The sequence below is a fragment of the Anarhichas minor genome, unplaced genomic scaffold (assembly GCF_050575085.1).
Source record: "Anarhichas minor isolate MPS153535 unplaced genomic scaffold, ASM5057508v1 ptg000136l, whole genome shotgun sequence".
NCBI lineage: Eukaryota > Metazoa > Chordata > Actinopteri > Perciformes > Anarhichadidae > Anarhichas > Anarhichas minor.
In genome coordinates, this window is record NW_027466582.1 from 7,360,100 (window position 1) to 7,420,608 (window position 60,509).

General features: G+C 40.6%; 5 protein-coding genes across 8 annotated transcripts; 2 read left to right on the forward strand and 3 right to left on the reverse strand.

Annotated features, from left to right (window-relative positions):
- The first annotated feature begins 2,691 nt into the window (after positions 1–2,691).
- Positions 2,692–13,405, forward strand: LOC142941641 (testis development-related protein). Its single transcript, XM_076083632.1, has 4 exons — positions 2,692–2,778; positions 7,209–7,265; positions 11,786–11,901; positions 12,914–13,405. The coding sequence occupies exons 1-4, from the start codon at positions 2,692–2,694 to the stop codon at positions 13,350–13,352; spliced, it is 699 nt and encodes a 232-aa protein (XP_075939747.1). The 3' UTR covers positions 13,353–13,405.
- A 2,004-nt stretch (positions 13,406–15,409) lies between these two features.
- On the reverse strand, positions 15,410–24,594 carry fbxo25 (F-box protein 25). Of its 3 annotated transcripts, XM_076083986.1 has the most exons (11): positions 24,479–24,594; positions 23,624–23,808; positions 20,617–20,720; positions 20,217–20,266; positions 20,020–20,112; positions 19,828–19,921; positions 19,179–19,363; positions 18,554–18,736; positions 18,011–18,154; positions 16,567–16,593; positions 15,410–16,322 (listed from the first exon to the last, which is right to left on the reverse strand). In XM_076083986.1, the coding sequence occupies exons 2-11, from the start codon at positions 23,746–23,748 to the stop codon at positions 16,233–16,235; spliced, it is 1,095 nt and encodes a 364-aa protein (XP_075940101.1). In that variant the 5' UTR covers positions 23,749–23,808; positions 24,479–24,594; the 3' UTR covers positions 15,410–16,232. The 3 variants fall into 3 exon arrangements, with proteins under 3 accessions (XP_075940101.1, XP_075940103.1, XP_075940102.1); XM_076083988.1 differs by lacking the exon at positions 20,020–20,112; XM_076083987.1 differs by lacking the exon at positions 16,567–16,593.
- A 3,813-nt stretch (positions 24,595–28,407) lies between these two features.
- fam110c (family with sequence similarity 110 member C) lies at positions 28,408–29,478 on the reverse strand. The gene has a single exon (XM_076084149.1). It carries the CDS (start codon positions 29,476–29,478, stop codon positions 28,408–28,410), a length of 1,071 nt encoding a protein of 356 aa, XP_075940264.1.
- A 4,351-nt stretch (positions 29,479–33,829) lies between these two features.
- acp1 (acid phosphatase 1) lies at positions 33,830–41,584 on the forward strand. Of its 2 annotated transcripts, none has more exons than XM_076083820.1 (6): positions 33,830–33,914; positions 34,363–34,436; positions 34,870–34,983; positions 38,595–38,656; positions 39,609–39,714; positions 41,249–41,584. In XM_076083820.1, the coding sequence occupies exons 1-6, from the start codon at positions 33,872–33,874 to the stop codon at positions 41,324–41,326; spliced, it is 477 nt and encodes a 158-aa protein (XP_075939935.1). In that variant the 5' UTR covers positions 33,830–33,871; the 3' UTR covers positions 41,327–41,584. The 2 variants fall into 2 exon arrangements, with proteins under 2 accessions (XP_075939935.1, XP_075939934.1); XM_076083819.1 differs by lacking the exon at positions 34,870–34,983 and adding an exon at positions 35,055–35,168.
- A 3,176-nt stretch (positions 41,585–44,760) lies between these two features.
- alkal2a (ALK and LTK ligand 2a) lies at positions 44,761–46,270 on the reverse strand. Its single transcript, XM_076083822.1, has 4 exons — positions 45,778–46,270; positions 45,186–45,239; positions 44,937–45,017; positions 44,761–44,825 (listed from the first exon to the last, which is right to left on the reverse strand). The coding sequence occupies exons 1-4, from the start codon at positions 46,067–46,069 to the stop codon at positions 44,761–44,763; spliced, it is 492 nt and encodes a 163-aa protein (XP_075939937.1). The 5' UTR covers positions 46,070–46,270.
- Positions 46,271–60,509: the final 14,239 nt, after the last annotated feature.

Consider the following 60,509-nt stretch of genomic DNA (forward strand, 5'->3'; position numbering starts at 1 on the left):
TGCACAGTGTGGTGTACAGAGTTATAAACCTGCTAAGACCGCATTGTGGCCTTCAGTTTTTATTTGGTAATGATATAACTGTAAAATGAAGAGACTTTGCACTATTTGTTTGTTGCTTTTGTTTTTTGGCCACTTGTGGGCTAAGGAAACACTTGTGAACACAACACTGACATGTGATATGGTCCAACTGATACGTCCAGCAGTTACGCAGCAACCTTGTCAAGCATTTGGTCCAATATTCACATCATTTATATATTTGTTTTGTTTCTACCAACTACTGAGGGAAATATCTGTCTCCTTAGCTGTTAAAAGCTCCAATTTGTTCACCAGCTAGCTAACGTTGTCTGCCTGCACTTCTTTAGTAAAAAAAATAAAACTCATATACAGGAACTTTAGAACTGCACCGCATTTTCTGCCACTTCTTGTTGTCGCATGTTGGTAAAGAACAGTTTTACCAACATGCAAAAGAACAGCAATTAAGAAGTTAAGCACACCGCCCTAACGTTCTTCAGGCCTAGTATAAGATGTACAGAATATCTGTGTCCATGTGAGACGTTAGAGGCAGTCTGGATAATCCCAGCTGTGTACCACTATGACTGTGTGACCCTGTCAGACCTGACCTGCTGTCTCTATGATTAGAACATCTGACATAGGAGTGATTTACACTGTATGCCCCTTAACAACACATATACAGTACATCATGACATGCTAGTCTTTTTTTGCTTTGGCCGGTTTGTATTCCCGTCTGTATTTTCTAAGATTACAAACATAGCTTTGCTATATGATATAGAGAGTATCAAGCGAATAGTTGTTCCTTCTAACACAGTATGAATGATGTCAGTTTGTCATCCCAAATCTAAGGGTTTTAACAATGTAAGGGATTTCAAATTTGCATAAAACGGTCATTGTAGGGCAAAGGCAATGAAGAGGATTGATTAGGGACATACATATTGGCAACCAGGACCACTTAGACTGTAAATAACCTCTGTAGAGATACTGTGGAAATACACGTCCCAGAAAGGCTCCTCAAATGGACAGTTGACCCACCGATGACCTCAGAGGTCAAAGGTCACTGACCTGCCTGATGACAGGTGATGGACACATTTTACAGTAACAGCTAGTCAGTCATGCCTTGTGTCAGCTGGTGCTAATGAAGAGCTGCACCAAACCACACAAGCAATGAATTATGAACACTACTGAACAAGGACCTTGTTGCACACACAGACACACAATTAAGCGTTTTAAACAAGCATTGTTTTGATTACAGACTTTGACACCCCCTTGTATGACTAAAACACTCTCAACCTTTTCTGGGCAAGGAAAATCTCAATTTCTTGAAAACAGAGTCCTGTGTGTTTCTTTTGGTTTTCCCTGTAAGTTCTTACACATCTAACAATCCACATTCCCTGCTGACTTTACTGTATAATGTGGACATTGAAATGGAGATTTAAGAACCATTGAATCAGGTGAGTGGTCTTAACCGGAGCTAAACTGTGGCTATTTTAAGAGGCCAGCCCACCAGCATAATGTGTCATTTGTTTCCCCTGGCGTCAGAGGTGAGAGAGAGAGAGAGAGAGAGAGAGAGAGAGAGAGAGAGAGAGAGAGAGAGAGAGAGAGAGAGAGAGATTTCATTCTCAATGAAATACATCAGTCTTCTGTTTGTGTAAGACAGTAAGACATTATACTTTTGACCAAATAATCAACAACTAATATACTATGATGATTAGATTTAAAGAAAAAACAACACATAGATTTAGATTGTTTGATTATGTCCCTTATGTGGTACTGTGTGCCTTTCTGAAAAAAATAAAACAAACATAAAATGAGGTCCTAGTTTTCCTCTTAATCTTTCCAGGCCTCCTGATCAATATCTTACTTTGCAGAGTTTACTACGAACATTTTATAAAGTATGCTGAATTGTTAAAGATGAACCTGCCTAGCGTAATGTGAAGTGCCTAAAATCACATGTTCATGCATTAGTAATAATAATCCAATAATATTCACTATAATGAAATAGCATTGACAGGCAACATTCTGCTGAATTTAAGTACTACTCACATTTATGCATCTACTCAAATGAGACTTTTGCTTAAGGATTATGAGTTACTGTACTTATACAACACAAAAGCTCAGAATATGTAATTCAATCAAAAAAAAAAGATTTATCTATTTATACCATTTGACTCCCCGCTGTCAAACAACTTCCAAATATCCGTTTCCCTGTTTTTCCAGTCATTCAGAATATAAAAAAAGGACATTTATTAACATGAATGCGTAGCTCAATGCTTGCATTGGCCAGCGATGAGACGTATGACCCCTTCCGCCTTCTGCCATGGCAACTTCAAGGGACGGGGGGCTATGGGAGGAGCGACGGTTGGAGGTCCAGGTGGTCGAGCCTGCGTAAAAACGCACCAAACACCCGCAAAGCAGTTTACGAAATAGTGAGCGTCATGAAAAAAACCTCGATCCCTGCAGTTCCTGGTACTGTTATGAATAAATAAGCTGTTTTCAGAGAAAGCCTCCTGAATTTTCTGCAGGAGAAACAACCAACAGAGCGGAACGCGCTTCGGTGGTGCGTTCGGTGGTGCGATCTCTCCAGAAATCGGGAAAAACGGGAACTTCAGACTTTTAGCCAAAGAAGGTAACCTGAAAGCAAGATCAAGACGGCTTGTCTCAGCGAGAAGTGGAGATATGTTCAAGAAAAGCAAGAGTAAAGTGCTGGTGGATTATGCGTCAGAGGAAGAGGACATGTCCTGGCGCTATCATCACTCCTACAAGGTAAAGAGACGGATGGAAAGGAAACTCGAACAAGGCACCACTAACAATGCCAGTTAATTATGTTCGGTGTCTTTCTTTAAACAACAGGGTTAAAATGACAAAATGGCAATGTATAAATTCATTTTTAAAACAGCTAACATTGTTTTACACAAACTATTATAAGTAAATTAATAATAAATCCATTAAATACTAGACATAAATGTTACAACCCCGCTTTTCAACTATTGTTTTTCCCTTGTGAAGCTGCTAAACTTCCAAAAAAAGTGGCCAAATACACCTCATGCTGTTAAATTGAGACTGTGGAGCAGAGGGAGGAGGAGGACAAGTGCTCAACTCATTGTCTCGACTGCAAAACTGTAGAAATATAGAAATATGCTATTTAAAAAGGGACAGTTCACCCCAAAATCAAATTCCCCCCTTACCTGTCATGCTATTTATCAATCTAGATTGTTTTGGTGTGAGTTGTTGCCTAGTTTTGGAGATATCGGCCGTAGAGATGTCTGCCTGCTCTCCAATATGACTGTTTTAATGTCCCTTAAAATGGAAAACCATCCCCCTTGTTCTTCATGGGATAGTACAGGAAAACAATTGCGATACAACACTAGAAAGAAAACTATCAACATCAAACCATCTGTATGCCATTAAAACAGGAATATATAGTAGAAATACTTTGACGTAAATCAGTGTCAAATCTGAAACTATTTGCGCACACACACACACACACACACACACACACACACACACACACACACTTGCACAAGGAAAGGCCAAAAGTGCCAAAAGCACCTAACAGTCCTGTCTCATAAGACATAGCTAGTGGACATGTTTATTTCTTCTGCTGCGTGCAGTAAAAATAATGTGCTATCATGAATCAAGGTTTTATGGTGAGAGTAACTATCAAACCATTTAAGCATTCGGGGGTGTACTAACATGTCGACCGGATTGTGACACTCGTGAATTAGTAAAACTACATATAAATGAAACTACAGAGAAGTTAAACAAAAGATAGTTTTTAAAACACAGAAGAAAATAATTTAAAAAGTTCATTGTAAAACATTGTGAACTTGTGATGCACCACTTCAGATTGTATCCACTGCCTGTACCTCCTTTAGTGCATTGCCATACTGAATGTCTAAATGTGTTATTAGGCAATTTGGAAGATCAGCCAACACCAACAGCATTTTTCATCTGTTGTTGTGATAATCTTGAGATCTGTGACCCGTGTCTGGGTTTTATTGGTCGCTCTTAACTTCCACCCTGGGAACCAACACATGTGGCCCTCACCCCCAAAGAGCGGACTTGAGTTCAGTTGGTGACACTGTCTACGGTGGTCACCAGAATTACTTTGGATGATGAGAGCTGATCTGAGGTCAGAGCTGCAACTTCTCCTCACAATTCCTGGGAAAGTCATCAGGGAGGTCTCTTCGAGTCACTATGGCGATTAAGTACATGCCCGGGGTCAGGGGTCAGATCATAAAATGCTGTGAACACAGTGAAGAGCCAGATCCAGCCCAGCAGTGATACAGGATGAAGCAATGATAAAGAGTTATGATAACACAGTCTGGACAGGCATGCTGAGCTCGTTCAAATCACTGGCTGATAGTGAGGGAAGCAGAGACGGCGAGATAGATTAGCCTCTTTGCGTCACAATCACATTGCATGAGTATTTTAGCCTCTTTTAAATTCTTTAGGAGTCAAAAGAAACATGGTAAATCAATTTTAAAGCTACAAAAAGGGAAATTTTAAAAGGAAAAGTCAGAGTTCGAAATAGGTTTACAAATAATGATTATTTTCAGTATCGTCCCATTATTTTCTTGAATAATCAATGAATCGTTTGGTCTGTCACACGTCAGAAAATAGTGACAAATGCTCATTACAATTTCCCCGAATGCAAGTTGACATATTCATTTTGTTTGTTTTGTCTGAACAACAGTTCAAAAACCAAATACGTACATACATTTCACAATCTTAGAAGACAAAGAAAAGCATCAAATCACATTTGAGAAGGTAGAACAACTGTGAGGCTGACATTTTTTAATGTCTGTCACTTTATAAATAAGGATTTACATTACAGTAATTTAGAATAGCATTATTACAGTAACTTGTTTTCACACACATTCTCACCTGGAGACTGCTCAGAACAGCCACAGTCTGATCTGGTGGCTACAGGGCATCACAACTGCTGCTTTTCCACTTTTTCCACCAGCATTATCAACATTATAGACAGCATTGTCTGAATCTTGTAGAAAGTAGTGGTTTCTCTCTTGATCAAAATGTCTGTTTCTTTTATAGTCATTACAAGATACAGTAGGTCTCTTTCTGTTGTACTTGTTTATCCTCTGTTATCTGTTTTTTTTTATGGTCGAGCAGATGGTCTCCATGTCGTGCCACTCAAATGAGTTAAAACTGTACATCAGCGTCACCCATACAGACGGACACAGACAGAGACAGAGACAAGTATTAAGGGATAATACATCCATAAGACACACAGATGAAAAGAGGGAGAGCATAAAGGGGGAAATGAATATCTGTCCTCCCTCCACGGTGCTCTAGGGCGACTACAGTACAGGCCCTGTGCCGCAGCTTGCTTTCACTCACGATTGAAGTTCAACAGGCTGCAAGAGGCAGCTGTGAGCTTGCAGGAGGTACGTGTGTGCCTGTTTGTCTACTGCTTAAAGCGGTTACACACCTGAATACTTCAATAACACCACTCTAATACCACGGTTGGGGCCCGCTTTGTGAAGTGGGATCACGAGAGTACAGATCAGGTCTGAGCAAAAACTTCAGACGGCCTCACATATAAATCATAAGTGGAGAGGAAAAGAAAAGTTAAGCTGAGGGGATCATGTGTTGAAGGACTATGGGTTAAAATCATGGAGATGAAATGTGAGTTTTGTCTTAGTTCAAACTAAATCATGTTGATGTAAAAAAAAAAAAGGGTTTGTGTAGCCTTTTTACGTTTCATGGTTTGACATTGAAAATATGATTATTCTTCTTACAAAGATTTAGACCAGGAGGTTGAAACCCCTTAATCTCTATAAGCAGATTCTCCATTCTAGCTGTTCCCCACTGTTTCCAGTCTTTATGCTAAGCTAAGATAACCATTGCCTGGCTGTGTAGCTTCATATTTAGTTCACACGTATGAGTGGTAGCAATATTCTCATGTAGAGAATAGGCACATTGTCTAACTATTGGTCAAGTGTTTGATGAAATATAGCGGTCGGCCTACTGCAGGCAAAAACATTTTCCGAGTCCCTGTTTTTGGAGAATGTGGAGTATTGTTGGTGTGCAATTGCTTTTTTTGAAACTACTGTTGGTATGGTGTTGAAATTCACTCTGCGTCTTTATTGCCTCGTAATCTGGCTTCTTAAAAGACAACACTGTGGTAACATTTACACACTTGGACACAAACCCAGTCAAAGAATGAAAGAAAGCCAGACAGAGGAAAAAATGGCCCCCTGAGGTGCGAAAGCAGAACTCTTGCTTTCTGTTGTTAGGAACATTTGCTCTCCCTGAAACGCTACGCTCTCCCCCTCAATCTCCCCCTCTCCTCACTCTCTCTGTCTGTCTGAAGTTGTTAATGCTTTTACACTCAAACAGTAGTTTGCAATCAATGTGTGTGAGTGTGTCTTTGATCAGCTCAGGTGGCGGAGACCCATTAGACTTTGCTCAGACATGTCCAACCACCATTTCTCCTCCCCTCTCTTTCTCTCTCTGAGATGTGAGAACTTCTTACAGCTTTGATGATTTCACAGGAATCCTGGCTCCACATCAGTAATCTCAGGCTCAGCTGCTCGTCTGATGACTTCTTGCTGCCCTCTTCTTATGGTTTAATGTTTTTAAATCTTTTGGAGCGAGTCCAAGTCAAGTCATACGTCTTAATAGACAAAGCACAAGTCAATGACAACCGTAAAAGTCAGTCACATAAGATGATAAAAACAATGAAACTATAATACAGTTTTTAAACAAAGGATATATGAAAAATGAGAAAAAAAAGCCTGGAGACTGAAGCACAATGGACCCAAAATAGCTCCACTTATATACCCAAATCATGTACTGTTGAGGCAATAGGTCATGGATTTATTTTTTCTCTCTTTTGTTTGAATCTGCCCTCTGACTTCAGTGGCTTCCCCTCATCCTGCCCAGTCCTCCATCCCTCCATCTCACCCTCCAATTACAGCATGTTTATGTTACACCTTAGAAAAAGATTGCCCTCAGTTTTACAGGAAACCCTGCACACACGTCGCACACACACACACACACACACACACACACATACACACACACGCACACACACGCACACACACACATACACACACACGCACACACATCCCTGCCACAAAGTGTGGATGGTATGTGTGTTTGTTTTTGGGGGGGTTGCTGTTTGTGTTAACTCACTGCTGGTGTGTGTGTGTGTGTGTCACCTATAGGACAAAGACATAGAAGGAGAGGAAGAGGAGGAGGAAGCTGTCACTGCAGTATCCAAGGTAAACAGCACAACTTCACAGCTATTTGGACATAGCACAGACACAAACAAACTATTTGCTTCCAAATTCACTTCAGTTACCCCCCTAAAGTTATGCACTTGTCCAACATGCTCTTATCTTCTCACACACACACACACGTGCACATGCTCACAATATTGGACTTTTGACTCATGGTTGTGTAACCCTAAATTAATCAGTGAATGCTGAATTACTTATTTCCAAGAAACTTCTGAGCACGTCGCAAAACAAGAATTATTCTTTGTGGAGAAACTCAGTTCTACAGTCTTTAAAATCGTAGGTGTTAGTCGACTAAGAATGTCTTTGGTTGAGAACAGCCCTAATCCTTTGATTAACTCAATACCCCCAATGCACTCATGTGCACAGGCAGTTTCTTCTTGTCAGATGACCACAAAGTGTTTCTCGGTGCAGCTGAGGTAAATCAGGAGGGTCAGAGAACTTCTGTGTTTATCTGTAAACACGCCAGCTTTCAGGTGTCATCCACTGCTTTATCCTCAACCTTATCACTGGAAAATCCTTTTGTTTGTTGTTGTGGCGCATGTTTGTGTACTTGTACTATTATCCTTATCCTAAAACCCACAGTTTGGAACAGTGGAGTGAGGTCACTGTAGTTTAGGGTAAAGATTTAAAGTCTTCAGCATCATTTTTTTTATCAGTAATAACAACATTGTGCTCACTAAGTTAAATGCTGATATCTGGGAACACTGCCCAACGTCAGACGGGGAAAGAGACGCAAGCAGTCAGATAATCATTCAAGTTTTAACGAAGCCGGATATGGTTGACACATCTGACCCGATTAAAAAGATGTTTGATAACATCGTAAACTGGAGAGTTTTTAAATTACATTTTACGAAAACATTACAACGTATCTCAAATTATAAAAAGTTACCAATAATGCTCAAATAACATCGGTTATATTAACTCTGAAACACACATTCCTTGATGTACCTATAGATAGAAGTAAAAGCTACAAAGGATTGACAGTTAAGTTGAATGCATCATGTGGCTCCTTTGGCATTTATGTTATATAGTACTTTATGATGCTGCAGTGACTTTCCCTTAACAAAGTTGATTTCTCTTGTGTTAAACTTGTTTGCTGGAAACCATGTTTACACATTAGAAAGTGTGAATTAGGCCAAAAGTCATCGTGAGTTTGATGGAAAACTTTGTCATTATCTCTGTAAACTTGTGAATTGTAAATACTGGTTTTATGATGCAGGTTTGACAAATGGCCTTTTTGTGTGCAGGCAACTTTATCTGGAGTTGTGCCCACTCCAAAGAATGTGTGTGTGAGAGATATGTCACATCTCCTGGTCTGTATACAGACAACAAGTCTTTACTCTCAGGTGTGGTCCTGTCTGAAGAATGTATTGTCTTTGAACTCTGGCTGCCTTGAGTGCCTTCCCTTTGTGTATGTATGGCTAGGTGGCTTAGTTCGCAGGACATATTTTACAGCTTGTCGTGTTCGTGAGGACAGGGGTTGCTGGGCTGGAGAAGGGAAGGAAACGCAGCATTCATTCGAGGAGCTGGGCCTTTTGGACGGGAACAATCACTGTGGAAGAAAAACAAGGCTGAAAATAGCTTCAGACCGCTCTGATACCGTGGAAAGCTACAATTCTTCCACCATCGGCGGCTTTATGCTCATATTAGGACACACAAAGTAGACATGGCGTCCTGGAAGTGGAGGTTAACTTTAACTGTAAAAGGCTGATTCCATTAATTTAACATTCCATTTTGGATATAAAATGACCAGGGAGTCATGTGAACCGCGGATTAATTACACCTTTTAACCGATTTTAACCATCATAGTGTGAAAAAATGTTTTTATTTATTTTTTTTTGGTGAGAATCACGAGTATATGCAACTTTTTGAAGAATATGTTTTTACAGCAATATAAAATAGATATTAGAGATAATTTATGACATGTTTAACAGCCTAACAATAGCTCTAAGTAGCTAACTAATGAAATGTTTTTATGCAAATCACAACTATAGATGACTTAAAAAAGTAAAAGTAAATAGTTGATGATGATAATACATATTTAATTTCATTGCTATATAGAAATGGAGTGAAGTGAGATGAACCAATTGAAAACTTTCTTCAGATACAGCAGATGTTGACAAAGAAGGTAATAAAACACAATACACAAAAATTGCAGTGCTTGATATTGCAATACAAAAAGAAATCGCAATTATTTCGTATTGTATTGTGATAATATTGTATTATGGGGCCTCTGGTGATGCAAACCCCTAATCAGTAACTATTAAAAGTCAACGTGGAGTCACTAATACCTGAAACTGATGCTTTCATATAACCTCCAAAAGTATGGAGTAAAATTGATCAAAAGATGTGACATTGTTTTGTATTTATTTACAGATTGATAAATGTGAGTGCATGCATCGCCTGATTCGATGTTTCCACACAGAGCCACAAATGCATCCACGTTTAAGTGCTATTGTAAAACGAGGAAATCACAAAGGAAAGGCTTTTTTAAAATATGACAAAGTCATTGCAGTAGAAAATCAATGACCTGATTGCTGTCTGTTAAAAAACTGTCTGATAACAACAATTAGCAACTTTTCCAAATTCAAATGCCTCTTTAATCATCCAGCTTCCATCTCTGGCGTATGGATGGAGGAATTCGGTCCAATAAGAGCTCTATTGTTCTGCCAGGCGTGGAGCTGTAGGTAAATCTCCCCCACACAGCGAGCCTCAGTGAGCTGCTGGGTTTACCTACTTTTTGGCCGAAGAGATTACTGGGCACTGAGCTGCTTTGGATCTCGAGGCCCGGAGGTTAATGTTGAAGAGAACGGTAAATCGTCAAGCCTCTGTATGTGCACACATGCACATACACAGCTGGACTTTAGCTACAGTTCATGCACATACACACACAAACACACACACACACACACACACACACACACACACTGATACACTCAATCTGTTTTGGCATCTCTGGTTTCTTTTACTGCAAAGCTCGAACTACAACGAATCTGATCCACGGTGTACACTTGATGGCACACAGGAAACAAGAAGCAGAGCAAGGAGAGAGATGGAAACAGTAGAGACCGTGTTAAAATAGCTGAGAAGAATATTTTGTGAATAGTGTTTGATGATAAAAACTGACAGCGTTCTTGCCCTCTGGCATGTTCATGAGGATGAGATGCGAGTCGAGGAGGACCTAATTTTCCGTTTATCAGCAACAGTGCTTGCCTCCTTATTAGATACCAAAGTGAGCAGAGTGTTTACAAAACCATCAAATGTCCTTTTGAATATGAGAAGATATCACGAGTGGGATGATGAGTAATCTTGTGTGTGTATGAACCGTAGAGCTTGTGTAGCCTGTAGAACAAGCAGATCTGTTTAAGTTCATGTTGTGAATCTTGAGCTCAGACCCAGTATTGTACATGTTCCTGTTTAGTTCGACTGCTTTCATGTTAGTTGTTTGCTTGTTGTAGCTGCTGCCACATCCTCAAGAGAGATTTTAGGGGCAGTTTAGGGGGTCGCCATGGTCGGATGCATTCCTCAAATAGTGTTGTGAGAACTGAGAACGTTTTGACAACGGTAAAGCAAAGCAAGGCACGGATATGAGTAGGAGTAAATGTTATGGCCTTGACAGTTGACATTGGGAATTCTTCCCTGGCACGGAGAGAAACGAAGCCAAAAGTTTGTTCCAGAATCGCTGAGGAGGGTGGTATCTGTGCTCGGTGGAAAGCAGCGAGGGCAGGGAGGAATTCTGATGTGACGTGGGAGACCGGGGGAGTCTCAGAGAAGGTGGAGGGTCTTCCACTGGAATGTGCCGCACGATATTGCCAAGTCAATGCCGTTCAAGCTCTCTCTCTCTGTATTTATCTCTCTATAACACAGAATTTGTAGCTTTATTTATAGATTTGTGTCCAACAGAAAGTTAAGCTAAGCTAACAAGCTACTGTTTACATCATACCACCCTCTTGTCTGTGTGGTAAATGTGAACCTAGAGCCAAATAGAGCTTCATATTTAGGGGGAAACAGCCTGGCTCTGTCCAGTTCCTTTGTCTTTGTTCTAAAATAAGATAAAAAGCTACAGGCATAGCGTCATATTTACTGACCTGAGAGTAGTAGACAATCAATTATATTGTCCAACTCTTTTAAAAAATGTTCCAAAATGTCAAACTATTTTATTAAGTATGATTAGTGCAGCAGAAAAAATAAACTTTCTACTTTTGTGATACTTATTACCTTTTGTTAACATGAAAAGATGACTTAGGTTTGATGGAAAGCACATTTCATTAGTTCAGAGCCAATGAAGTCCATCGCAGAATTTCAAAACGTGCACATTCATCAATCTGAGCATGAGGCTGTTTTTCTAAATTCCTGTGAAGTTGACTTTACCCAATTCGTAAAGCATAAATCACTCACAAATAGACATTAGAGATAACAAGCTAAAGTGCAACAGATGCTGGTAATAATTTCCGCTCTGCGATTCAAAATCAAATGCTCTCATGTCTGTCGATTTCTGTCAGGAGGCCAAGGTGAAGAAGATCATGTCCAAGAAAGAGAGGAGGGAGAAGAAGATGTTCTCCTCTAAAGATGACGAGCACTTCTTGTTGACCGGAGTAAAACTGGCTGACCGCAGAGGGTGAGGTTACACACACAATAACTTTGTCATTACTTGTCTCACTCCAAAGAAACATGTTATCTTCATCACAAAGTTAATAATTAAACGTATAGGCCTATATCATCACAGGTTGTTGGGATTTGACCATGTTGCTGAAACAAAGAGAGAGGCCCGCATGTTGTTTTGAAAGCCTAGATTGTGAATTAGCCTCAAACCCCCCCAACAGGTGTCAAAACGTCACCCGAGTGTGAGATTTGGTTCAAACCACAACACTGGTGCCTCATTGGACGAGAGCCACGGGAACCCCAGGGACTCCCTGTGACACAGCCATGACGTCACCGAGGCTATATAGACCGGCTCATAACTTCACACTGCGTCGTCTATACGACTCACGTTGCTAAAAGGAGGTGAAACAACGTTGGTGCCTTTAAAGAAAAAAACCTAAGTAATAGTCTTAACTTCGCTGGCCAAACAAAACATTCTGATATTGACTGCCAGGTGGATATGAAGCCAGAAAAAGAGCCTCTGTACACTGAAGGGGTCCGCATTTCAATCAGTACCATATTACCACTACCAGTAAATAAAATGTGTGTCAGACCAGCCCAGATTGTTGCTGGTTTACATCAATGTAAGTGGGATTAACTACTTGAAGTCCGCATTGGTGTTCAGGTGTATGCAGCAAAAATATTTACAAACTTGTACAAACACGTCCAACCACTTGTATTTGTTTGAATGTGAGACAAAGCTTAATTTGCCAGGAGTTATTAACTTTGAGACCCTCTGAGGAAGTGGAACATGTATGAGGAGGAAACCCTAAATTAATCACATCTCTGTGACAAACAACCGGGAATTCCTTGAATTTCTGTATGGGGAAAGTTCCTGTCTCCAGTGTAGATGTCTGGTACCCCACCCAGTCAGTCCTATTTATAGTTAAGATGAAAGCGGTAGACTGGTTATGTTATATGCTAAAACTTTGTGCAACAGCCGCTCTGTAAGTGTGTGCTTCTCTCCCTCTATTTGTTTTTCTCTTAAGGTCTCTCAAGAAAATCAAGGATGATGAGAAGGAGAAGGAAAAAAAGGAAAAGCCAGAGAAGGGCCACTGTTTCTGGGAGAGCGTTACCATGACCATGAGGCAGATCTCTCCCACCAAAAAATTGGAGAAGATGGAGGGCTGGGAGCCTCCACACCTGGAGAACTTAAATGAGACTGTGACCGACGAAGCCCCGGAGGACAAGAGCCAGAAAGGGGACTCGCCAGTGTCCTTCCCCGACTCTGTAGGCCTCCCGTTGGAACTGGCCTCCTGGGCGGGCCAAGGTCTTGAGGAGGACTCCTCCCGCTATGCTAATCTGTCGGACTCCAAGGATTCAACAGCTGCCGTCAGGTGGACATCCCGCGCCAAAGTCAAGTTGGCTGGCATCAGCAGGATGAGCAGAGGGATCGTGTCAGAAAGCGCTTGGGAGGGGTTTAAATAGGAGCCATTTCACCTTTGATTTCCCTCCTCACCTATGTACCGTCAGAGGATGAAGACCTGAACCAAAAATCTGCTTGTCTCTGTAGTCTAGTTCTGGACGAAGCCAGTGTTAACGACAACTGGTGTTGAGATGCTGTTGTAAAGCCCTGAACATAACACATAATGTGATTTTAGCGTTAAAAGCCCTCGACATGCTAGTTTTATCAATGGGCTTTTGAATCACTGACATAAACTGTAAATAACAACAAATGAAAGCCTTAAACTATTTTACCATTTTAACTGTGATATCCACTGGCCTGGCATTTAGATATTTTGTATTGCCAAAAAATGAGAAGAGTGATTTTCATATAATTATTGTGGCTGTCAGTGGTAGAGAATCAATGAAGAATATGCAACTTTCTGTCTTTACTGCACTGAGTGAAGAATGGGAGTCAATTATGGGCTTAAAATAGATGCAATCATGAAACAGCTGATGAAAAAATGTGGGTCCGGAATATTAGTGTGTGTGTTTGCATCTGCGTGTGTGTGAAAGAGAGGTTGATAAAGAGGAAGTGAGTTTGATGGACCTGCACGCACATTTGTTTGAGTGAATCGCAGTTGGCATTGCTAAAGAGATTTGAAGCTCTGTTGTGTTGGGAGCATGTGAGGGAAACAAATCGAAGCAACCCTCACAGTGTCATAGTGTGATACATGTTTAAATCTGATGCTGAATAATCTTTTATAACATTTGTAATGCTGACCAGATAAAAGCCAAAACTCTGTGTATACTTGTTTCTCGAGAAAAGCAGAGACTTCATGCAGCTGTGCCTTGTATCAATACAATGACATCATGTGTGTGCTATCAATTTGAACTAGATCATCCTCTGTGCACAAAACAGATGAGCTCATCGATGCATGTGCAGACGGGTCGACCCAGCATACACTTTTGCTGCGTCAGCCATCGAGACTCAAACTGGTTTCCAGTTACGATCCCTGGATGCTGTTAGCTTCACCAGCAGGAGCAGCACAAGTGTTTGTGTGTTACATTATGAAAAGTCCTTTAATGCTGTTTGTATATCTGTATATTGTGTAGGACTGAGACAATGAAGAGTAATTTCATTTCTACAGTGATTTGTCTTTTAGGTGAATAAGAAACGTCATGCCACTGGTCTTTTCTTCTCTCTTCTCTTCTTCTTTGTTTTGTTCTGTTTACTGAGTTTGTTTGATACTGAAGTCTGCTTCATTGCAGCCAGAGCTGTACACAGATACTGGTGCACTTCCAGGGATGGGATGCATGTATCCTGTATTTATTCATTAAACAGCTGGGTCACATTCTCTCAAGCAGAATAAAGATTTAGTCCGACTGTCTGGCTCTACTTTATTCAACACATTGCAGTCTGTAGTAGTGGTTTCACGATACTGGAGTTTCTAACTTTGATACAACCTTGAAAATATATTTTCATGGGGAAATACAATTTTAGATTATTTTTAAAGTTACTGTGAGGAACATTTAACAAGTTATAAAACAGTCTCAATTTAATACTGATGCCTCTATATGACCTTCATAAATATAGAGCATGAGCAAAACGATTGGCCATTTTGATATAGTTTTTCTTAATGCTTGTCATCGGTGCCACCGGTTTGGATTCTGCGCAAAAACAGGTGAAATCATGCAGGTTCACCAGAAAGTCCTTTATCTCAGACTCCAGCAACCAGTCCACGGCGGACTGACCCAGATCCGGCTTTGCTGCCACCTTCGACCTGCAGACGGAAGCTCCGGCTGGAGGTGGAGAGCTCAGCGCTCGGCCGCAACATCTCAAATATCTATTTCTTCTTTTTTTCCATTGAACTTCCTTTAAAAAGATTGCCACTGGAGCATAAGAGGAAGACTATTAATCATTAATCTTTGCTCCTGCTGTCAATAACAAACGAGTTTTCCTCGTTAAAGTGGGAAGACATTTCTGTCCAAATGCAAGGAGTGGAAATTACAATTAGGTCGAGTCTAAAAAAATATATGTTATACAGGCAACAGTGCAAAAAATTCCCTGCGTCTCCGCAGTATAAAATGAAGAACAGAAACAGGTTTTTAGAAATGTTTAATTATTTATAGCTAGTTCATGTCCCATAAAAGTCACGATGGATCCACCAGGAGTATTGAGATGGTAACGGATTATTACAAAAGTTGGAGGAAAGACACAAAACTATTTTTCCCCATAAATAATGTTTAACATTTCCTGTCTGTCACTTGACAGTTCTGACTAAAGTAGATTGTAAAACCTACGGAGTTTTTTTTAAAATGATTTTCTCTTATTAATGTACACAGACAACAGCAAGAATTCACAAAGGACAACATACAGCATGTAAACAGAGACTCAAACATGACAGTTATACCACCATATTATTTAAATACCACCAAAACAGACCAGAACAAAAAGAAGAATAGTTAACCCCATTAAATAAACAAATAACACGAGTCATCCTATTCTGCCATACTGTAAATATTCCTGCCTTTTTCCATTAAAAAGACAACAACCTCTTGGACATTACCTATCAGCACTTACCTACCATAAACATGCTACAATTCCTTCTACATATAAATCCTTTCACATATTACATTTAAATATTATTTTTGTCGTTCCTCTCATGAATAGCCTTTTCTTTTGTCAAAAAGACAAACATTTGTGCAGGAGGAGGAAAAACATTAAAGTACTTTATATTTCAACATTCTTAAAATCTACAAACTTGTCTTTGTCTTATGGAAACACTTGTGCGTAAGGAAATGAAGACATCTCTTTCAGTTGAAGCCCTTTATATTTGGGTAAACGACCTCAAGGTCTCGCACACACTCTTGGTTTGGGAGTGAGAGTAAACGGCGGTTCTCTTGAAGACCAACACGGAGGGTTTAGAACTTGAAGAGGTCGATAAAGTGCTGTGGAGAAATGGGTATGAGGCAGCTGTCTGGATCGTTGGCAGTGCATGGATGGCCACAGTCCTGGAAGACAGTCAACAACCACATCGTTAGAATGAAGGGAGACCAGGAGAGCACAGAAGCTTACAGTTCAGACACAGCAAAAAAAAGACAGCAGAAAGAGCGGCATTGTTCGCTGAGCACACCTCGGGCAAAACATGAGATCAAGAGAAACAGAGTAGAACCAGACAGAGCTTAACACGTGGAAAAAGATAAGTCACAAATGGGACTATCGCAGAAACATGACACAAACTGGGACGGAAAGTACCTTGAATGACAAAGCCAGGTGGCGATCCTTAAGGAATCAGGGAGAAGGGGAACCAGGAGAAGAGCCGGGAAGGAAGGGAGACGAGCAAAGGAGAAGGACGCAAAGAGGGCAGAGGTTAAAAAGTATAGAGATCCCAGTCAAGGAGGAGAACAAGATTGTGTTAAGTAAATAATCGCAAGGAGGGGGGGATAGAAACTATAGGAAAAGCTGCATTTTACATCCAAGTACTGTTAGTATGTGCCGATGGTTTATGGTCAGATCTCATGCGTCAATGAAAGCAAACAAGTAATCTGTTTGATCTCTGACCGATAAAAACAAACGTCCTGGTGGACAAAAAGGATAATCATTACCTCATCGATAATGTATGCTTATCTGTGTGACTCATTATTTTGACACTGTCCTCAAGTTTTAACAATAATTTCATCTGTAACTAGTCAAAGCAGAATGGTCATGTCAGGGTTTATTTTTTCCAAATATTCCTAAATATTTACAGTATTAAGTTGATATTCCAATTGCTATTGAAAACCTGTCTCACGGCATGCAAGAGACAGATATCAGTGAGAGAGAGGCTGTATGGTTGGACCAAAGTCTCTTTGAGTCTTTAGAAACAATAGAGTGCGTACCAAAGACTGTAACAAACGATAATGGATGTTTTGTCTCTGGCCAAAGGAATAAGATGTGCTCTGGTACCAACTTGGTACTAGATTTGATAGACTCTAACCCTGACCCATGTACAGTTTAAGATACATCAGGTCTGTGAGAAACGTCTCGTTGAACGGTGCACTTTTAATTTTCTGTACACACACTCTGTCTCAAGGTGAAATTAGGTTTTCTACTATAGAACCAAAGGCTGTTTTTCTTTTGCTGCAAGGAAATATTGCCTTAAACATAAAACCACAGAATGGAACATTGGTACATTTTTCTGTAAAAGGCCATATTACACAAACTGCCACCTTATCTATGTTCTCTTCTGATGCCAAAAACAGTAGCTGCAACCTGTCATCTTGTGGACAAATTATTTGTCACTCCTAGAACCTGCACCGTTTTTGATGAGAGCGCTTTTAATGTTTTGGAGCCCCGTCTTTGTGTGAGCGACAGAGATATTTTAAACTACGTTTACATTTAAAAAACAGGATTAAGGATCATTTGAGCACTGAATGCACTTGCCTTAACATGAAATGAAAAGTATTTGATTGATGCAGTTTACTGGATTGCTTTAAGTCTGTAGTATCTTTTATATGATTCTTTTAAATGTTGATGTGAACTTTTTGCTGTTTTGTTTTTAAGTCTGTTATCTGTGCTTTTATGTGATTTTCCTTTCATGTAATGTACAGCTAGTAATTTACTTGCAGTCTGATGAACCGTACTGGCTAGTCACATGGTGTTTCCAAGACAATATCAACATGGTTGCAGGTGTCTGTGTGTGCGCCATCTTTTCGTTTACCTTCCAGAAGAGGATGTTACAGTTTTTACAGAAGTGCAAGGTGTCGCCGTACTGCTCCTTCATTGGATAATGCTTCTTCAGGGTGAAGAACATCAGCTTCCAGTCCACTTTTTCACTGTTGGATAGGACCAAATTCCTACAGAACTGCACATGAATGGAAGGAAACACAATTCAAAAAACAACTAAAACACAGGGGAAGGGGATGTAATTAGACCTGCAGCAAAGTGTAATTAGATATAATTGAGAACAATATCTCATTAACACCAATCCTGAGTGGGTGTGTATACGATGTGTGTGAGATAGTGTGTGTGTGTGTGTGTGTGTGTGTGTGTGTGTGTGCGTGCGTGAACTGACAAAACAAATTGGGCAATTTTGTCCTCTAGTGGTCAAAAGGTGAACTACTTAGCAGACGTCTCTTTGGATGGGTAACTATGAACTATTATTGTAAGTTTTAAGCACTTTTAAAATCATTATTAAAGTGTCAGAAGTTGCTGCACATACTCCTTATCCATGTCTGATTAAACTAAATGTATGTTCTCTCACCTGTTTGTCTGAGAAGTGAAAGTGGCAGAGTTTCCTCCACAGTATCCTGTCCTCACTGAGGCTGTGCAGAGCAGGCATGGCTTGCCCGACGTTAATGATGTCATAGGCATCAGATAACTCGCAGAGAATCTTGTTCTGCATGTGCAGCGGCAAGTCGTTGAACGTCATGCCGTTGCACATTTGCTGGGAAGACGATTAAGAGAGAGACTTTAAAATTCAAAACTTGGACTGAACAGAAAAACTAAAATATTCCTACATGATATGAGTAGTGTACCACTGATAACGACATGTTACGATTCATACACAGCTGAAAATGAAATCACCAGGGTCCAACAGATTAGTTTCCAATACTTCCCTTTCCATATTTCATGTTCCTCACTCACTGAATTCAGCTTCGCTGTAGCAGCATGTAAAGCCAGCAGTGGCACTGCCTCAGCAGCACAGAGGTCAGTAAACCTACTGCACTTCTTCCCTTTTAAAAGTCACATTTACATACAGGCGGCTCAAATTGGACCTGGAGGCGTGTTGAGGCCCAGAGTACGCTGAAGCAAGTCTTGTGATGGACTAAACACGATGGAATACACACATGGAGACGTACAGACACAAACACCAGTACACCTTCTACCTCGGGGATCTGCAGGTTGTTGAGCTGGTGCTTCCATTTGTGAATGGTCTCCAGTCGGCACAACCAGATGTTGACGTTGCCCACGAGGACACACCTGCCAAAATGGATCGTCAGATTGTGCAGCGTCAAGCTCAGGTCCTGCAGCAAATCCTTGACAAGGCGCGGGTTGTAGTGGTCGTCTAGAACTAGTAGTGACATTTAAAAAAATATATATATATTAGCAGCCAAAATGAAACATTATGTAAGAAAATGTTTCCATGTCCCATCTTAAATACCTCTAACTGAATATAAGGGACATGAAAATCCTTTATTATTAATCGCTGAGGAGACCCTACTTTATATTTTTTCTGAAAAAAAGACTTTACATGTGGCAGACCAGATCCGTAATTTGTTCCACGACTAGGCAACACAACCCCATCAACTACAAATACTGGTTTTGTGGTTAGGCATTCAGTGCAATAACACTAGCGTGACTTAACAGTAGTCTGAGAAACAGCTCAGAGGGTTATCATTCGGTAAAGAAACGTTCTTTCTGTAAAATATAATGCTACTTTTACAAACACAGAAAGGGCCTAAATTAGGTGTAGGGTGCAAAGAAAAGTGTGCTGACAAAATATCTATCCAATATCTCCGTCTCAGGCCTCCTTACCCTTTCGTACAATCTTCTCCAGTATGTTGAAATAGTTTTTCTGTGCAGCTCCACTCAAAGAGGTCAGCTGAGACCTGGCTATTAACTGGAAAAGCTGTGGGAGAAAACAGAGTTACACTGGTAGAGTAAGAGTCGCTTGTGCGAGTCGTAAAACAGTTTCAAAATCAACATGTGTGATCTTAAATCGCTGACTTTTGCAACATAGTTGAATCTTCTCAAGTCCTGAATGGCACTGGAAAAGTCTAGACGGTTGAGGGCTTCACCAAGCGTGGAGTACACATGTCGCTGTGTGTGAAAATACACACGCGTATATTTTTGTTAGTAAATTCTGCTGTTTTAAAATCAACAGCCTTCGCGTGAAATTTTCTCGTAACAGCTGCAGCGCTCACTTCTTTTGTGCTCCTGTTGTGCACGCAGATCCATTTATCCACGAAAATAACTGGACATGGAAAAAAACAAACAAGCACATAATTCATCAGAGTTTAACCCAAAACCTATGACTGGTAAACATTACGTGTAACACATTGTAAATACACGTAAAACCAAAAAATAGCCATCCATACAGTGCTGTCAGCTTCAATATGCCAATTAACTAATTAATTAATTAATTGACAAGTGAATGAAAAGTAAGTCCAATACATGTCAAGGCAAACAAAGTTTTCAATAGGTGCTGGTCCCTTTACTGCAATGTATGACTTGCACTTCCTTTTATTTCTGCTGTTTCTTTCATTGTTGTACCACAGACTCCTCCTAAAGTCAAAATAGGGATTATGTGTTGCTGAAACTCACACTGAGATTTGGTGTTATTGTTGTAGAGGTCCTTTTTCCTCTTCGTGGTGGCGAGCTCACACACATCTCCAACAAACAGATTCTCATTGTTGTCATTGCAGAGCCTGTTCGGACACAGAAGGCATACCATGTCAGTGTGACTGGTGCACCTGAAATACAATTAAGAACCAGTGTAAAGAAGCCTGGAGGAAGTGGGTGACTTCTTACTGACGTCCATCCTTCATGGCAAAGAAGAAACCAAACAGAATGTAAAGGCCCATAAATCCTTCTGGTAAAACATCGAGTGGCTTCGTTGTAAAAATAAGCAGACTAAGACAGAAGTAACATAAGTCACAATAGTCAAGATGTGACATAATCATTCATAATAGGCATTTTGAACTATTTTCTGATAAAAGAAAAAAAGATGAATCAAGAAAATCTTGGCAGACTATTCGGCCACATTACAAAACTGTACCTCGGGTTTTTTTTTTTTTTTTACACCAACTCTGTGCCCAGGATCCTACAAAGTAGAAGGATCATAATACATTCAACTTGACTGGAAGAGCTTCGGGATCTCATATAAAATCCTATTATTTTCATTTAATACAGATGGTAGTAAGCCTTTGCTGCTGTAGAAAATGATAAAATGGTTGCAACAAATACAAAACTGTTGTCCCTGCAACAGGTCCCAGACTTCACTCAACAAGGTATTTATTCGAATAGAAAAATCAAAGCGCTATTGTTCTGTTTGTGAGCTTTCAGATGCTGGAAGAAACGTGTACTCCATCAAAATGATGATGAGTCACAAAGTGGCTGATTTGAACACACATGTTTTGGGATTATGGAACTAATTTACTTTTCTCTCCAGCATAACTGAAGGCATGGCTTTGCTTGTCTGTGAAGTCAACAGAAGAGTAATCCATTCATCCAATTACACAGACATGCACACAAAACACACATGCGAGCACAGTAACCAGCTCGGCTTTTCAACACAGGTTGCATGCGGAGCACCGGCCTCCACAGAGCCAATAAAAGACATCACACACACACAGCAGCAGGAATGTTCAGAAGGATTTGTGAATGATTAAAGTATGCCCTGTAACACATGAGTTAAAGGGGACGAGGGTTATTTAGCAAGTCAGCATGGACAAGGAAGAAAACAAGTATGCAAGTAGGCTGACATTTAGCTGTTACACTTCTCTTACTCACTGTTAGATAGATGCAGTCAAGTTGCATTTATTGCATTTGCAAAATGACCAAGAGATGTGTCCCAGAGATTGACAGTAAAGTGTTTGCAGATAATAATAATTGTTAACATTAAGAGATACATGATGATCTAAACTACCTCTGTAACGCCCTGCACCATGCCAGTGGCCATCACAATGCTCTTCTTTCTTTCTGGTCTACATGCCAGTTAGTCTGCCGAATGCACCCCCTGCTGCATGAAGTCACTGTCCTTTGTGACTGACAATGCATTTGGAGAGCGGCCAATTTGAACGGATGATGTCATTAGTTATTTTTCTGATGTCGTGTCCTGCGCCTTTTTGTGAAAGCTAATGAGGCGACACGTGTGGCTCGAGGGAGATATCGCCAACTGGTGCCGAGTTAACCCCGTCAGGCGGCTCACCAGCCTGCTGCTCGCTGTTTAAGCATTGTTTGCTCGTGAGCTGGTTAGTGCATCTTGCTATCCCCACTGAACACTGCAACTGCACATCATTTTATGTCTTATACATCCATATTTGAAGCATACAAGAGACGTTGAGAGTCAAATAAATGCAAGCAGCACAAAGAACTACTAAGCCATGTACAGTATAAACAAACTAGAGAAGGCAATGGCCTCTTCCTACCCCCCTACAACCGGCGCCTTTGCTCAGACCACACCCATCTTCCAACTCCGACTTCATTTTGATCTCAACTTCACACCTGTAAAGATTTGCGACGCCTATTCGGTCCACGGGCCCACAGAGATGAACACCTCGCAAAGTACTCAGAACCGCCTCCGTGGTAGTTCCTGCTACTTTTAAGTCTTTCAACCACACTTCCACATTAATTATTTTGAATATGTATCTTTTCTTTAACAGGATACAGTGACAAGTTGGTCTGATGTAAAATTAGCCCCGAGTGTCTAAACACAACCCTTTACTCTGTGTTGCCAATAACAGGTTGCAATTTTGGGATGCTAATTACTTTCTGCTGCAGCCCCGATAAGCCCAATGATTTGTCTTTCTGGCACCGAGTAGCTACGGCCTCATCAGTGCACGTTTACCACTGTTACTAAAAACTGACTCCCTGCCACTCTTCCTTTTTCCCTGATCTGTTAAGCGTTTCTACCAAAAAGGGAATTTGGTTTGGCGCCATGCATTAACACATACTGCAGCTCTCATAAATACACCAACCACAGCAAACAACAACAATCCATGGTCAAAATAGATCATTCCTAGTCATCGCTAAAACACAACCACAACATACTGCCATACTGCCATAACCCATCTCTCTGCCTTTATTTCCTGTCAGCTTTATACTATGCTCTGTTTAATAAGGGGAATCCTCTCCCTAGAATGCTTTTGTCATATTTTGTGGAAAGTGGAAGATGTCTGAGAACCAAGTCAACACTCAAAGTGAGCCTTGGCAGCTGTAATCAATCATTAGAGTTTTAAAGAAGAGATGCAGGGCTAATAAAATGTAATTTACTTTGGCTGGATTCTGAGCAAACTCCAGGTTTCTTTAAGTATTTTAGTTTTCAATTTATTGAAGTATTTGCATTAGAATAAGCAAATATACCCTGATAGGGAAACATTGTTGTTCAGCTATGTTACATGTTGTAATGAGTCCTCACATCTCTGAATCTATTAAGGCACAATCAAAGTTTACAAATATATGCAAAAAGAACTTTGATTAATTAATTAATTACTCATTTATTAATTACTTTGATTAATTACTGACTCATTGACCATTCAAAGTTTGACAATGGTAACAAAACCATTGAAGGCAGATATAGATGACAAAGGTGAATAAGATACGATCTTACCCTCTCAACTCTATTTCTCTGTTATCTTCCAACTCGTGTCCATAGAGGAAAATCCTCTTCCAGCCGTGCTCTGTCTTTGTCCAGCTCCATCCTGGCGACCTCCAGTCCTTGCCCAAGAAAGGCATTTTAGCTGTGGGGGGGGGGGGGGAACTCTGAGCAGAGAGGGTCGCTGCAACCTAAAACACCTGGAGGGTCAAATTATATTCTGTCAGACATTTGATCCAAGAAAAATAAGTAGAAATGAGCGACTGGGAACCGGGCACAATTTTATCCAAGTTTTTGAAATTGCACCACTTGAAATGACCGTCTGGGTATTTCAAAGAGAAGAATGCAAAACACATGTTATAAATACATTGCATTGTTATAAATACAGCGATATTTAAATGTCCACAATAAGTGTTCAGTGGTGATTCAATTAGGACAAGAAAACCAGCTAATATGGCCTTTCTTTGCTGCCGTAGATTCAGTCTGTAGTCCACAACAGTGGGTTCTTATCAGGTTATTGTCTGACAACAGCTGCTAAATAAACAAGAGGGCCATTAGATTTATCAACCATATATATATATATATATATATATATATTAAGAATAACGCGATATTACAGGTAAATACACGGATGCAAAGTGAGCCAAATTGCTTTAAAAACACCCCCTTGACAACGACTATGACGCATTTCACTAAAGCATTTTGGAAAAACATAACAGCAAACACTGTCAACGTCGTTTTAGCGATCAACAGTAAAAAAATGAAAACAAGAGAAGCTGTCAGTCGGTTCAACGCATGTAATCCCGACAGGACGAGAATAAAGAATATAAACTGCACTATAACAGCATCGGGACCGTCTGCAAAACAAACCTTTAGCGACTCGTTTGTTGTACCGTCTCTTTCTGTTCCTGCTTCTTGTCTCTTTTGCCTGCCGTGCAGGAGATATTGACGGAAGTACACACACAGTGCAGAGACTAGAATTCGTCCACGCCCCCCTGCTGCTCTCTGATTGGACTTGTCTTTTTATTGTGTTGCTGTCAGAGACCAGAGCCGTATAAAGCGAGAGTCGCGTGAACGGAACTTCAAAACAACAGGTATAAAAACATCAGTATCATCAGAAATGTGGATAAAACAGCTCCTTACGAGGTTCTACATAAACTGAACGGCAGAAAGTTTGAAGAATGGTTAATTCCTCCTCAATCCTTCCTCCTTGCTCCTCGAGATGCATTATAGGAATTGGGATGTCCTTCAAGATGCAGTGCTGAGATCGATTTCCGGGTCACAAGGTGGAGGATCGAGAAGCGAGGACTCGAGAAGGCACAACATCGGGAAATAAGAAAGACCCAGAGAGTTACCTGCCGTGTAGACCTTTTTTTTAGGCTAAAGTTCCCTTGTTTAAAGGAACATTGTGTGCGATTTAGTGGCATCTAGCGGTGATGTTGTAGATTGCAAGCAACAACATTCCCCTCCGTTCACCCGTCCCTTATCAAACGTGTAAGAGAACTACGGTGGCCCTGAGGTAGGGGTATCTTTAGGATTTTATTACTACAAGGAGCTATTTATAATAGATATTTAAATATTTTCTATTTTACTTACCTTTTAAAAGTGCATCACTAAAGGTTAATTTCACTGTTACTCTATGGCACCAATAATATATAGTAGTATAGCAACTATTAAGACGCTCCCATATAAGAAGGGTCGCTCCATGATCCGCCATTGCTGGGGAAAAAATGGTCCATTGGAGTGAACGGAGATGACGTGACTCTCATTAAACGGCTCTGGTTGCTACCAAGAGTCGCCTCGCTGATTGGCTGGCTGCAGCTGTCAATACTTTTTTTTTTTTTTATCCATTCTGTTTTGTTGGGGCTTTCTTCTACACGTGACAGAGGACTGCGCACATGTAGTTGTTTTGATTTTGAGATGGGGGTTGAGAACAGACGACTGGGCGGCTGTGGGAGTGATGATGATGATGGCTTTTATTAAGGAACATTTGAAAGAGTTTTAATATTAATACAATATTTTATCAATCACAGACCTCAGAGTAGCCTAAGGGAAATTATATCTAGGTCACTGTTCTACTGTTGTGGGAACTGCTCTGATATGTACAGTAGTATCATTTAAACCTTATTGTGAGCGTTTAGGAATACCATTTCTGTTAGTTGTCACATATTTTTTTTGGGGGGAAGTTAATGCCAAGTCTCATGTCCCTTCAAGTCCAAATCAAGTCTCAAGCCTTATAGTTATTCACATAATAATTCTTAACATGCAAATTCCAAATCAGGATGCAGGTAATCCAGCCAGTCTGAATGCTAAAATGATACAATCAACATTGTTCTTTCAAAGCTTTGGGAGTTTTACACAGCTGGCACCAAGTCCTCTCAATTCTTAGGCCTAATAATTTAAGTCAGAGTTTGACACAATAAGGCTGTTTTCACATTCATCTGTTGAAGGTGGAAGGTTGCTAATCTGAGTTTAAGAGGTGTGCATGCGGGCACAATTTTGTGACATCAACTAGTTCGGAGGCCAGTCATGATCAGTTAACAATTTATACAAGTGTGATCTGGAAACGTGAAACCTATATTGTACACATGCACTAAGATTGGTGAGGTAGGAGACATCTGGCATCCATAAGTCTAACCTTTGATTGGAAAAATATTTGCATATTGATGCTGTATTTAATAATGAGGGAGAAGAGGCAGGTGTCATTTTCACAGATGTTAAATGAGGTTATTGAACTTTTTTTGAGTAAAAACCAAAGCAGACACAAATTGAGTTAAAAGAAGTATCTTTAATCACAAACCGTTAAGGGTCCGGTCTAAATCTGACTTAAAAGAGTCTCAAGTCGACAGGTATGCATGTTTATCTGTAACAGGAGGGATACGGTCTGAAGCTGCCATTAGATGTTTCACCTTTTTTTTGGCAAAATACTGCAAAATCCTTTTCTTTGTCTTCCTCTAATAAACTAAAAATAGCATTGCATTTCAAGCATCCATTCATTCAGACTGGTTTATGTGTGGTTATTGTTCCTCTGGGCCTGTGATTACAGTGCAGTCAATAGTTCAGTAAGACTGGCGTGCTAAGAGTTGCTGAGATTTTAACGCAGTGATTAGGTTCAGTCTTATCTTGTCAGATACCACCCTCTTTAGGCCGCATACAGTAAATTCAAAATGTTTTCATCAAATACAAGCAGCCCACAGTGGGCCTTATTTGTACTATGTATATTCAGAGAATCCTATACATAATATAGGATGAAATGTGCACACTACTTGTTACCACTAATACCTTTTAGCAACAGTTTATGTTCGAAAAATGATAACTTTATTTGTGTAGCAAAATGTACAGTACTTAATTATAAAACACACGTAACACAGGCAGCAGCAAAACCATAGTCTGAAGTGGTAGATTAGTAACAGTAAGCCTTTTACATAATACAAATCCCAATATAAGAAGAAATAATATAAACCTACAGCAATGCAAGCAGGGTACATTTCCAGTCAATAATTACACCTTCTGCACTTATGACACATTTCTGTAGGTTGAACCACAAATGCAACGTTAAGAGGCCGTTTCTCGAACTGAATCATGAACTTAATTTTAAGACGTATCTCTAAGTTCTGGCAACAAACAAGAGAGGGCAGGAAATGACTTGTCTTAATGCGAAATAGTCACCGAGGCTTCTGCAGAAGTTAAAGGCGTGTCTAAAACATGGGTGCAGCTGAGGAATATCGTTTCTGAGTGGGTGAGAGAGAAACAGAGTTGATGGTTATTCCGTTCAACACTTTGAGTCAACAAAATTAGTTTTAAAAGAGTGGCACTGTTGCAAATGACAAATGTTGTGTTGTTTAGCAAACCTAACTTTAGCCCGTGCAACCTGAAAAGCAAGTGCATGTTTGCTTCGACAACATTGTTTCACTCGCTTAAAACTCTGGACTCAATACGCATTAAGTCATTGTTCTTTAAGGTAATGTGGAATATGTTTATATCTCTACACTACGTTTGGTGTGAATGCATTATTAACCCCCAAGAAGGAAGAACACCTGTTCTTATTAGTAGCTTCTAACTGACCCAGTAAAGGATTTATTAACCATTCAAGAACTTGGTAAAATAAGGTATGCACTCTTGACAAAAGTTTGTAGAGAATTATTCAAGCAAAAGTATTTAGTAATCGAATAAATCCATTTAAATTACTATTAATATCAGTGGATATCAATGTTTTAGTCAGTATTTTTGGCCAGTGGCTCAGTTTTGCTGAATCTCACCACTCCTAAAATTGAAATCCATGGCATCTTCTGGATTTGCACGTCATTGTTTGTGTCTTCAAGTGTGCACAAAGCTTGGATCTTTAACGCAAGAGTGAACTCTAAATTGCAGCTGTGCTGTATATCTGGGAAGAGTGCACAGTTTGATAAAAAGTAAACCACAAGTAAACATACTGTTATATTTTCAAGATAATAAATGTTTGGACGATAACAGCTGTTGTGTTTCTGTGTGTGACTCAAAGCTTTCTGTGCAATTTATGTAACAGCTAGCTTTATGCCAGTTTGAACTGAAGCAAATCTTTTCTCCCAGAAGTGTCTGCTGAAATTGACACACACACGCACACACACACACACACACTCACACACACACACACACACATTATGCACAGAAACCACAGGAAACAATGATAAAAGCACAGAGACACACAAACACACACACATACGGTAAGGCAAAGATGTGAAACCAAAAGTCAGTGTTTTCCACAGGCAAAAGCAAGGAGTTAGTATCAACCACAACAGTCGAGGTCTTAGGTAGACCTCTCAATCGAGGTCTCTTAACTTCTTTCCAGTTTCTATAGCGTTTTTGCAGCTGTACAGCCATTTGATAATCCTCGCATTGCGCTCAATAACTGACGTCCCCTGACCCATCTTTTCATGTAACTTGTCCTCCAGCAGTCCGTCGCTGTCTCTACTGTTCCTGGAGAAGCCGTCGTCTGATGTAGAAATGCTGACACTCCGGGTGTTTATTGCAATTTCATCTGAGCGCGCCGAGAAGTTCTCCTTCCCCAAAGACTCAATAACCTCACCGCCCAGCCCACAGTACTTAAAAAAACCATCAAAGTCAGCAAAGTGTTTGGAGTACCTGGAGCTGATGTCAGAGTGAGACCGACTGACCCCTTTGCCAGGCCTCGTTTCAAACTCAGGAACTGTTAGGAGACCAGCAGAGAGACCAGCAGATTTCCAGACAACACCCGCTGTCACCTTTGTCCCAGAATCCCTGTTCTCTGTGCTGCGTTGCTCTGCTGCTCCATTCCTCCTGCTCTCTGACTGAGAGCTCACTACATGTGAGCTGCATTCCTTTGCTATTCCCTCAGGTGTGGCGATTTTTTCCTTGTTGCGCTCACCTTCACGCTCCTTTTCTGTTGCCTCACGTAACGGAACACTTTTATGCCCAGAGCCGAGCAGCAACTTGCGTGTTATATGGTGTTTCCGGTCCTTTGGTGACGTTCTCAGTAACTCACATTTCTGCCTGTGAAGCAGAAGAGAGTCTGGTCGTTTTTTGGAGCTGGACCGACGTACCTGCCCTGGCGAGCTGGAGTTTTGTGAACCACATGTAGCCGCTCTTGAGTTACTCCCAATGACAAGATTCCCACCACGGTTCGAGCTCCAGTTGGAAGACCCAGTGCTACTCACAGAGGCTGATCCAAGACTGATCACTGGCTCCTGAGTTGAGTTGACCACCTGCTTGCTTTTGACATATTTCAGTTTGCTTGCAGCGAGCCTCTCCACAGCAGTCATGCCTCCTCTTGTCTCACTCTCCAGTTCCATTTGCTTTCGGAGGTAATCAGGACCCTTCTCCAGGATTTTTGTGGTATCACTGGTTGCCTCCATTGTGGTTTGAACAAACATTCAAATCAGTTATTTCCAAAGTGTGGGTAATCCTTAAGCGTACGTTCTTCCCAGGAAAAAGATTCCATTCAAGCCCATCCTTTGCCTGAGCACGTATTACAACAGGATCACATTACCCCACCCATCCTACGCAAGGCTAGTTTTAACCAAACACAAGCCTGTTCAAAGTACACCTGATACCATCACAGGTGAGAACAGTGAAAGCTGACGGTGCTGCAGAGTTTTTCTTCTCCCGTCCAGGAGGAAATGCGGGCCTTTATCCTTGTTGCTCAATACAGGACAAAATCGTATGTAATCTTCTGCCAAGCGAAATGGTATGTTTTTCCATAGTACTCTCTGCTTTACCGACCCATTTACCAGCAACACTGACTCATCAAAATAGGTTTGCCGCTCACTATAGTGCACATGTTGTGCAATAAATGCTTTCCTCTGCCAATTCATGTAGTCCTTATGTGGCGAGGCTATCAAAACAGTATCGTGCAATTCTAAAGACTCAAAGAGGAAACACATTTGATGGGTTATTACTTCAAGATTTTGGTTTTGTATTTGCTCAGTAACTCATTCCACTCGTCTTGAAAAAACAATGACACTAACTTGATTTTGAGGTTTAATTGGATCCTGAAAGTTACACTCTTTAAAAAGCCCCGACGAAAACACCCTAACTATTAAAAACAATAAAACACTAATTTGATATTTGTGCAATCTACCAGTGGTTCTTTGTCTTGTACGCTTGTCCTATTTTAAGGTTAGCAATACTTAATTGGGTCAAAGCAGCAGTACAAGCAGTTATAATATAAGACAAAAAACCCTGATAGATTCCAACATTCCCACATGCTTGTAAAAATAATAATAACTCCCCAAGGAATAGTACATTTATTTTTGTTTCCTGTATGATGTGCAATTGGACTCTGCTTGCACTTGCCTTGTTGGTCTGCGTAACCAGACCATAATGGATTTTTTTCACATGTGCATATACACTAAGTAACCTAAATAGATACACAAATAAAAACATTCAAATCATCATTGATGATGTCTAATTGTGTACGTGTGTAAGTGTGCGTGTAAACGTTGTAAACATTTGCGGGTGTGGTGTCACATAGCGGTGTCTTGAAGGAGAGCCAGAGCAGCTGATCAAACAAATATGCAACATGTGTGTTATGAAAGAATTGCGACTGATGATAATCGACCAAAATGTGAAATGAAAATCTTGGCAACAGAATAAGAGCTTGCAACAACAGCGAAAATGCTCCATTTCAGCACAGCTGGGCTCTTTCTTCACACACTTTCCACCAAGTGTTGCTGAGTGAGTGACTGCACTTTGGCAACTTTCCTCAGCTTTACCGCAGGCCCAGCAGAGGGTTTTCTACAGCCTAAAATGTGCTCCCTACAGGTAATGCTGCCCCCGAAACCAATCCAAACTAGACCAATGATACAGGAATGAGTGCATGGCTCTGTAGTAAATGTTTCTGATTGATTACATCTGTAAGAGACTATATTTGTTATCTCGTTATTATCTTTTTACTTTTCTTGTCTAAAACGTAATTATTAAATAATATGTATGCTTTGGTAATAATGTAACCTGAACATGCATGTCAATAAAGTTTTTATGAATAGAATATAATTTGAATTAAATGGTGATATTTCCATCCATCTCCTTTCCTTAACAAGTTTCAAAACATGTTCTGAAGCTTTCAAAGGACACGGGCAGATTGACTGAGTGCTTAGATGAACAAGAGAGAAAGAAGCATGACCATGTATTTATGCAACCTTGTATATGTGTTTTTATAATATTCAATGCCAGCACTTCATATGCTTGTTAATGTAAGAGGCCCAACAGAAATCGCCAACAGAAACCAACAACCTTAATGCACTTTTATTGATTCCCCTCAAATCACTGAAGCTCATTTTTCAATGTTTTTACATAATTACCAAACCACATCTGTTTTTTTGTGGTGTTGCATTTATTCATTCTTATGATTTCTTTTGATTGGCTTCCCTGAACCAGACTGAACAGTTCACTTGGGGATTCTGCAGTATTTACTTGTACTTTATCCTTCCTCGACCTCCGCTTCAAATGAATTATGATCTCACGCCCTTGTGAGAAGTTCTCCGATTTTGAGGTCTGGTGCTTAGGCAGAGGTATGCAAGATGTGTTACTGTCAATGAGCACAAGTCATTCTTATAAAAATGTGTATAAACTGGCTTCTTGTCTGAACAGGACTACGAGTCCAAGCTTAATTCAATCGTCTTATATTTACATACATGAAACTTGACCTCGGCATTTAACTCATTTAGGAGCAGTGGGCGTCTGTAAAGGGCTCGGGGAGCAACTTGGGTTCCAGTGTCTTGCTCAAGGACACTTCGACATACGGAATGTAAAGGAGCTGGCGAATGAACTGCAAAGCGTGTGGCTAAAGGAGGATCCGCTCTAACCACTGACGGATTCAAGGATCATTATGCAACACAGAGTTGCACAACGAAATGCAGTCATAGTCCATTTTCTACACAAGATAAATAACAAAACAAAACAAAAACAGTAGTAAACTGTGGTGCATTTTTTTAACTTGCACCAGGAGGAATGTAAACAGCAGCAACAAAAACAATTCTATGGGCAGATATCTTAACCTTAAAATTTGGGAATATTTCCCATGAACTTTAACTACCAAGCATCATTGAAGTAAACACAGAGTCCGCTTCCTCTCGTCCCACTGGAGTCCTGTGCTCTCTCCTGCGGTCTGCCCGTTAAGTGCAGCTTAATCCAGGATGCCACGACGGAGCCATGTCTCTGTGAAGAAGTGGCCACAACAGTCACCAACCTCCCGTTGCTGGGTTAGTCTGATGATGGTCCTGAAAAGCTAAGGGATGACCAAATGTTACATGTGTTGAGTTGTTGTGATATTTCACTGCATAACTGACAGACATATATTGCCATCTAGCCACCTGCATAGCAAAAAAAACTCAAACACAAACATCTGAAAATGTAACACACAAATACACGTTTGCACACACACACACCTGTCAATCTGCCCTCTGGCTCAGGGGTGCAAGAGGAAACACGACTTCAAAAAACCTCCCATGTCACTTTTTTTTAAGTGTTGGAGTTGGAACTAAGTGCAGTGACAGCATTTACAATCATTTGGCATGTGTTCTGACTTATTGGGGAAATCTGTTTCTTCTTAATTGTATAAAAGAGAAAGGGAAAAAACTGGAGGGATGGAGGGGATGAGAGTGAACATGAACACTGTCATCATTAGTCACTTCTCCCCGGGGCCCTCTCACTTTTATGTAATTTGTAACTCATGCTGCTAGTTGGAAAAACATATTCTACAGTTTAATGTGACACTGCATCATCTGCTAATTGTGTTTTTATTGAGTCATTCACAATAATTACCATTCATCATTGAGACGTGAATGAAACTGGCTGACTCAATTAAGAAAAGGCTTGCAAATTATGAAATATAATTGCTGCAGGCATCTTTTGCTGCAGTTATTGTTTGACTCATATGTAAAGCAACTGATAATTGGTGATTATGTATGCAGTGCTAATTACGAAGAATATAAGGTCACCTCCCACTCAATTAGTCTGTGTATATTAATCACAAACTCATCTTACTGTATTTCAGTAAACAACGGTGTTTGCAGGATTACTGCTGCAGTGTTTTTTCATTAAAGGTTTTAGTTTCCTTTTACTTAATCTTTTCCTTTTTTAAGACAGTAACATACTCTTCTTCAATGATCTAACACAGTGAGGAGAATACATTTTATTCACACATGATAAAATGTCAAAATGTAAAACTGCTGTTATGATCAAATTAATGACATGGGTCGCTGGCACCATAAAGCACAGAACACCATTATTTGACCTGCGGTCTACAAATATTATCAGTAAAATGCATTATTATTATTAAAAATAAAAGTACCAGTTAAGCAGAAGAGGAAGGAGTGTTACAATATATTATTTATATTATTGAATTATTATTTCTGATGCATTCATTTGTAAGTAGCATTGTAATGTTGTGCATGGGCAATGTTGATTGTATAGTTGCATACGTGCATCGCATTTTACAAATGACAATGGCCAATAGTTTTAAACTAATTTAAAGTTTAATTTACAAGATAATTAGTAACTATTTGTGACGACTGAAAAATTTATCCGAAATAAGCGTTTGAGAAAATGTTTCTGGTAAACAGTCCATGGTAAGAGAGCACTTCATAATTTTAACAATGATGGAATGTTGTGTTTTACAAATCCTCTATATCTGCAGTATTTTCACAAAATCAATAAATTCCACATTCATTAAAAAGGTTTTCAATGTTTTTGTTCAGGCACGAGTTGGCCACCACCTGCGACGTCATACAAGACCGTCTAAACAACATGGCGGCCACTGGAAAGAAGTCTGTTTTGTTCGTTTGCTTGGGTAAGAGCTCATAACAAGTCATTTTACCCCAAAGAAGCGCATGTAATCCTCATAGAGTGTGAAACAAACATCATATATGACCAGTAACCCGCTAGCTAAGTCGCTGCTGTGAACTTTCAAATAAACGTTTTGTTACAAAAAGCACCTTAATTAGTTAGCTAGCCGGTAACGTTGCGCATTTATGTACATCTGGTGTAAAGCCAGGTGTGATAAAACATCATAGTATCTGAGTAGCTGAGTATCTTTACCTGCGGCCCTTCTCGTTGTATATGTATATCCTCGACTCCTCTCTTCCCCAAACGGGAGAGGCATTTGGACACAGATATTGTACTCTCTTTTGCACTATCATACTATTAAGTGTTACAGTTTTTGGTAAAACTGTTCTTAAACTCCTTTTTAAGTTTTAAAAACATGGCGTTAACATTTGTTGTGTTTGTGGTTTTGACAGGGAACATTTGCAGATCCCCAATCGCTGAAGCAGTCTTCAGTAAGATGGCAACAGACTCTGGTGTTGTGGACAAGGTAATGTCATGATTAATCCATCATTACATCATACGAAACAACATTTATAATACAGGTCACTGACATATTATGTCTACTGACAATTTCTGCCTGATATATTTACAAAGAGAGCTTTTTAAAAATCTTTTCTCTGGGAGTATGTTATGGAGCACAGTTATCAAATAGCACCACAAACAAAGTATCAAGCATAGAATCTAGAATAGAAGTGCTGCACACTACTGACCATTTTCCAAAGCATGCTTGCCCTGATTACTGTTATAAAAGGGTAAGTTCAAATGTTTTAAGTGGTGCAAAACACCCCAACTTTCCCTTTTAACTGATATAAGTGGGAAACTAATGGCAGTACAAATTTGTATGACCCGCCACATATCTGTACGTGAGGGTATGAACCATTTTTGCTGTGCTATTGTTCCCCATGCTCTACTCTGTCTAGTGGAGGATAGACAGTGCTGCCACCTCCAACTATGAGATAGGAAACCCTCCAGACCACCGCGGTCAAGCCTGCATGAAGAGTCATGGCGTGCCCATGCAGCATGTGGCCAGGAAGGTAGGACCACTCACTTCTACATCTCTCTTAGCGGTAGTTAGCGCCCCCTTTTTTGTTCTCTGTTGTTGCAGTGGGTCATAGACAGTGGTGCCACATCTGACTGGAATATAGGCAGCTCACCGGATGCCCGCGGTCTGGCCTGCCTAAGGAAGCATGGCATTGAGACGAGCCACAGGGCCCGACAGGTACAACCAGACGTCCCGTGGCTCCTCTCACCTCATTCATGTTTGTGTGTATGAGTGGGATATTTGTAAGATGACGCCTCCTAGACACCCAGGTGCTGTTAATCTGTCACTTAGCATACTGTAGCCTTTTCTAGTTTAATACAGGTTTATTTCTACTTCAACCTGCAGCTGCATACTAAGCGCCACACGATTGCTCTGTCAAAACAAACACAGGTTCATCTGAACTTCAGCTGAACTGGATGTAAGGTCCAGCCAACATTGCAGATTTAAGAGGAATGTCAAATACCACAAGTCTGTGTAACAACGAAGCCTGTTCAGTTTGCTTGTGTTTCTTAAAATTAAGCTTTGTTGGGAGCCTGTCTTGCAAGTTGGTGGCCTGTTCAGTGCATGTGTAAATTATTACTTCGTTGCCATTTATTTGCCTCCATTTGGCTTCTTAAATGATTGTCACATTTAGAGTGCTTCCACAATATTACATTTATATCAGATATGGCTAAATCATGCCATGTGGGGTGAAATATATGACTTTTTATCTCGTATTTGAATGATTAGAACAGTAGAAATGCCTTTTTGAACAGAGTTGTACTTCACTCTCTCTAAACAACGTTCAGCTGGTTGAGCTTAAACCTCAGATACAGTGACCTCCTGTGATAGCTCGGTTGAAATCCACAGGAGACAGCCGGGGGTTCAACATGTAAGGACACAAAAATAGGTGTTAAAAGATCAAGTGACTTGTTCCAGACAACACAGGTTTAAACTTTGTCTTAAAACATGAAGTGCAGCAACAGCCCTCCATATTTAACTTTACAGCTTTAAAATGTAAAAAAATGTATCAATTAAAAATGGCAGTTTTCATCATTTTACAGGCTTATGTATTTTGCGAAAATGGTGTTATTATGTTGGAAATATATGTTTTTTGTATGAGGCTTGGGCAGTATTTTGGTATTACCGGATACCAGGGTATTCAAAAATCCCGACGGTATGATTTTAAATACCGTCATGAATACAGCCGCTCTGCTTTCTATTGTGCTGTTTTGATGTGATGTATCGTAGTTCACAGTATGCGCCACAAGAGGTCGTTCTCCACTGGGTAAACAGGCAGCTCAGCTCAGAAACATGGCGACTACTAGTGGTGGGGATGATGTTACAGGACGTGTTTGGGGTATTTTGGAATTATTAGGCTTCCAACTACAAAAGCAGTTTGTAGCCACATGATTTTATTCAACTGCCAGTCTGCCATATCATCTCCGTTCAGCCCACCGATGCGTCGGTATCGTAGCTACCCACTGTGTGCGTAACGTTAGCAGTGACGTTACAGCTGTGAACGTAGCGGTGCAGGGAAAGTTAACTTTGGCTCAGGCTCAGGCTCATTTAAGGTGGGCTGACCTTTTTAAAGTGGACCAGCTGTTCTCATTTTAGCGACAAAGCGATCAGGCACCTCTCAGTGAAATATCAGGAAGATATGATGGTATAAAAAAATAGAAACCGCCCACGCGTAATGTCTATTTGATTGTGAACCCATTGGCCAGGTCTGTCTCTATACTGCTCTGTAAAATGATGGCACCTGTGTGCATGAAATATTGATGAAGACAATCTAGCAGTTGTTGTATTGTGTTAGTTTCAAATCCTGAAACAGGTCTGAAATTACAATAACATTTTTGTCCATATAGGGCCTTTGGGCTTATCCTCTGTCTTTTTATGTTTCCCTGAGAGAACTCGGGGGTTTCACCCGGTGCTTGAGATCTTCCGTCTCGTTGGTTTGTCTCTCTGCAAACCATTTGGTCAGATCCTCGTCTAATCTCCTCAAAGCAGGGATGGGGAGGCTCAACCCTTGGCTTAAACCCAGCCAAATCTACACAATGAGCTTTGACAGCCTCTTGCTCTCTCCTCTTTTCTTTTATCACCCTTTTCATTTCTGCCACTATCTTTTGCTCCTACTCTATATTTTCCTCTTCTTCCTCACATCTTTTGGACTGTGTGAACTATGACGAACAAAGATGTTCGTTTGAAAAATAGCAAACATGCTCCAAAGTGATCCATCACTAATTATTTGGAGCATGTGATGCCTTATTCGAAAATTGACAACCCAACATCAGATTTAATAGAGCTAAAATTTAGATTTCATACTCATCAATGTGTTCTAATTGAGTTGCCAATATGTTAAACTGATGACATAATGCAGAGACAATCGAGGAAGGTTGGGGACATCGAAAGGGGCCAGTTGAGGTGGTTCGGGCATCTTATCTTCTTTTGAATTAGCGGACTTTGCTATGTTCAGACTCCCAGCTTGCTCTCAGCCAGATATTATATATATGAATGGCCACAGCTGTTTCTGTGATTGAATATGTCTGTATACCAACGTCTGGAGCATCGCAGGAGTTTTATTCATGTCTTTTGTTCCTCTCTTCTTTCACTCATCTGGCATTCCTATAAACTGATTCTCAAAACCCCAAACTATTCAGGGTGCTATCTGGTTTTCTTCTCGTTCCAATAAACAGTGAACGCTTTTCTTAACACCCCCCTACAAAGTTGTATCCTGAAGATTTCAGCTGTGGTTTATTTGCAACAGCAGGTGTGGTTTAATGCGCCAACAAAAGCTCCTTGAGCAGCTTTTTTTGTCAGAAATACAACAACAACAAAAGAGAACTTTTGCATCTGTTTACAGTGTGGCTAACTGCACTAAACTCAAGTTTTTTTTTTTAACAAATAAGTGAGTTAACAATAATCTGATTTCATACTTCAAACGGCGTAAGAGGTTTACCACATTACAGAAGATCACAGTAACGTCTCCATCAGAGCTAACCGTGGTTACGAATACATTACACGTCACAATAAAAGCCACCCTGTGTTCTGCCAGTTGAAAGCTTTCAATGTGAAACAGCAGCAGTAGGAAATGTGCAGTGACGTAATGGTGCCCTGGGGAGTTTTCTTGTAAACAAACAAAATGTATGTTTACATTCTCACTCTACGTATTCTTGTAGTCTAACAAACATGTTGATTACATTTCTTTCCTCAAAAAACATTTGCAAAGCCGAGATTTTTAAAATCCTGTAGCGTTAAAAAAAACTCCACGGGGAACCTCAAAACAGCTCTTGTACAGGGTTAAGAGAGTGAACAATAAACTGTGAGTCTGATATCAATTAACTAAATTATAAAACACTAACACTGAGTTAGCTTCACGCTTCGTTCCCTGTAAATCCCGACAGCGTGTGAAGACAGAGTCCAGCGCAGGAATGGCGGACTCCGCCACTAACGTTTAGTTTAACATTTAATTCTATTAAAGATTTAAGGTTTATGAGAGCCTTTATTGTTGTTTTGGAAATGATCGGTTCTCTCTGAAGGAGCATAGAGAGGCTCTGCCGTACTGTGTCCCCGTACAAAGCCAGAAGTAATATTTGTTTTTCTTTCCTACATTTCTCCTTCTAGGTGACCAACGACGACTTCATGAGCTTCGAGTACATTCTCTGCATGGACGACAGCAATTTGAGGTACATTTTATTCAGCCCACAGCAGCACGGTTTATTATATCTGTGTATGTAGCTCGCAGGCTGACACAGCTTCTGAAAGTGTCTTGGCTCACCAAAGGAAGCCTGGGATCAAGAAAACATTTGCCTCGAAAGGGGTCAAACTAGGTTGTCCTGTCGTGGTAGGGATCTGTGCTACTCCTTCACATGCACATCAAAATGGTGGTAACATTGAGTATAGCTAACTTGTAGGTGAATGCCTTCCTTTTAATGAGCAATGTCCTTTCTTAAGCTCTTTCCAAAGGTCAGGGGGAGGGATATTTTTTGATACTTTGAACGTTTAGGGATCATTTTGAGATCACATGCCTACGGCAGATCTGATCTGTAAGCAGCTTACTGAGTTCTTTGGATGCCTCGTCTTTGCTCTTTGGGCAGGTTTTTCCCCTTTCGCTCCCACATCGTGTTTTTTTTTTTTTTTCCTCCACAAATGTTAAGCTGACCAGACTGAGAAAATTAGACCCTGTCTTAGACAAAAGGCACTCTGTCCATGTTTAGTTGTCCTTACAAAGCCCATCTCATTGTCGTCACCTTGAAAGCGATTAATAATAGTTTAACCGTCTTTAGTTTTTCATATTATTACTTTAGTTTGAGATTGGCTTGAACAGGTTGAGGTGTTCATTTTCTCTATTCTTGTATTTTTTGTTGTCTGAGTAAAGCTTATACTATTGTTTGTCAGTGCTTTGGAAGGAAGTTAATCACATGGATGTTATTATCATGGTGGTGTTACATTCTCTCCATTATTGGAAGTACATAACACTACGGCTATACATATAGGATGATATGGATGTTCCACCTTATATCTAAATGGCAGAAGAAAAGGGAAGGTTTGGTTTCTGGTCCAGAGGTCTCATGTTGAAACATTCAAGTGTTTTTCTTCTGTTCTCCTGAAGTTACCAGCTTTCTCTTGTCTTCACAGTGAGTTGAACAGAAGATCAAATCTCGTAAAAAACAACCCAACAAAGGTTGAGCTTCTTGGTTCATATGACCCACAGAATCAGCGCATCATTAAAGACCCATACTATGTAAGTATTCAAGTACATTCTTCTGTTCAGCATTTTCAGCCATAATTAAGGCGATTCTTTGATCATCTTTGAACGTTTGATCATATTAATCCCCATTTTGTATCCATATAAAATATGCCATTGAACCCTTCCAGCCCAGTAAACACTACAATAAAGTATTTTAACACAACTGTTATTCAGTTTGCTTGGACAAATGGTTCAGCTTCGTCTGCAGTGCTCACTCATCCCTTTTCTTCCCCATATGCTTACTCTGCAGTTGAAAGTCCTGCCAAATGATTTGGACATTTTTTTCATCTTCTTGGGGGTTATGAGTGAGAAAGGCCAGAGTGGAAGGAGTAAAGTTTTGATTAGTGGTGAAATGCTGTCAATAATATACCGTATAATTTACTGTGTGGTCTTGATGGATGAAGTGGAACAATGAAACGGTCGTCAAGTCAAATTATCAGTGATGAAAGAGGAAATAGTGGTTGACCACAGTTGATGTGACTGTAGTATTTAGTTTCAGAGTTTGGCTTTAAACACCATTTTTCTGTGCGGTTATCAGCAGGAGTGTGTCTGCTGGTAGCTTTTATTCAAAAGAAGGGGATTATTGATGCTCTTTACAGGCGGTACGGTTTGGATACCTAATAGTATTGGATGATGCTGGATCGTGGTCCTTCACCAGCAGCCGGAACTTGACCGTAGGGCGGCTAAATTAATGGAAATGTGTGCTTCTGATCATAGAAACCTCTGCTGCATATTAAATCAAGCGTTTCCTAAAAATGCACGGGATACACGATCTTCACTAGAAGATGAATTGTAATAACTTTGGTCTTCTGACTTCATCTAGCGCCATAATCAGGTCAACATTTTATTGCTTTGGTTTATGACCAAATGCCTGCAAAACTAAATGCACGGTGACATGACGGCAGCCTCACTTGTACTTTGTGTTGCTAATTCGCTACTTAAGATGATGAACGTGGTAAATACAGGCTGCAGCTTTAACCCTTTCACAGCGTGTTTTTAGTTCGGGGGAAGTAAGACGAATAATGTCTGATCCACTGCTCCGTTGTACTTAGCTCCACCCTCTCGTCACTTCTGCTTCCAAAAACACAAGATGGGAATGGCCAAAATGCACTGAACTCAAAACCTTACTCCGCAAACCAACGAGTGACGTCACGGTGATTTCGTCCACTTCCTATAAACAGTCTTTGGGTTAACATTATACCTGCTAAAAATCGTGAAGTTTGCTATGGTTGTAAAGGTTTTTCCATAAAAAACGATCAAGATTTCAGTAAAAGCTTACCGCTTCAAAACGTCAAAATCAGAAAAGTACTTTATTTTTCCAAATTTGAGTGTTGTGCTCAAGCTAACCTGTTTCCTTCACAACAACAATTTCATTTAATGGTTGAGTAAGAAACTAACATTTTATTGTGTTTTCAAACCATTTCACAGAATGTGCCCTGCATATCTACAGCTGTATTTTATCAAATCCAACAGATGTATGTACGTAATTCATTCCATCATTTTATTTTGTCCCTGTTTTATCTCATAGGGGAGTGACGAAGACTTTGAAAAGGTGTACGATCAGTGCGCACGCTGCTGCAAAGCCTTCCTGGAGAAGAACTCCTAACAACATGAGACCTTAAATGATCTTTACTAAATCTGTTGAATTATAAGAGAAAATTAACCAAATATGATTTGACTGTGTCACACAAGCACATGTCAGCACAACCGCTCTTGTGGATGTCATTGGATGACCAGGAAGCGCATCGGTTTCAGTGTTGTAAATGTTACACAAACCACACATTATGTACATTTAGAACGACGCTGCGTGGACAAGTTTGTTGAATTTACGTGATTAATAAAATAAAAAAGAGTGACTATTGGAGACTTATTTTACACACAAATCATTATTCTTTACATTTTGAATATGCTTAAGCGTTTCTATGTATGAAGACATCCTTCAGATGATAGTAGTTGACTGGACATCTGAGGTGTGCAGGTCAAAGGTAATGCCAGCCTAAATCTGTCTGGATATGTTGTTGGACGCCTGATGGTTGGGTTATTTTCTTTGCACTGCGTTTTTGGTATTACAGCTCCTTTTTATCTGCACTATTAACACAATATATTATTAGATTTCAAGTATATCTCATAAATATTTAAAAACAGATATAAGAAAACCCAATCTGTTCCCACTCTTTTCCCTTGACTTCCTGCTGTGTGCCAATCACCACTGGCTACTTGTTAGATGGTAGTAATCCCATGAGGGAGGACTCATCAGCGCCAATACAAATTACCATATGGTGCGATTCATCTGCTAGAGTTGTGGTTTCACCATAGTGAGTGGACATTAAGAAAGGGCTGCATATCATTAAACATGGGTGGACTCAAAGGTCCGTTGAACCAACTGGAGGGTTTCCAAATGTAAAAGAATTTAGTTTTAGGGCGGTTTACTTGTCAAGCAGGGCGTCAACTGTGAAGGAGCTCACATGCGAATCGGAGATTAATTGAGTAAGATTTCAAAAGCAGCAGATGTATCTGTCTTCTGGTCTGGGTGAGTCGAAAAGTGCTTCTTTGAATTTTGGACACAATATGGTCCAATCTGCTTTATTCAGTACTGAAATAAGGCGCATTTGGCAAACATCGTTCCCTAATGCCTGTTATCACAAGCACTGCAAGGAGTGAATATTTCAGACCAAACATCCTGTACAAATCCACTGCGGTTCAAGCAAATAATAGTTTCAGTTAAATATAAGTTCAAATAAGTTCAGTTAAAGGAATAGTTTGACAGTTTGGGAAATATGCTTTCTTGCAGGGAGTTAGATGAGATGATCGATACTTAAAGGTAGGGGAAACGAGTAGCCTGGGTCTGTCTGATGGTAGAATATCCACCTACCGACACCTCTACAGCTCACTAATTAGCATGTTGCATATCCTTTTTATACTTAAAACATGACCTAAAGACTACAGTTTACTTATTCACAGGGGCTTATGTTCCAGACATTGCCCTGGATAATCAGGTTACACAGTGAACAATGTTCATACTTTTGGAGTATAAAGTAGTGGCAGTGAAAAATGTTTAGTGTGAAGTCTTTGTATAGAGTAATTGTCAAATTTCAAATAACAATAAAAACACAATTTCACCAGTCAAGGGGGAGAATAAGTTGTTTTGGAATTTGTTGGACCGGCCCTTTTAAAATGAACTTTTTTCCTGTTTTTATCGTTGCTGATCTGCAGCGTGAAGTTCACCGTAGTCGCGGGACTCGGTCCAGTCATGTGGTCAATCAGGGAACATTCCACATTTCAAGAAGGAAAGTATAGAAAACGCTGCACCAGAAGACAAGGACAACTCATATTCGTACCAATCTTATAATTTATATGTGTATTTAACAGCCATTTCATGAATGCAGTCACTTTAATTTATGGTAGATAGGTGGATTCCTCCTATGCTTTACAGTATGTACATATTTCTCTTGTTTCATATGGCCTATAGTCTGTACAGGGAAACCTTATGACAACTCAAATATATAAATATAGCTTTTAGATCCACAGGAGGGCTGCGCTTACAACCGCCACTTGCTTTGTTTTTTCTCTCGCAAAGACACAGAGAAACGTCAATGCAATTAATAATTTTATCACAGTTCTTTCTCAGTGTGAGCACAAGTGGGTGAAACTATGCCGTGACTGATGCCCGGGGTTTGTGAGAGCTTATTGTCTGCGTAATGGGTATGTGCAGCAGTAGAAGGGATGGGCTCAACCCACAGCACTCATACGGACCAAACCAATCGCAGAAAGCAAGTCATATAAAATATATCTTACATTTGGATTTTGCTCTCTTCTGAAAGAAATTAAGAAAATAAAAAATATGGAATCCCTTTTTGTTTTGTTTTCGCAACATCTTTTTTGGATGCCAGCAGGAAAATAGGCCCCGTGTTTGTTTCTCTCAGCCAGTTGTTTCTTTCTTTCTCCACTCCTCAGTTTCACCGTCTTTATCTTGGTCTGGTTTTGTTTGCTGATTGCCTCCGTCGTGGTGACGGACATCCATCGAGGCGCAGCCAGAGTGGTGGGAGGCATTAATCCACGCGGTAGCAGAGCAGACCTCAATGATGGGGCAATACTGTGCCTAATGTCAGTTAGGGCTGCTCAGAGTATTTTAGGCTTCCCTCTCACTTGTCCAAGGCACTTATTCCCCAAGTTTTCTTTCTTGTGGAGGACTTGTTTGCGTTCAACCTGCAATGAAGAGGAAGTGAAATTCAGCACTGTCTCCAACTTGGCAGCCCGTAGCAAAATATTTGCTTGCCAAAAAGAATCACAATAAATCACGAAACTACCACTGTGCTGCTGCTGAGGCATGTGTGTATCGGCACAGCACACATATCACCACGGACATGCAGCTGTGCTGCAGACCTGACCTGCACAGGATTCTGTCTTAAAGCAGCAATACCACAATGTGAAAATACTGCATTACAAGTAGTGTAGAATGGCCCCTTTTGAACTATCGTATTATTGGATTAGTGTTATTTCAAGCGATGCCAAATTTTTGTAAAGTGTTCGTGTTTAGTATAAAAAATAGTAATCAGCAAAGCAACTAACAATATTTCCCCCAGAAATATAGTAGAGAAGAGGTATACATACATTAATTAAATGGAAATACTCAAATGAAGTACAAAAAGTGCCCCCAAAATGATGTAAATGACCAAAAAATATATATATTTTTAAAGTTTAATAATTAACACCTACAGTGGGAATTGTTCTGCATTGAGTAGTTTCGCTTTGGATTCTTTGAGTATTTAGATGATACTTTTACTTTAACATTTCCAAGGAAGGACTTTTACTTGTATTGCTATTTGTACTCAGGTTGATGACCTGAATACTTCTTCCACAACTTCCAACTTGTCACATATATCTTTTGAAAAGTATACTCTGGCCTTCCTGGATATATCTAACAGGTGTAAAACACCATCCTTTCAACCATATGTCCTCTATATGCATCTTATCTTTAACCCTAAACAGCATGAAGCATGTTTGATTTAGAGGAGAGTATGTTACAGTACCTTGTGTGTGCTACCCCTCTGTGCACTGTCGGCTGCCAGCTAGTCTTGCGAGAAGCCGAGCACATCTTTTGAAGTCTGAGAAGAGAAGATTAAAAGGAGAGACCTGCGTATGAGTGGATGCTTTTCACACGGTGTGATGACATTGGACTGACAAAGAGAGACATTCCTCTGTGTGTAGGAGCTTACAATCAGGTATTGTGCAGTCTCTGGTGTGGTGGTAGAGTCTGTACACATGCTTCCTGCACTTGGGACTGAAGTAAAGCGGACCTGAAAGGGAAGACAGCAGGCTGTGAGAACATTTCCAGCATTATACATGTTTTATAGCCAATACAGTATGTGAGGCTATCATTCACTTTTCTTATATTATTTTTCTTTCAGCCATCCTCCCTGCTCTGTTTCTTGCATAACATGCCAGTGACACAGAAGTGGCCTCACCTGTTAAATGTTTTAGGAATTTCTCCTTCTTTCTGAGATCTCTGGGGAATACGACTGTGGAAAGAGAGAAGATGGGAAATAAGTTTCAGGTTTACATAGCTGCCTTTAAATAGCACAGACATTTGCCTCTTAAAAAAAAAAAAAAAAAGACTAACATTACTTTACTGGTGGGTATTAATCCCATCACCTAGAACTGGGGTGATTTTGTCAATTAAAACCTGGGTAAACTTTGATATCCAGTGAGAGGCCAACGAAAACAAAGAAACGGGAAATCTTTATGAGTGAAAAGCATATTTTCTCACTTACCTCCGGTGGTATCTAGCCATGCAGATGCTTTTTGTTTAATTTGTTTCCAGATTTTTAGATTTCTGCCTCCGACCAAATATCTGCATTGCTAGATAGCACTTAAGGTCAGTTGTGTTGAGTTAAATGTGGTGCAGTAGCCATTTAACTTTATCTCGTGTTAGTTCCATCAGTCTATAATGATTTTGCTGATTAGTATTATTCCAGTAGGCTACATCCTTCATTAGAGGCTACAGCATCCTCTTGACATCCAACATTAGGGTCCCGCCCAGACGATAATGTCACTCACCGACAACCTGATCGCCTCTGTCTGCTTTCAATTTGTTTAAATCCTTTGGTTCCACCGGAGAGCTCCTCGTCCGTGATGTTGACGGGGCTTCCCTGTTCGCGCTGTGGCGACCCCGGCTCTGCTCCACGTATCTCGCGATCTCTATCATCGGCCTCAAGTCCTGCTGCGCCTCCCTGCCGGCTGCAGTAGCAGACGATGGGGCCGCCGAGGGCGCGCTCTCGCCGCAGTGACCTGTCAGCGTGCACATCAGTAGCACCAGTCCCATAGTGACGTGCTTACGTAGTCCGCTCATAGCTCCCGTGGAGAGAGAGAGGAACAAGTGAACTACTTCTCCAATCGCCTCTGGGGGGAAAAGTTGAACTGTAGACCTGCAAGAAAGATCGATGCATGAATGTCAAGATGATGTCAGATTCACATTGCACCCGCTGGGAACATGCATGGCGAAGGAGTATTTAAACTGATGACTGATGGACCAGGCTTGTCCAAATGCATCTTTCATTCACAGAAAATCACAGTTGGAATCATTTGTCAAGTAAATAGACCTATCACAATGTTCTTACTTTGTTCCGTTAATCAGTCTCTAAACTATCTTCTCTCAAACTTTTGTGTCACACATCCCGCATCATTGCCTATTGTTATCAAAGTATTGTAGTTCAGACAATGTTGCTATACATTATTTAAAATCGTTAAAGAAGTATTAATACTATGTTGGCCATAAACCAATAGAAGTAGGCTACAAGTTCATAAGTATTGTGGCTTAGGTGTTTTATTTATTTAAGGAATTTCGAGATTAATTTTTTTACAAAAGACAGTTAAGAACAAATTACAAATACAAAAGACCACACGAGCAAGAGCATCAATACGTTATATAACAAAATATTGCTTATGATTAAATAAATATGCCTAAGTGATGGGATGATAAAAATGCAATTACCTTTGGGCCGATACAGCCTTTTCAAACTGTGTGATAAGGTTCCGTGAGTCCAAACATGGAAATATAGAACTGTGCGCAACTTTTGGTCCTTGCTTTTGCTGCTCCAAAAAATATGTGCCCTTAAAGTCTGTTCTTCTGTGGGAAAAATCAAAGCGTCTGAAGTCATATGAGTATTCGCCGAGCATCTGTGGTGATCCCCTCCAGGCCGACTTTAGGGAGAGAGTGGACAAGCAGCCAAATGATCCGGTGCTCCAAGTCCGGTGTGCGTCCTCGCTGAAGTAGCGGATCAGCTCACTTTTTATCTCCGTCTTGTAGACGCGGTGACCTGTCCCTTGTGGGTTACTCCGCCGCGTCTGTGATAATAATAATACGCATTATTGGCACTCCTGAAGCAGAAAGTCCGCTTGAGTCGACTGACCATCACTTGAACGCCGTGTGAAGTTCTCTGCTCCCCCCTCCTTTCGGTTACTCTATTTATTTGTGCGATATGCAGTTACAGGAAGCGTTGTTCCGACTAATACTTCCAATGAAATTTCCAATTAGCCCAGCACATCTCGGTGGAAACGCTCTCATATTAATGTGATTCTCATAACTTCATTTGGAGCCATTGCGCACTTTCGTGGAAATTGAAACACAATTACGCCCCGTTTGAGGGTGATTCTTTGAAAATGAATTACGCACGATTTCTAAAGTTATTGAACTGTAGTTTCTGGTCAGAAAAAACGACTACACAGCATAGTGGAGGTTTAGCCTACAGAAGGTTTCTCCTCAGATTAGTTTGTACAGCTTTCTCCAAGTCAGGGCGTGCAATTGTTTCCCATGACACCCCTCCCCCCCCCCCCCCCCCCCCCCCCCTTTCAAATCTAACTGACCAGTGAGGCTTGAATATTCTACTCTAGTACTAAAACACGTTGACGAAAATCTGCATGTTTCAGAACTAAGAAAGTAAAGTTTATTCAGCGCCACAAGTCAAAAAGTGTAACATATTGCCTCATCAAAACTAAAATTCCAAACAATGAGTACTTGGACAGAACCGCAAACTAACTCTTGTGACCGGGTGTAAAACCTTGGTGCTGAAAGGACAGCGCGCACTGTCACCCAGCTCCGAACCTCTTCTCGGAAGAGTCAATTCTCTGTGTTAACTCAGAAGAGATTCCGGTATAATGACAGACAGGTTTTCTTAGTTGGAACACAAGTCTGGCAAATTGTATCGATCAAAACGATGACAAAAAGTTATGGATATTTGGTTCCCCTCGTGATTCACACCAGGATGATTTATCTTGTTTTTTGTAGATCAGAGAGAATCGATCCAACTTCTTGGAGGTGTAATGCGATATCCAATAACATTGATCAGCTGTGTCATAGACTTGCTTTGCATGGAGAGCAAATCTGCCTTGAGGTTGCAGATGAATTCAGTTTTTTTTTGCAGCACGAGACCAGTGCAATGATTGGGAGCAGGTGGTGCAGTGGTTTGAGAAGATACATCCACAATCCTGATTCTTAGCCCATTTATGACTGACCTCTGACCTCTGACATGCACGTGGAGGACTATAAAGTGAATATTACTTTACTATAAAAAAGTTTATCTTTACCATTAACATTAGAGCTGGACTGCAATGACCACTAACCCAATATAATTGGTGTAATATACGTTTAAATGCACACTTATAAGTGTATCCGACCATCTACCACTTTTAAATGGCAACTATTTCATTCATCAAGTAAATAATATAATAAATACATATTTCTTTATATTCAGCATAATATTCTGCAATGGAAGGAAACAACTTCAGCAGGGGGCGCCATTCTGCAATTACTGCACATGACAGTAAAATCCTCCAAATGTTCATTTTTATACTGTCTCACACTTCCTGAGATAACAACAACCACTTAGCCTGCGGTTTGGAGGGGTTCTGCTCTTGAAATTGTTCTGCAAAGATGGAAAACGAAAGTGCATAATTGTGCTAAATAAACCAACATTCTCGATTAACACCACAAAATAAAAGAAAAGAAAAAATAAATATGTTCTGCTTTTAAATGGCCAGTTAATACAAAGTAAGGTTGCTTTTTAAATTTTTTTTTTTTTTTACAATTGTGAGGATTGTAGTGTGTAGCTATGCATTTCAATGCTGGCCAGTGTGTCTTCCTTCCTTTGACTGATGCTGCAATGTGTTGGAGATCCGTAGCAGCAGGAATTATGAACAGGCATGCAAGGTGGTTTATGGTCGTGCAGTTTTGGTAAGGTAAGCCTCACACATGTGGTGTGGTGTGGTGGGCACTGGTTTCAACATGCTGATTTTGTCATCCTCTTTTCTCTCCTGTTGCAGTTGTATTTTCCTCTGCAAGACTTTCTAATTAATTTAGGAGGATGTGGTCGTCTTCCCATAAACATGCCTCTTTTTTCCTGGATTACTTGTTCTCAAGACTTTGTCAAAAGGCGAGGCCTTCTCTGATGTTGGCCACAGCAAAGGGCACGCTTCTGTGATCAAGGATGTTGCAACTATTTTCACTCTGAGGGTCACTTAAACTGACATTAAAAAAGGCATTCATGTTTTACCAAAAATAAGCTTGGATAACATGCGCAGTAAAGTTCAAGCTTATAAACTGGTACTCTTCCATCTTTTTTTTAAAATACAGGCATGAGTTTGATGAATAATGACCTATCACTGTCCTGCCCGTGGTATTTATGCTAGACTTTCTCTCCATGTGTTTCTGGTCATAGAACATCCTCCCAATAGATAAAATACATTTGTCATGCCTCCTAATGCTCTGGTATTCTTGATTTCATCTTTCACAGCTTCTTTATCTCCCCTCATGTGACTTTCCGTAGATGGTTGGCTTTTACCTTATGCTATAACTTGAGCTGGGTGTAAATTGCAAGAATTGAATATGGAAATTGTAATTACCCGTGAAGAAGCAGAGTTTATAGTTGGATACAGCTGTAAAGGAAATATATGATATGTGTAGTTGGCAAGCAGCTGCAGAGAAAAGGAAGTGCATTTGATAGCTTAAGGGTGCCCTCGTTTTCTTGTTATAAAGGACATATACAAATTTTCAGGTTCATTCTTGTATTTTGGGTTTTACTGGAACATGTTTACCTGCTTTAATGTTCAAAAACACATAGTTTTTCTCATACTGACTGTCTGAATACACCTGTATTCACCCTCTGTCTGAAACGCTCTTTAGCACCTGTTTCTTCAAGCCTCCCTCCTGAAAAAGCTCTGCTCTGATTGTCTTGCAAAATAAACCCCCAACAACTTAAAACTTTAACATATATAGGTACACACATTTAATTAGACATCTGTATTTAACCCATTCTGAGCAATGGGCTCCTGTAAAGGACCCGGGAGCTACTTGGGGTTCAGTTTCTTTAATGGAAACTTAATGGAGTACTGAGGCATTTTACTCCTAGAAGGGGGGCACTAGGACCCAGGCACAATTTGGCCAATCAAGGTGAGAGCACCTCAACCATTAAGAAGCTCATTGAGCACAGGTGTGTCAGCTTCATTCCTGCTCCAGTGCTTCCTTAGTAAGCCAAACAAAGGGTACATCCCAAGTCTCTTATTTGTCTTTTCCTAGCTCCTCGCTTGAACCGGAAGTTGTTCTGCGCCGCCATATTGACGGCATTCCCAAAGCTCTTATTTCTGCCCTGAGGAGCGAGGATCTAGGAGCGAGGAAGGGCAATTAAGGTCAAGCCCTGCGAATATAACTGGCTTTAATTTAAGCAACTCATTCAGTGAGTCTCACCTAATCAAGTAAGGAAACATGCAAATCATGTCAAAATACACAAACATTTATGTTTAAAAAACCCCAAATACTATTCTTTCCTCTGTGGACTAGCTCACTCCTCAGGACACATGTGACGATGGTCGCTGTGTCAACCATGACTCGGCTGAGACACAATACAGACTACACATTGGTCCCCAACAGATTGAGGCTTGCTGTTGTCGTTGGGAAGGAGGTAGAATCTAAGAATGTAAACAAACAAAGATGTCCTGCGCAGTGTGCCAAAATACTGGCTGTCTTGTGTTTGGAAAATCCTAAAAAAGAAAGAACAAACAATTGTCTCCTCTGTTTCACAGTTCATAGCAGCGCCAACAACATCATTCCTTTTTCGTATTCTACAGTTGTGCGTGGAAGAGTGCCCTGTGCTCCTGTTGGTCAAAGTCACTGACATGGAGGAACACGTCGTGGTCAAACATGCTAGTATTTCTGTCGGGAACCTGTCATATATTCAATGACCGTTTTGTTCGTGTAATATAAGGAAAAACTCTTCCTCGGGTCAGCAATTTTGAAGACAAATTTAAGACCCCATTTTACATTTTGTGTACCACGGACAGATCTGATAGCTATCGCATATCAACAAATCCAAGTGTATATGCAGAAGCATTTAAGACAGATTAAAAACCGATTGCTCAATCAATCACGGAAAATGAGACACATTCTCACCAGATGCTATATTATAAAGGTGTTATTGCATCCAGCTCTACACAACTCAAACGTAATATTTACCACCCGAGTGCATCTACTGTACATCATCAGTAAGCGGTCTGAGGAGAAAAAAATAAAGCCTCTACAGGGCCTGTCTCCTTTAACAACGGCAGCTGAAGTTAAAATTTCACATACGCCGTCATTTTCCCCGACTCAGTAAACGAGACAATTTCAGCAATTTAATGAGTTCACGCTACTGCTGTTCAGCTGGTTTTAACTCAAAGCAATAATTTAATTGAGTTTGAAAGACAACCGTGGCAAATTGTTTCAGCAAACATCTTGAATTTTCTGGCCAAACACCATTTCAAATGAAGAACTGTGTGACAAATGCCAACAAGAATGCACAGAGACCATCCTAATGAGAAGACGATGGAGATGTGTTGAGAAAAGACCCTGCTGATATTACAAGAACAGCCTGACATTGGACACCAGAAGGGAAAAGAAAAAGAGGCCGACCAAGAAAGGCATGGAGAAGAACTGTGGAGAAGGAGATGCAGAGCCTAAACCACTCATGGGGCACCATCCAGCGACTCGCCCAGGACAGACGGGAGTGGAAGACTTTTGTTGCTGCCCTACATGCCAGGAGGCATAAAGGGCAATGATGATGAGAGAGAAAACAACAACACATTTGAGTCCGACACACAATCAAGTTGACCCACTTCTCTCTGGTGGATTTTGCGGTATCCTGTCCGGTTTTTCTGTATTTTCTCCCAACTTGCACAAAACTCGTGATTGAGTTGGTCCACAATGACTGTCTTTGTCACTTTGAGGGTAGCAACCAGCTCAAGGTCAGCGATGGTGAGCTTCTCACAGAGGCCAATCAGTTTCAGTTTCACATATATTTTGTGGTGAGAAGCCAAATCATTTGTCAGTGTATGCAATGACAGAGTCATAGAACTTCACAAAGTGCTGTTGCTGCTTGTACGTTTGTGTTGACACTTACCCAGCTACATCTCAGCAGCTCCTGTTTTTTCTTCATCCTCGAGGGTCTTCTTCAGTGCCACAGGACAGCTCTTAAGTGATCGGAAGCTGGGCAGCTTTGCAGGAGACAGCTGGAAGAGAGAGCCACTGTGTGCAAACTTAACGAAGAATTTCACGGCACTCAATGTCAACAAATACGAAAATGCTGATACTGAGAAGGGGCTGTAGATCTTTAGAACAAGGGACCCGAAATAATCCAGCTCCAAGTAGATACCTGCAATCAATCCTTTTCGTGCCCAGATCAACAACAAAAAAAGTATTTGCTCGCAGCAATAAACAAGCTTTCTTTGATTTGGTGATACGTGGGATTGGCTCACTGTAGCTACAACCCATACAGCCGGGATTGCCTGTCTACATGCCACTCTGAACATGGAGATGTCTGAGCCGGCGGCTCGCAGCTAACGGTGCTAACAGTGCGAACAGGGTAGGAGTTACGCTTCTGCGGGTCGAGAGACGTCTTTGTCACTGGTAACAGCTGTGTGAGCGGCACTGTGCTTTGCTGGGGCGTTTAGGTAACCATTGGGACACACACAGGCACTTCTCAATAACTTGTAAACGGAGTGGTGATTTCCAAAGATGACACTGGCATTATCTGCTGCATAGGCTGTAATGTGCCTTATATCCAGATCATGCTTTTCCAGACTTTTCATCATTTGCAGTTTCATCATTGTCTTTTTTTGTTGTTGCAGGAATTGTCGTATTAATACACAACTGATGCTCATAAGGGGACCTGTGATTGGATGGCAGGTGATCTCACCCGTAACGTTAATTTGTACTCCTGTTGTATGAGTAAAGGCCTGGATCTCATGGTCTCTCAGCCAGCTCTAAAACAAAAACAATGCCTGAGTCTGAGCCAGTTCTCTTGGCCGCCTTTTTCTTTTGATAATGCAGGGTTTTTATCATGCTTGTAGGCATAACTACTAATGTGTGTTTGCTATTATCTGATGATTTACCTCATGTTCACCTCCTTGGGCTGAACATGAGGTGATGAAGCTCTTCTTGAGCCTGCAGACATGAGCATGTGTTTGCGGCACGCTATTAATAGGCCTACAAATGGCTGACTGTTGCGCCCTTTATTATGCAAACTTTGAAGTGCCTCCCACATCTGTATGAAATGAAAAGCTGTGTCCGATAGTTGGCTTAGTAGAGGAGTCTCTCAAAACAAATGAGACAACACTGTGGAATTTGTTTGTTTAGACAGGATGCTCCAGTGTCTCCCGATTTCTCCAATTTTATGGACTGCTGATTTGCCATGCTTAGTTATTTTGCAGAGTTGATGAAATGACAGAAAGACAAGAAAATGATGCTGATCTAATACCTACTGTACCAAGGACATGCATCCCCTGCCATTGAGAGCATCCTGATGTAGCCTCTGATCTCAGCACTCAACTCATACATTATTCCTCTCTTTTTTGGTATCCACACCTGATTAGTCATGCTTCATCATCTGATCCAACATCTCCTGAGGGTCAAGATGGCCTTTTACAATCTGCTGCAGAATGCCCCGAAAAGCTTGATTGCATATCTGTATCGGAATCCATTTGCTGAACTCACACTGTATGAAGGTGAAGGAGCTCTTTGCAGATGTTGTTCGCCCTGGGAGCAATTGATACAAACACACTTTTCCGGCAGGGCCCCAATCAGTCAACATGGCTGACATGAGATGTAAGCTTGAGAGAGAGAGAGAGAGAGAGAGAGAGAGAGAGAGCGAGAGAGAGAGAGAGATGCACTCAGACATGGATCAGTTACTGTGGCTGCAGCCATCTCTGGGAGCCGGTTCCTTGGAAGAACTGTAGTAGTTATACCATAATGTATGACTGCACCATTCCCAGATAGTGGCATTCCTTATCTGAGCTATTAATGAATTATTAAAGAAAAACTACAGTCCAGACATTAGTCAGCAGATCAGGTTCACGTAATAATCCTCTGACAGACTATACAGTTCGGCCTCCATGTGACCCTGGGAGGATTACAAAAAGCATGCAGGGTCAGCCTTCTTGATTTTAATCTGTCAGTGGGGAAAAAGTGGCGTTACAGTAAGCCCTCATTCCTGAGAGATAACTGATCCTTTTCTTCTGAACGTTTATTAATGGAGCTCTGTGGTGTACCAGTCACACAGAAAGTACACTAAGTATATTATCCGGTTATAGTATGTGACACGGAAAAGACACAATTCCCATCATCCTCTTTTTCCTGGGTACTACTCTCCCTAGGCACATGGTCAGGATGTACTGTATTCACGTTACATCTGATGACAGAGCAGGATGACCTGAACCTCAAGCATGAAACAGGATATTGTCTGTAGCGTCCTGCATACTCACATACATAATATTTACACACTCAGTAACAGAATCATGGACACAGGAATTTAATCCCAAATGCAACACATTTTTTCTCCAATATTGCTGTTTTTTCAGACACTTGAGATACTTTGCACTGACATCTGTATGTTGATGTATTGTCCAGAGCAAACATACTCCCTTTAACAATTCCAGAGAAAAATAAAGAGAAATAGCCAAGTGAAGTGAACACAAATCTTAGAGACCATAAAACAACAAAATGGGGAGAGGAAAAATGTTTATAGTGAAGGCTGAAAATGAAAAGCACTGATAGAAAACAAGATAAGGGAAAATGGGAATGTGGACAGATGGTTAAAGGGCATTATTGTGCCCAATTTCTGTGTGGTTACAGAAGCCAAAAAAAAATCTGTGTAGAGTCTCATCAGTGGACACTAGCACTCAAATGTTTCATTCTGTACGGTTTACATTGCACTACATTTACAAGGGTGTTAATTTATCCAATGTCATAGTGCCACAATGGAGCAGAAAAAATAGTGCCTATGGGACACTTTGTGCTAATAATCCAACAATGCAATGTTCACAGGTCAGAAAATTACATTATTTCTCTACATTGTTTCACCCAAACTTCCAGTGCCCCTGCTCTGACTACATCCATCTTCAAACTCGGTCTTAGTTTTGATCTCAACTACTATCTGTAAAATTTTGTGACCGCATCTTGCACGATTGGGACGCTATCGTGGTCACAAAATCTCTCTACTGGATTCAAAAAAGTAATGACTGTCAATTAGCTCCATTGACCCACATGCCAGGAAGAATAGAGTAATGCCGGTGATAAGCGCCATCAAAGGAATACAAATGATCATTTGTATATCAGTTACTCACCTTACAGCTAACGTGCTAAGATTGCTTTGTTTGACGAACAGATAACAGAGACACTGCTGAACCTCGCAGCAACTCAGCCTTTGCTATCGGGCAGACAGATTGGTGAGTTAAATTTTGTTTTTGGCAACGTTGTGTGATTTTTTTTATTTTTATATTTTACTATATATCACGACTTTGAGCTGATTGCTTGCATTCATCACTTGTTTCTGAATTTAAATGAAGTCTTACATCCCATTATTGTCTAACAGGGGGGTTAGCCAATTATGTGTCACAGGGTGTGGTGGCGGACCCAAAAGCAGACACAACCAGGGAATACTGAGTGAACAAAAAGGGTTTAATTAAAGGTGGACACAAAGGGAAAAAGGTCATGAACAGCGGAGGAATCCGAGGACGAGAGGGCGAGGGTGGAAACCGGGCAGGACCAGGCAGACTGGGGAAACGGGAGGATGATCCAAACTGCAGGCACAGAAAGACAAGGTAAGTACAAGGGAAAACACATGGATAAACTCAGAAAAAGAATTAAACAGCACAGCCAAGAACGAACAAAATACCACTGAGGTGATGAAGAGTGGATGAAGAACCGGGGTTGATTTACTGTTGAGTGATGAGTTGATGGAAGGCAGCTGGGTTGACTGGGCAGGTGAGGTGAATTAATTCTAATCAGGAGGAAGCCGGGAGGAGACCAGGGCAGAGCAATACCCAAAGCACACACACATGTTTCCTGTGTCTCTGTGTGTGTGTGTGTACACACAGAGACACAGGAAACACAGGGGTAAAACAGGAGGCACAGCCTAACCGTGACATTATGGGTTATATTCATTCAATCGCAAAATACTTTCTTTGCAGACACATCCGGCGGAAATCTGCACTCTACTGAGTGCACCTTTCTAGTTGAACTATTATAAGTGTTTCCTTTCACTCACACGCACACAAGTTTCAGATCCTGCAGTGCAATGCGTGCACTGTTTACATCTCCATTATCTGCTGTTGTCTCTCTCTCTCTCTCTCACCATCTTCTGCTGCGGTCTGCCTATCTTTCCCTCTCCGAACATTGACTATATAATATTTCAACTCAAGCGAGAGCGAAATTCACTTGACGCTGTGTCACGGAAGCCGGTCAGCATTGAGATTGTCCTCCTAGTCACTGACCTCCTGGCGTTGTTGAATCAGAAATGGAGTAAACTGGAGAATCGGTGTAAACTCACCATAACATCTTACCTTCTCTTTTGGAAATAAATTTTTTTGCATGTTTTTAATATACACTAAACATTAGGATAGGTGGGCTGCTGTTAAGGGTGCAGTGTCTCCCTCAAGCACACGTTGATATGCAGATAAGAAGATCCTGAACTGCCAAACTTGTTATTAAAGGACGACCCGCTCTATCCCTTGAGCCACAGCCGCCACACAGAGTGTTAGCTGTGTGTGTCATTTGACAGTGTATAGATTACTTGAATGTTACCTATTTTATAATAGTTTATGGCTGTGTCTGCATTTCACATTAATATATAAACCTGTCCCGAATCCAGTTGATGTCGTGCTTGAAATCTGAACAGCCTATTATTGAAAGATGCTTGTGTAATAAAAGACTTGCTCTCCATCCCAGGATCTTTATTTATGGGCTTGAAAAAGACTTAAATGGTATTCACTCAAAGATATAACTCCTGCATTAGCAGGGAGTGCTACATTTTGGTGTGGTTGGCAGGATAAAAAAAAAAGCCCAGTGTAGTTGGATGGTTATTTTTGACAATGGTGTGCTTTATTCAGCTCTTTGCTTGTTTTTAAAAACAGCGGCTGGCAACAAGAGGATCCACACCGAATGGAGGAGGAGCTGGATTAACTGAATGATAAGATCCAGACCCTCAGAACAAATTTCAGGAATTTGAGTTCCTGGCTCTAATATACCAAAGCTTACAGGCTAGGCCATCTGATGTGCCAAATCAAGGATGTGTTGAGAGATCTATTCGTTGAAAGTGTGCAAGAACACAGACAGCTTATGAGGTTGGTGCGTCAGGATGGAGGGCTGTCCCTACTCGACTTGCTTGGTGGAGGAGGGCCAACCCATCATGGAAAGGTAGGTTCGACATGCCACTCAGTTATGTGAAGCTCAGGTAACTTTGTAATCAACTTTGTACCACCCTTTGGTCGAGATAACAGGTTGCAAAAAGGAAGTAGTCATTAGAAATGCTGCTAATGGCCAGGTATGTCCAGAGATGATGAAACATGTCGTCGTAACTGCAAGTGATGCGTCCTTGCTAAAGCAATCCAGCCTTAAGTTCGTTCATATCTTGCCGGTATCCAGGCCTCCCGACCTCATGAACTACTGGTAGTTGATTTCACTGTACTCGATCTGGCAAGTGATGGCAGAAAGAATGTATTAGTCCTTACTGATGCATTATCACAGTATACTTGCACTACCCCAACCAGACACCAGCGGGCCGGGACGGTGGCTGAAGCCTTGCTACCTTGGTTTAGCCGCAAGATACCATATTATACACAAGGTAACGGGCAATGTGAAAGATTCAACTGTCCCCTGCATGATCTCCTGAGGACAGTGCCCCCACAGAAGAAAAGATGCTGGCCCCAAAATCTGGCTCAAGTGACATATGCCTTCAACTCCACACTCCACCGGACTACGGACCTTGCACACTACTATCTGATGTTTGGATGCGAACCAAAGCTGCCAGTTGTCTTCTTTCTTGTCACTGACGCTGTAGTGGAGATCACAGAAGACTGGGTCCAAGAGCATCAGTAGGGTTTAAAAAGGCCCATGGCTACGTCAGACAGCAGATAAGAAGAGGAGAAGCCCTGCAAATATTTACCAGGTTACAGATCTCAAATTTGAAACGTGTGAGTTGGTGCACCTCAAAAATCGTCAGGTAAATGGACGTAACAAGATTCAAGATCATCGCATTTACTGGATGGTCAGGTGTCCAGAAGATAGAGGCGCATAGAGGGCTGACCCCAATGGTCCTACCAGTATCTGCATGCAATCCCCAAATCTTCTGCCATCATCAGCCTTTAGTAGGTGTACAGAAAGATAAAACACTGGTCTTTACTCAAATCCCCACCCGTTATGGTCAATACCCTTTCTTTCCATTGTCAGGGCCCAAATTATACGGAGAGGTTGGATGAAGCCTCCGGGGACTGGTGAGTAGGTTAGGAGTAGCCAAAGATTGAATTCACTCCCCACCCACAACAGAACATGAATACACAGGCATATTCGCGTGCAGCTCTTGTTGTTTGGGGTCCTATCACTTCCTGGTTGGCGGTGAGCGGCAACCAGGAAGTGATAGGACCCCAAACAACATGTGCCAGGTATGTTTATTGTTTGATCTTAAACTTGACAACTCACCAAAACTGCTTTTTAACAGATCGTACATTTTGTAAACTGCAGTTCTTGTTTTCAGGAGTCCTTTCACTTCTTGGTTACATTTTGTAGACTGTACATACAGTTTTTAGCTGCCGCTCACATTATTAGTTTTGCATTGGTCAGGCCAGCAGTGGCAATCTTGATGTATTCAAAATGAGTCAAGACTGTGGGAGACTCACTGTCTATTTGAATTTGTGTATCACATCAATATCTAAACCTGTCCCTAGTCCAGTTGATGTCATGCTTGAGACCTGAACAGACTATTATTGAAAAGTGCTTGTTTAATAAACAACAACCTATTGCTCTACAACCTAGTGTCTTTATTTATGGGCTTGGAAAATACGTTAATGGTATTCACTCAAATATATCACTTGTGCATTAGTGTTGAAGTGTAGGAGCCTTGGGATTGATGCTACAAGTGCACATGCATTAACATTTTCTTCCTCGATGGTGCGGGCCTAAGCCATGAACAGTTTTAAAGCATCAGCAAATCAAGCATTCTCTGTTACTAAAACCCTCTTTCAGGACTACTGCTATATATTATTTTAGCAATTGATGTCAAAAGTATCGACAAGCAGATTTATGTTAAAATTTGTCGATAGGAACTCAAGTATGATTGAATTGAGATGAGTTTTTTAATGTGTTTTGGCAGGTGCAGTGTCTGTAGTAAGATAAAGTATCTTATTAGTTTGGTTTATGGGTTTTATTGCTGTTTTCATCCAATTACTTAACTCAGTGGGTTTGTCTGAAAGAGGGATATCGGAATTTGTTTTAGTGGACCTGTAATAAATATTGCATTGTATACAGTATTTGTGCATCGATCTATTGCAGCACATTGCATTGTTAGACTGTCAAGGTGCCAGTATACATGTCCGAACTGCTTGTTGGATTGTTGAACAGTTTCAGAAACTCATTTTGTTGCGTTGTAGAAATTCTTAAGGTCACTTTTTATGCATATATTTCACACTGATAATTTGGACTGAAAAATTGCTGAAAATATACATTTTGCACAATATAGCAAATAGCTAGATGGCCATTTAAGTGTTTTAGGTGTTGAATCAATAGTTAGTGATACATTTTGTTATATGTATCTGGAGAAGAGTCTAGTGTTTGTTTGTTTGTCCTCGTCATCTTAGTCTGTCATGTCATTTCACTAGTTGACATAGGAGAAGTTATAAAAACAACATGTGCCATGTAATCCCCACTAGTGCAAGCCCAATGAAATGTGTCATTATTTATTCATAAGTAGGTCAACAAAAGGGAAGACCATAAAAATGTCACTTTAGGAAGTCAGGCAACTGTGATGAAAAGATGAATAATGCAACAATAAAGAAATAAAAAATGCATTGCCTGAAAATACAATATATGCTAACTTTAGCATAACATTAGCCACCAGGAGCCACTGGTCATACCAGACCAAGTAAGACTGTGGTGATAAAACCACTAAGTGTATTAAATTGAGCAATGGAGCATTTTATTGCTCATCAATTCCACTTTTCATTTGTAACACAAAGATTATATTCTTTCTTCTTTTCAATATAGTCTCCCTTTAAAAGTCAAAGACTGGTGATCCAACTTATGACCATAAGCTGTTTTCTCTTCAAATTAATTTACAAATTAAAAGCAACCAAAGCCATTGAAAGATTGCTACAGAGTTTTGTACCCATTTTCCACCGTTTTTCTTCTCATCTTTTCTTCCCTTTTCTCCTGGATTTTCTTTTCCAGTAGTTCCATCCTTCAAGTCTCTCCTGTAGATAAGCTGAGTCACCTTGTG

Excerpts from the sequence above, each read along its gene's own strand:
- LOC142941641 (XM_076083632.1), top strand. The coding sequence starts at position 2,692 with ATGTTCAAGAAAAGCAAGAGTAAAGTGCTGGTGGATTATGCGTCAGAG. Across the intron at positions 7,266-11,785 it reads CTGTCACTGCAGTATCCAAG|GAGGCCAAGGTGAAGAAGAT; the intron begins GTAAACAGCACA and ends GATTTCTGTCAG. Across the intron at positions 11,902-12,913 it reads AAACTGGCTGACCGCAGAGG|GTCTCTCAAGAAAATCAAGG; the intron begins GTGAGGTTACAC and ends TTTTCTCTTAAG.
- fbxo25 (XM_076083986.1), bottom strand. The coding sequence starts at position 23,748 with ATGCCTTTCTTGGGCAAGGACTGGAGGTCGCCAGGATGGAGCTGGACA. Across the intron at positions 20,721-23,623 it reads AGAGAAATAGAGTTGAGAGG|GCTCTGCAATGACAACAATG; the intron begins GTAAGATCGTAT and ends GTGTCCGAACAG. Across the intron at positions 19,922-20,019 it reads GATTCAACTATGTTGCAAAA|CTTTTCCAGTTAATAGCCAG; the intron begins GTCAGCGATTTA and ends TTTCTCCCACAG.
- fam110c (XM_076084149.1), bottom strand. The coding sequence starts at position 29,478 with ATGGAGGCAACCAGTGATACCACAAAAATCCTGGAGAAGGGTCCTGAT.
- acp1 (XM_076083820.1), top strand. The coding sequence starts at position 33,872 with ATGGCGGCCACTGGAAAGAAGTCTGTTTTGTTCGTTTGCTTGG. Across the intron at positions 33,915-34,362 it reads TGTTTTGTTCGTTTGCTTGG|GGAACATTTGCAGATCCCCA; the intron begins GTAAGAGCTCAT and ends TGGTTTTGACAG. Across the intron at positions 34,984-38,594 it reads TGCAGCATGTGGCCAGGAAG|GTGACCAACGACGACTTCAT; the intron begins GTAGGACCACTC and ends TTCTCCTTCTAG.
- alkal2a (XM_076083822.1), bottom strand. The coding sequence starts at position 46,069 with ATGAGCGGACTACGTAAGCACGTCACTATGGGACTGGTGCTACTGATG. Across the intron at positions 45,018-45,185 it reads ATTCCTAAAACATTTAACAG|GTCCGCTTTACTTCAGTCCC; the intron begins GTGAGGCCACTT and ends CTTCCCTTTCAG. Across the intron at positions 44,826-44,936 it reads AGACTGCACAATACCTGATT|ACTTCAAAAGATGTGCTCGG; the intron begins GTAAGCTCCTAC and ends TTCTCTTCTCAG.